Below are 72,089 nucleotides of genomic sequence, written 5' to 3' on the forward strand. Positions count from 1 at the left end.
AAAATGTTTAGTGAATTATGCCTCCGCTGCTATTCCTTGGCGAAACATTGAATTGATGGTGGAAATGTGTGATATCTGAGACATTTTTAGCCCTTAAACATTATGCAAACTGTTTTGCAATAAATCATTTTTGGTAAAAAACTGCGAAAAAAAGTTTGCAAGTGCATTTTGGAAAGTTTTATACGCCTCTTCTCCGGTCTAACTCTGGTCAAAATTGTCCTGACTGCTTTGGAACGAGGAATACATTTGAATATGTTGCTGCAAATTCTGTGTTTTGCAGAAAGATTCCTGATTCCAGAAACATCATTGCTGCCTAACGAAAAAGGCTTTCTTCTTAACTTTGCAATTTGAAACTTTGTGAAATTTTCCCCACAAAAATCTCATATTCATATTCTGTTATTCTGAACTATCCGCAGTAGCCATCTATCTGTTGTAGTTTTGTACTGTTAGGACGGAATCCCTTTTATTCGTACTCTGTGGTGTCCGTGATGGCCACAAATTCCCAAATGATAGTCACAAATTCTGTCCTTTAAAGAGCATAAGAGGAAGTTATTCCCCTTCCTGTTGCTCTGCCACAAAAGGACTGAGATGTGCATACTACACTCCTATGTCCTCATCTTTTTTTTCTTGGTTGACCTCTGAAATTTCTGAATGAATAGAGCTGTGAACTGGCTAAACGGTCTTCTGTCCAGCAGGAAGAACTTAATCTTCATACTCCCCCCCCCCCCCCCCCCCTTCACCCTCAAATTCTTTCGATAACCTGTTCCACCTCTGCACCAAACAAGAAATGACCATCGTACGGATCCCTGAACCTGTAAGCAGCACAGGTCATTGCACCTTTAACTGTTTTGCTCTAATGGACGTGACTGGGATCAGACAGTGAGAGTGTGAAACATTGAGTCAGGGGGTGACAACCATCTTGTGGTGATCAGAGCTTGATGGGGTTTTGGAGTGTGAGGGTGCTTGTAAATGTACTCTGCAAGTGCCTGACAGATCCTGGGAGTTAGAAGACTGGTGGAGTTGCTGGCCAGTAGAAAAGGACAGTGACCCACCTCAGTGAGCACTGCCCAGCCCAGAACAAAAGGATCAGGATTCGGACTGCCCATGAGGAAAACACCTAGAGTGCTCTCGGCCCAGAGAAAAGAAAGTGATTCCCTTGCACTGGAACAAAGATTATGTTTTCACATGAACTGTAAGAAGCACAGGCCTGCATCTAGTACTTTTTGAAACGAGCTCCAACTAAAGTGTTATTGTGCAAATACTCTGTCTGATCAACAGGGTATGTGAACTCTGTGACTGTAATATATAAAATTAGAGGTGCAGCGTTGGTAACTTTTAGTAGGATTGTAGGAATATTGTGTAGTTGTGGTGGCCCTGATCATTAGGGTCACATGAGTTTTGTAGCCCTCTGTGTATCCCTGTTCAAAGTTATAGAATTATAAAGTTTGTCATTCCTTACAGTTGTGTTGTCTAATTACTCCTGCATCCCACTCTGTGTTCCACCCACTATAACATTTTAACCCCAATTTATAGAACTGGGGGTGGGGGGCACCTCAGGGACAGGTTCTATAGTCTGAGGTAAAGTACACTAACAACTTGTTTTTGTTAAGTAAGAATCCACTACCCAGGATCTTAGCCACAGCGCTCTTCTACAGGTGACTGAAAAGATAGTGGAGGAAGTTAGGCTCTACCCAGATAGGATCTATCTAGTAATGCATCACAATGAAACTATATTGCCAGCTTGTGTTGGAAATATTCGTAAAAACTTCTGTCTTGAAATTCCTGACACTATTTCATCCATTTCTGCAAGCAAGGCTCCCATGACTCTAGACATACAAGCTTAGGACATTGCCAGTCTGCCCTTGATGTAAAAAAAAAAATGCCGCCTTTAAAGGAAATGGATGTTTTCTTTGTTAAACTGGCTATTGTAGGATCTATTTTTTGTAGTCTATCCCAGGGGTGCTTAACTCCAGTCCTCAAGACCCCCTGCCCCCACCCCCAAACAGGTCAGATTTTCAGGATATCCCTGCTTTAGGACAGGTGTCTCAATCAGTCCCTGCTTCAGCACAGGTTGAGCCACCTGTGCTGAAACTGGGATACCCTGAAAATCTGACCTGTTGTGGGGGGGCTTGAGGACTGGAGTTGAGCCCCCCATATCTATCCCACATATCTGACTCTTCTGCCTGAAAAGGGTATATTTCTTACAAATATTTAGACGCGAGATGCTTCTTGTCTGCCACTTGACCCTCTTTCACTATTATATTCCATACTGCTGCATACACCGGAAGATACCACCCTCCTATATTTGCACACCCGTGCACATTTAATCGCGTTTTCTCATTTGCTCCTTTTGGGGCCCCTGGGCAGGTTAATTTTCAGCTGCTACAGGGTTTCAGCAAGCCAAGCATCATTTATTTTTAGATTTTTCTGACAAAAGCTGATCACCTCTGCTATAACACATACTTAGTGTTGGATTAAGCCGCTTTAGGTTTCACGGATTTTTAAGGTGGATTAGACTCTTTATAACCCCTTCAGGATTGACAGTTGATGGAGTAGACTTTGCTACAAGAAACTAATATAAGGATACATCAGATCTGACACCCTTATGTGTTTTTTATTTAACATGATGATATGAAATTGGGTAGAGGCTAACGTCCTCCAACGCCTCTCAGCTATGTGCTGATTGGTTGGCGAATGACGTGCCCTTCACTTCCACTTGTTTTTTTAGATGTGCGAGATGGAGAAAGGCAGGGAAATCTCTTGAATGATGTACATTCTACTTATCGGCTTCCACTGGAAAACCAGAGACATTGGGGTGTGTTCAGATCCCCAAACGTGCCCCACGCCGTTGTCACACTGGTCCAACTACATACAAGAAAATCCCAAGTAATGACATGCAAATGAGCACAAGCTTCTAGCTTAATGCTTGCTAGCAAATGACAAGCTTCTAGCTTAATGCTTGCTAGCAAATGACAAGCTTCTAGCTTCACGCATTTTTGGATGCTCGTGTTATCCTACAGTTTTTGGCTGCTGCATTATACACAACAAATACATTTTGTATTAATGTTTTAATTGCCAATAGTGAAGTAACCATGTACTTCCAATGCTGGATTCTCTGAGGGACACGGCAAGACTGAGACACAGCATCTGTCCATTTTAATAAACAATGTCATCAACATGAAAAAACAACTTCGTACACTTTAATTTGTAACATACAAAAAGAATTATCTACAGTATGCACTAAACATTGTTTTGCTATCAGAAAATGATTCTTGGCGTGGTTTAAGAAGTCCCTTTTCACAGAAAACTACACTAAATAATATTTGAAAATCTGCTTTAACACTTGAGTACAACTAAAATAGCGATATGGAAACATTTATACATAAAATTGTGATATATAGACTCTGGCACCGCTATTCCTAAATATATCATGTCGTCCACCTCACACAGTAAGCGGAAAGCAAAGCAATGTTGAAATCCTCCATAGTCACCTAGTCCTGATAGAGCAAAACTGGATAGATGGGGGGCGAAATGTGAAACGGAAGTGACGTCACCTGATGGACGCCGCTCCGCTCACATGTCGCATGTCGCCGCCGCTCCTAATCGCCGCCGCACCCCCCCCCCCACACACACACCCCCACACACCCGGCTGCTGACATATGCGGCGCGCCGCCGCTCCTAACAGCCCAACTGTTCCACGACCGCTGCCATGCCGCGCATGCGCAGTTGTGATGGCGCTGCTGACGGACGCCACACATGCGCAGAAGCGGCTGGCAGCGGCGTCGTCCCACCCACACGCTCCTCACGCCCATTGGCAGCGGCGCCATTCAGCCTTCCACTGTCGCGGGCGTTCGCGGGCCCCTTGCGCCTGCAGGAAGCGGTGGCACACGGCGCAAACCTGGGCGCAACCTGCGCGGCACAGTGCCTCGGTCAATCATGCCCGGGCCGGGCGCATGTACCCCGTGGGAGGTGTGTGTGCGCAGATTGCGTGCGGGGTGTGTGTGTGTGTGTGTCTCTGTGCGCGCGCTCAGAATTTGCATAAGGGGGGGGGGAGAGAGGTGGTGCGCAACGTTACACCCCGCCCCTGGCTGCAGCTGGACACATACACACTGACTGACCCCCCCACACACTGACTGACCCACCCACACCCCCCCACACACTGACTGACCCACCCACACCCCCCCACACACTGACTGACCCACCCACACCCCCCCACACACTGACTGACCCACCCACACACCCCCACACACTGACTGACCCACCCACACCCCCCCACACACTGACCCACCCACACCCCCCCCCACACACTGACTGACCCACCCACACACTGACTGACCCACCCACACACTGACTGACCCCCCCACACACTGACTGACCCCCCCACACACTGACTGACCCCCCCCCCACACACTGACTGAGCCACCCACACCCCCCCGCAAACTGACTGACCCACCCACACACCCCCGCACACTGACTGACCCACCCACACCCCCCGCACACTGACTGACCCCCCCCCCGCACACTGACTGACCCACCCACACCCCCCGCACACTGACTGACCCACCCCCACCCCCCCGCACACTGACTGACCCACCCCCCCGCACACTGACTGACCCCCCCACACCCCCCCGCACACTGACTGACCCACCCCCACACACACTGACTGACCCACCCCCACACACACACTGACTGACCCACCCACACCCCCACGCACACTGACTGACCCACCCACACACCACCGCACACTGACTGACCCACCCCCACCCCCCCACACACTGACTGACCCACCCACACACCACCGCACACTGACTGACCCACCCACACCCCCCCACACACTGACCCACCCACACCCCCCCACACACTGACTGACCCACCCACACCCCCCCACACACTGACTGACCCACCCACACCCCCCCACACACTGACTGACCCACCCACACACCCCCACACACTGACTGACCCACCCACACCCCCCACACACTGACTGACCCACCCACACCCCCCCACTCTGACTGACCCACCCACACACTGACTGACCCACCCCCCCACACACTGACTGACCCACCCACACCCCCACACACTGACTGACCCCCCCACACACTGACTGACCCACCCACACCCCCCACACACTGACTGACCCACCCACACACTGACTGACCCACCCCCCCCCCCCCCCCACACACTGACTGTTTTGTTTTTTGTTAGGGTGTTGAAGCAGGGGGTTTCCGAAGCTGAACAGCGTTAATTGCAGCTCTGGGGTCCCCCTGCTTCCCGAGACACTTACCTACGTAGGGGGTGCCGTTAGCAGATCCGGCCGGGCTGTGTGGGGCTATCAAAATGGTGTCTTTAAAGTTCCCGCGTCACGCGGGCCTATAGGAAGCTGTGATGTCATCCCCTGCGGCTTCCTATTGGCCTCCGTGACCTGGAACTTTAAGCCTGTGGGGCTGCTCAGGAAGCAGGGGGGGGGGGGCCCTGAGCAGTTGCTTCTTTAATTATCACTTAACATTTTAACTACCACTTTTCCTCTCCACTTTGCCGCCCCCTGAGACACGCAGCCCTTGGGCAGCGCCTTACCTGCTTACCGCCTAGGGATGTGCCTGCTGAGAAGAATATGTGAAAAGGAGATAACGAGTAAAGATAATGTGACATTAAGAAGCCTGTGCTATTTCAAAGTATGGGCAAGAGATGCACGTAAAGCTGTATAGTAGGGACAGTCCCTCCCAGGACCAAATCTAGGTGATTTAACCCTAATAAAAAGAGCAGATGAATGGAAGTTATTTGTAACTACAGTATTAATGTTTCCATGGTCACCGAATGCCGTTTAGGGACTTTTCTACCTAATCTAATTTGTGAAAAAACTGATTCTTTTTCTTTTGCGGAAATAATTATTTTGCCATCAATAGTTAAACAGGAGCGTATAATGCAGGGTTCTCAACTCCAGCCCTCAAGGGCCACCAACAGGTCAGGTTTTCAGGATTTCCCTGCTTCAGCACAAGTGGCTCAGTCAAAGACTGAGCCACAGAAGCAGGGATATCCTGCTGAAGCAGGGATATCCTGAAAACCTGACCTGTCGGTGGCCCTTGAGGGCTGGAGTTGCCCACCCCTGGTATGATGTCTGATCTTAAGAACTGTAAGTTGAATTGCACCATGGAACCAGTGTAGAAACAACAAAGAAAACCATTGTAGGTACTAGTTGTGATCAAAACTAATTCTAGACACAAAGTACAGGGTAACAGGGCCCATCTGCTGGATCACTACACTTGTTTTATTTGAATTTTTTTCCTGGAACAGACTTTGGAATCAATTATAGACGCTATAATAATATGCCACCTTTTGGTAGAGCTTATCACCACAGTTTATGTTTAAGTGGAAAGTACATATGCTTTATATTAATATCTTGAGAAAATTGCCCACTTAATGGTTTGTCTCCTAAATCCAGAGGTCATTTCTGCGCTTTAGACTTGCACCAGTTAATGTTGATAAAATCATATTGAAGTACTTTTGGTGCTATGTGGAAGTCCCATTTTTTTATTGACTGTTTGCCTTTAGAAATTAATTTATACCACTACAATATGTTTATTTGTTTTTTTATTTATCTTGTCGTCGGACTGCAGAAGCAGCCTGATTACTTACAAAGACGTACACCACACACAAACAGAAGATAAACACCATTCTCCTGGACCCTGCTATCTTCTTTCTTCATCGGTTGCTCTTGCCTTTTATTTCTTTGGGTCATACTGAATAAGCCTCATGATGTCGTCATTCATCATAACACCTTGAATGAATTCTCCTTCAGCTATTTTATCTAAAGGGTAAAGAAAAGAATAGATATGAATAAGGCCTGTACTTGGTCTCACATTTACTTGTGCCTGTTTGGGACAGTGGGACATCTCTCTCAATAACGAATAATGTCATACTCAGCGAGAAAGTGACATACGTCTTCCTAAAGGCTCCAATAAATGAATAAACAGAAGAATTACTGTTCACTCTTTAAAGCGGAAATGCATTAGGCTTTTTTTTTTTTTTTTTACTTAATTTTTCCCCCATTTGTTTACATTGGATTGAAGCAGGGGGTCCCCCAGAGCTGAACCCCATGGTTTAATCTCCGGGAACCCCCTGCTTGCATAGTGGGGGCCGGTAGCCGCTACCGCTTGCATCCGGGTTCACATTATGGCCGCTTTTCAAAGCTCCCGCGTCCTACGGGCCAATAGGAAGCTGTGATGTCACCCGGTGCGGCTTCCTATAAGTACGCATGACGCGGAGCTTTAAAGTTACAGGAGATATCATACCGGCACCTCCTTCGGAGATACATATCTCTGGAAGCAGGGGGACCCCAGAGCTGAAATGAATGGGGTTCAGTTGCAGAGAGACCCATTGATTCAATCCTGTCCAAAAATAATAATAATAACATTAAAATAAAAGCAGGACTATCTCCTTTAAGACATCCATCCCCCAGAAACCTATATGATTTGAACGCATATATTGTTAGCATATTGTCCCTTGAGCATGTCCTGCTCTTTTATTTCTATGTCGAGGTGATATATAAATAATAAAATCTCTCAAACAGAAAATATATATGGTGGTAGGACGAAGACATTCTGTGACCTGTATAATAGGTATTGTAAAGTGTGGCTATGGGCGACACTTTCATTGAACTTCATAAACCAGGTGAAATTCACACAATAAAAAAGAAATTTGCGAAAATGGCAATGTTTTCTAAGCATTAAAAGTCAATGTGCCCGGTCACGTTGCCCGTATATTCTGCCATTTACTGCCATTTCCACAAAAATTCTGGTGCAATTGGTGGAATCTCACGGTAATCTAGTGAACATGTTTCACTTAAGTGTGTTTGGAGACTTCTTGTTTGCAGAACTTTGTGCACATTATTGGTGACTCACATTTGAAGACATTCGCACAGCTCTAGTTAAGTGTATAAGAAAGAATTCCGGTTCAAAAATACACACAAGAAATACTCGCTTTCTGTCAGCAGCTATGATACATTATATGATATGAAATGCCAATATCAGGTGTCAACACAACCTTACAAAGGATCATTACAGTATATTACCGTAGCTTATTCTCACTGTCCTCAAATTTAAAATCAAGCATCTTTTCTAGGTATAAAAACATATATTTAATGGCATGCAGTTAAATTAACTTTACATTGCATATGATAAACATTATTAGCGACTCAAAAGCATGAACAATGAATGATGCTTAGCTTTTTACATGTCCATTATATTGTAGCATATAAAAGGAACAATCTATAAGTACAATCCCGGGATGGGGGGGTGGGGGAGCTTATACATCAAGCTAATGGGTTAATGCATCAAATGTGCGTTAATGCCAATTACAGTAAATGGGGGTTAACACCTGTTCAGGTTCAGTAACCTTCAGGGAGCTTGATGAATCTGAAGGTTACTGCGATAATTCTAGTATTGCAAAGAATGAGGACTTAGAGCTAATGTCCCAGTAACAACATACATACTAGGTATGAAAAAGTAAAATGCTACTAAAATACCAATTGACTAGGTTATGCACTAATCATAAAACTGTAAAGTTTTGGTACCATTATCTTTCTTTTTGAAGTAGGCCCATAACTTGTCTGCTCTCTTCTGTGGGGAGTTTTCATCATCTGGCAGATTCTTCTGTTCTTCTGCAGGGATCATCTTGAATATCGCCTGTAACGAAGCCGGCAAAACACAGCTTAATTACTGTCGGTCGATACACTTTCAAACTTTTTTTTTTGTGTGTGTGTTAAATAATGATATGCACTACATATGGGATTTTCACTAATTAGATTACAATAGCAGAGAAATTCCATTGAAGGGGAACAGGATGTACAGTAGTGTACAGTGACAGTGAGATTTGCTAAACACATCTGACTTCAAAGCTTCTTATCTTTAGGAAGAAGATAACTCAAAAGCAGTCACTTATGCACCAGTGACCTAATGAATTGTTTCTGTACTGTATGTTCTGACTTTCTGCTCTTCTCTAAACTGGGATAATAACGAGTAATAGAGTTTGTCGCCTTGCTATTGGAGATTAGAATAGTTCATATAACTGTGGACGAGTGGTGAATAACAAAGTGTTTTTTTTTCTGAGATGTGTTATTTGGGGATTAGAAATGTGCAAAGACACATAGCAAAGATGTATTAGTCAGATTTGATGCTAAATGCACAATTTTCATCTTCTGTGTATCTGCATCAATGTCCATATTCTGCACAATGTGTGAACTTGTGATATAAAAACAATTAGCATGTAGGAAAGTGTAAAATTTGACAGAAACACAAGTAAAAAAATTAGCCAGTGCTTAAAAACAAACTTCCCTTTGCTTTTTATTTACGTTAGCATATCACTCCCAAAGTATTCCTGTATATTAGGGCTCTTCAACTTGCCAGATGTGGGCCAAATCCAGCCCTGAATGACCTTGGCGTCTCCTTGAACTGTCTGACAATGTCATTGCCGCTGCCAAGGCAAACACGTGCATTTTTTATCACTAAAACGTACTATAAAGCTACGGTGCTATCAATATATTTTGTATATATGTATACAATTAAGTTGCTGTACACTTCTGGACTTCCTACGTGTACATTTTGTAATTTAGCCCTTTGGAAAATGAACTGAAGACCACTGCTATACACCCACCATATCACCGATCATAAATTAAACATGGGCTTAAGGTAAATCTATGTGGCATTGGTACAATGTACAGTGTATAAAATACTCCCGGTGCTGCCTAATGCTAATCACGTATTCCCTGTATAACGAGAGGAATGGGATAGTATTTATACGTGTGTCGGCATTAAGAAGCTCACAGGAGGGGAGAAGCTCAAACCCATGGCTGCAACATCCTTTCTGCCTGTGCACTATATATATTATCATTATAGTTCCTATGTAAAGCGCCAACATATTCCGCAGCGCGGTACAATGTTACGCATATTACATAAACCGTTACATACAAATGAGGACGGGCATGCCGATTTTGTCATTTTCTATGTAAGTGCATGTGTTTGTTGTGTGTCTTATTATTACACTATTATCATTCACCTCTGGTGCGCTGTGTCTTCTCTGTCTCATTCTTGGAAGATTCCTTGGAATACGTAGTGGGTGAGCGGAGCACCCACTCGAGACACTAGCAGCAAGGAGGTGAACCTAATTGGAAACTATCTTTCTTAAATTACTAATTCAATACTGTGTGGAAAGTCAGCGTGAGGGGAATCTCTCTCTCTCTCTCTCTCTCTCTCTCTCTCTCTCTCTCTCTCTCTCTCTCTCTCTCTCTCTCTCTCCCTCCCTCTCTCTCTCCACACAGAGATGTGTGTGTGTGTGTATATATATATAATATTGCGGCTTAATGTCTTGATTGATGTAGAATGTTTAACCATGAAACCAATAGAAGAGTAACTTCTAAGGGTTGAGGAAGCTTGTGTGCGTGAGGAGGGGTGAGAGACAGAAAGCCCCACACCTGGAAGAAAACTAAAATAGTTTATAAGCTATAGAGAAGAAGAGGGGACCGATACGTTGTTTTTCTGTATTGGACGATAAATGTTACTTTTTGATACTTTGCCATGCAGTGCTGTCTGATTCATCGGATTCTGGTGGATTAGGCCTCGTTCAGGGTGCAGGCTTCGGAGGGAGGGCGTGCTGACGTGCGAGCTGCCATGGGACACAATGTATTCAAATTGAATACTGGTTGCCAGGGTAGCAGCTGCCCAGTCTCTGAAGTACGGAGTTGACGCTGGCTACAGTTTCAATAAACAAATAATTAGTTTTTTGAAGCTGCAGCAGCGTCACTGGGATCTCGGCAGCCAATGAAATCATTCTTGAGAATGATTTCAAGACTGCAACTTGGATCCCTAACCTCACGTCTGTAGCCCCGCCCCCTCAACTCCTGAAAAAGTCTGCTGGGAGGATGAACACACATCGCCCAGCAGACTGCCGCCCGCCCTCCCGAACGCCCGCCCTCCCTCCAACTCCTGCCTCTGGCACCCTGAACGAGGCCTTACTTATTCTATCTATATTTCTACGACGTGTGCACTAGCCAGTAAGTGGCTTTCTTTTTACACTGGAGTGCCTGCTTTTTTTCGTATCCATATATAACCCTGCCCGGCTTCTAGGGAGATTACATCGGTGTGAAATGTTTGGTTATTCAGCATACAGTAGGTTACATTGACTCAGGCTGTTGTATTCAGGCAGCTGGGAGATGAGGTAGCACGGGTGAAAATAATGGGTGCCAGGAACTTTTGTAGTACAACTCCAGTCTTTATTCATGTCCCCAGGCACAGGGACATATCACACACATACGACAACGTTGTACTATTTTCTTGTGGTTATTCATGAATACTGTGCCCACTCTTAACACTCAGAGGGAGGTGTATCTAGTTAGTTGCTTTACTGATAATGGACACAGCCCCCTTTGCCTTTCGGAGTAACTTCTGTTATATCCCATTTAAGCTGGGCTGTTACTGGGATCCTGGCCGGCCCTACGCCGGTGAATATTATACCTTTGTCCTGTCTGGGAACTGCTACTTCCATACAGACTGAACTGAATACTGGTATGGATCTGCCGGTAGTCGATCCGCCGACACCCAGCAACCCTCTGTCTGAGGCCCTCTGTGGGGTGCATGATCTGTTCTATTACTTTATGAATACAGCCTTAGCTACTCTCCCGAGGCTCCTCTCATCTTATCCTCCCAGAACCGGCTTCTCTAGAACCTTCCTCTTATCCTAAATACCCATTGTGATGGCAGGATCTCTTTGGCAAAACAGGGTGGGGCCCAGCATACACTAACGTGCTAGTAACCCCTTAGGAGGGAGGTTACACATATATATGTGTTATGTGCGGCCCTTGAGGTATAACATGTTGACTACCACTGATCTAAATTTATGCTCCCTAACTATTCAGAGACTTTTAGTCCATCTATCCATCTAATACGGTTGCCTGGTGTTCTGTATATATGGGATTGTCCCCCCCCCCCCCCCTTTTTTTTTTAGCTCCTTGTTCTGTTGCCATGGAAACTGATGTCGGGACACTGAAATGTCCCGTATTTCGTAGGATGAGGCAGATGGGGGCAGGCAGCAGCAGAAAACGGCGAGAGATGGATGAGGAGGAGGGCTGAGAGATGGATGAGGAGGAGGGCTGAGAGATGGATGAGGAGGAGGGCTGAGAGATGGATGAGGAGGGGGGCTGAGAGATGGATGAGGAGAGGGGCTGAGAGATGGATGAGGAGGGGGGCTGAGAGATGGATGAGGAGGAGGGCTGAGAGATGGATGAGGAGCAGGGCTGAGAGATGGATGAGGAGGAGGGCTGAGAGATGGATGGGGAAGAGGGCTGAGAGATGGATGAGGAGGGCTGAGAGATGGATGAGGAGGAGGGCTGAGAGATGGATGAGGAGGAGGGCTGAGAGATGGATGAGGAGGAGGGCTGAGAGATGGATGAGGAGGAGGGCTGAGAGATGGATGAGGAGGAGGGCTGAGAGATGGATGAGGAGGATGGCTGAGAGATGGATGAGGAGGAGGGCTGAGAGATGGATGAGGAGGAGGGCTGAGAGGTGGATGAGGAAGAGGGCTGAGAGGTGGATGAGGAAGAGGGCTGAGAGATGGATGAGGAGGAGGGCTGAGAGATGGATGAGGATGTGGGCTGAGAGATGCATGATGAGGAGGGCTGAGAGATGGATGAGGAGGAGGGCTGAGAGATGAGGAGGAGGGCTGAGAGATGAGGAGGAGGGCTGAGAGATGAGGAGGAGGGCTGAGGGATGAGGAGGAGGGCTGAGGGATGGATGAGGAGGGCGGCTGAGGTATGAGGAGGAGGGCTGAGAGATGGATGAGGAGCAGGGCTGAGAGATGGATGAGGATGTGGGCTGAGAGATGGATGAGGAGGAGGGCTGAGAGATGGATGAGGAGGAGGGCTGAGAGATGAGGAGGAGGGCTGAGAGATGAGCAGGAGGGCTAAGGGATGGATGAGGAGGAGGGCTGAGAGATGGATGAGGAGGAGGGCTGAGGTATGAGGAGGGCTGAGAGATGGATGAGGAGGAGGGCTGAGAGATGAATGAGGAGGAGGGCTGAGAGATGGATGAGGAGGAGGGCTGAGAGATGGATGAGGAAGAGGGCTGAGAGATGGATGAGGCGGGGGACTAAGAGATGGATGAGGAGGAGGGCTGAGAGATGGATGAGGAGGAGGGCTGAGAGATGGATGAGGAGGAGGGCTGAGAGATGGATGAGGGCTGAGAGATGGATGGGGAGGGGGGCTGAGGGATGGATGAGGAGGGGGGCTGAGAGATGGATGAGGAGGAGGGCTGAGAGATGGATGAGGGCTGAGAGATGGATGAGGAGGGGGGCTGAGGGATGGATGAGGAGGGGGGCTGAGGGATGGATGAGGAGGAGGGCTGAGAGATGGATGAGGAGCAGGGCTGAGAGATGGTTGAGGAGGAGGGCTGAGAGATGGTTGAGGAGGAGGGCTGAAGGTTGAGGAGGAGGGCTGAGAGATGGATGAGGAGGAGGGCTGAGAGATGGACGGAGGAGGGCTGAGAGATTTATGAGGAGGAGGGCTGAGAGATGGATGAGGAGGAGGGCTGAGAGATGGATGAGGAGGAGGGCTGAGAGATGGATGAGGGGGAGGGCTGAGAGATGGATGAGGAGGAGGGCTGAGGGTTGAGGAGGAGGGCTGAGAGATGGATGAGGAGGAGGGCTGAGAGATGGATGAGGAGGAGGGCTGAGAGATGGATGAGGAGCAGGGCTGAGAGATGGATGAGGAGGAGGGCTGAGAGATGGATGGGGAAGAGGGCTGAGAGATGGATGAGGAGGAGGGCTGAGAGATGGATGAGGAGGAGGGCTGAGAGATGGATGAGGAGGAGGGCTGAGAGATGGATGAGGAGGAGGGCTGAGAGATGGATGAGGAGGAGGGCTGAGAGGTGGATGAGGAAGAGGGCTGAGAGATGGATGAGGAGGAGGGCTGAGAGATGGATGAGGAGGAGGGCTGAGAGATGGATGAGGAGGAGGGCTGAGAGGTGGATGAGGAAGAGGGCTGAGAGATGGATGAGGAGGAGGGCTGAGAGATGGATGAGGATGTGGGCTGAGAGATGCATGATGAGGAGGGCTGAGAGATGGATGAGGAGGAGGGCTGAGAGATGAGGAGGAGGGCTGAGAGATGAGGAGGAGGGCTGAGGGATGGATGAGGAGGAGGACTGAGAGATGGATGAGGAGGGCGGCTGAGGTATGAGGAGGAGGGCTGAGAGATGGATGAGGAGCAGGGCTGAGAGATGGATGAGGATGTGGGCTGAGAGATGGATGAGGAGGAGGGCTGAGAGATGGATGAGGAGGAGGGCTGAGAGATGAGGAGGAGGGCTGAGAGATGAGCAGGAGGGCTAAGGGATGGATGAGGAGGAGGGCTGAGAGATGGATGAGGAGGAGGGCTGAGGTATGAGGAGGGCTGAGAGATGGATGAGGAGGAGGGCTGAGAGATGAATGAGGAGGAGGGCTGAGAGATGGATGAGGAGGAGGGCTGAGAGATGGATGAGGAAGAGGGCTGAGAGATGGATGAGGCGGAGGACTAAGAGATGGATGAGGAGGAGGGCTGAGAGATGGATGAGGAGGAGGGCTGAGAGATGGATGAGGAGGAGGGCTGAGAGATGGATGAGGGCTGAGAGATGGATGGGGAGGGGGGCTGAGGGATGGATGAGGAGGGGGGCTGAGAGATGGATGAGGAGGAGGGCTGAGAGATGGATGAGGGCTGAGAGATGGATGAGGAGGGGGGCTGAGGGATGGATGAGGAGGGGGGCTGAGGGATGATGAGGAGGAGGGCTGAGAGATGGATGAGGAGCAGGGCTGAGAGATGGATGAGGAGGAGGGCTGAAGGTTGAGGAGGAGGGCTGAGAGATGGATGAGGAGGAGGGCTGAGAGATGGACGGAGGAGGGCTGAGAGATTTATGAGGAGGAGGGCTGAGAGATGGATGAGGAGGAGGGCTGAGAGATGGATGAGGAGGAGGGCTGAGAGATGGATGAGGGGAGGGCTGAGAGATGGATGAGGAGGAGGGCTGAGGGTTGAGGAGGAGGGCTGAGAGATGGATGAGGAGGAGGGCTGAGAGATGGATGAGGAGGAGGGCTGGGAGATGGATGAGGATGTGGGCTGAGAGATGGATGAGGAGGAGGGCTGAGAGATGGATGAGGGGGAGGGCTGAGAGATGGATGAGGAGGAGGGCTGAGTGTTGAGGAGGAGGGCTGAGAGATGGATGAGGAGGAGGGCTGAGAGATGGATGAGGATGTGGGCTGAGAGATGGATGAGGAGGAGGGCTGAGAGATGGATGAGGATGTGGGCTGAGAGATGGATGAGGATGGGGGCCGAGAGATGGATGAGGTGGAGGGCTGAGAGATGGATGAGGAGGGCTGAGAGATGGACGGAGGAGGGCTGAGAGATGGATGGAGGAGGGCTGAGAGATGGATGAGGAGGGCTGAGAGATGGACGGAGGAGGGCTGAGAGATGGATGTAGGGGGGCTGAGAGATGGACGGAGGAGGGGGGCTGAGAGATGGACGGAGGAGGGCTGAGAGATGGATGGAGGGGGGCTGAGAGATTGTCGGAGGAGGGGGGCTGAGAGATGGATGAGTAAAGGGGCCAAGAGATGGAGGGTGTTTAGAAACGAAGGGGGGCTGAGAAATCGATAATGAGGGGGACTGAGAGATGTAGGCTGGAGGGGGCCTGAGGGATGGCGGAGGGGGGAATAAATGGATGATGGGGGGGATTATGTGGCCCTCTTCCTTATACTACGCCAACTACAGTAATGCAGGGGAGTAACGAAGCTCGCAAAAAGAGAGGTTGTTGTTAGTCAGAGTGGTGTCAAACGTGGCTCGGAGGCGAGCGAGCCATTAGCGCCGGGTCGAGAGCAATTTTGAAGGTCAGTCATACGGTGTCCCGAAAATATGTCCTGTATTATAAAAACTTATAGGTGGCAACCCTAACTGTTGATATATCTACAGTTACACACCAAGCAGCTCGGGACTTTAAAACGGGTAATTTCTTGGATTTACAGTACTGCAACTAAAGCCAAACAAAAATGAGCTAATGAATATGACAGCTAAAGACTAAAGTGGGGTTTTGAGTGAGTTAATGTTCTTTTAAATGAGTTTTTCTTGAGAACTGTAGAGTAAATGGGACTACTCCTCATCCAGTGGCCCCCGGGCTATAACTATGGCCCTGTCCTCATCCCATTGTCAGTAGAGATGTGCAAAACATTTGCCAATGGACACAAACCAGGTGAAAGTTGCACTTTTTCAGTTGTGAGTCTGAGTGTGCAAGCTATTCACAGAGAGAGAGAGAGAGAGAGAGAGATGGGTGAATCCTATTTAGTAGAGTACCCATTGACTCCTCTTCCAAACACATGGAGAGACATCTGTGAGCACACCAGAGATAACTGCAAAATAAGCTCATTTCAACTGCAAATATACTGTATTTCAATGATTCTCATTTGCATATTTCCCAGGTATCTGTGTTCACAAGTATCTCTCTGTCTCTCCAGCAAAAGCCCTATTTCAAAAAGTTTGGCCTTTAAATGTCTTGGCAAAACTGCAAATTATTGGTGCGATGGTTGCAAAAATTTAAATTCATGAGGTGTCGTGAAACTTTTCAGAAAGAAGCGAAATTGAGGGAATAAAAGGTTGCGACTGCATTTTGGATAATTTTGCACATCTCTTATTGTCAGTACTTTCTTCTGAAAGATCCAGAACTATCCGTTAAAAGGAATTATCTTTCAATCTGTTGTCAATACTAGGCAGTTAATATTATCATATATTACCATTAATAACGTCCAGGTCTTAATATTAAGTGTAGGAGTCACATGTGCAGAATTAGAAAATGATGAAGCCAACGCTTTGGGGTCACAGCCACATGATCAAAAATCAGGCACTTCACAGCTGCTAGCTTAATGACTTCTAAGGCCTCGCTCAGACAGGCTGCTACGGCAGCTTGCTAGCGTTCGCGCCCCTGCAACGCGCTCCTGCAGCACAGCGATCTGTGCTCAAACAGCAGGAGCCGGGGCGTGGCGGGGGCGTGTAACGAACACGTCACGGAACTGGTTCGCCTCTATTGGCTGAACCAGCTCGCTTAACGCGACTGTAGCCCCAATATACAATTTGGGTTGTGTCAGCAAAATGTTGCAGCGACAACGCTGCACTCTGCCGCCGGTGGAGTTTTCAGTTTGAAAAGTCCCACCACACAACCCGAATTTACGATTGACGTGCGCGCGCATGCCGCATCGCCTGCTGTCTGAGCTCAGCCTAACACTCAACACCCCTGTTTGGTTATGGAGATTGCACACTATCATCTATCTACTATACTCAATAGATCTGGTTGAGCACAGGGAAGGAAATTAGTCATGACATTGATAATTTAATAACAGAAAGGGGTGAATTTAGAGAGTCAGTGATATACTGACATACTGATATACTTGTATACGCATACATGCACCATTTTCTCAATCAATCTAGTCTGCTATGCCTCATCTAATCAGACATCCATTCTGCTCACTCCCAACAATGATCTCCATGCTGCTAAAGCCCAAGGTCATTTCTGTCTTCTAATATTGTTTTGTTACCTCTCCGCGGTTCTAATACTGTAGGATTAATGACCCTCTTCTCCTGCACAACGTGTACTCTCTTAGGATGCTTTGTCAAAGCTGTTTCATGGTTTCAGGGTCATTGTTATAATTATTCATTCAATTTATTTTTTTGCTAACAGCTGTTAGTCAGTGTATTTCAGGACTCTGTTTTGAGACCTTTACTTGCACTTCTGTTTGTGCTACTGGAGACATCATTTGGTTTCTATTCCAGGTCAACAATCTCACCTACAGAGTATTAAAAATGCTGCTGTTAGAATTATTTCAATTGTACCTGTATCTGTTGCTTCATTTTTGCTGGTTTTTCTTTAAATGAAACATATAAACTAAATGTAACAGAATAATAGAACTCGCTGGTTGATCCACTTGGGACCAATGACCAAAATAAAGTATTTCTGAGTGGGCCAAATGAACATATGCTGAAGGAACCCGTAACACATTTGCAATGCAAGCTACTGTACTTCAGCATTTAATGATTTGAGTGTCTCTCCACCTGGTTTTTCACAAGGACCCTATTTACACGATCTAATCAAACCCTCAAAGAAAATATCTAGTCAGTATATCCGTAGAAAAACCAAATCAAACTGTTTATAAAACTGACATTGAAATACCTATGTGGTTATATATTAACACTGTCTTGGTACAAACCTGGTGCAACTTGGGGCCAAAAATGTCACCAGATACTGGGCCACCAACAGAGGGGGAGAGATCCAGGATAAATGTCCCAGGCCCAGCAGCAGAGAGGGGCCTGGCTGGTTGATCCTTAAAGTGGCAACAAACTTAAAGTCACCCTGCTGGTCTCACCCCCACGTCCATCTGGCTTTTTGTTATAAGTTGGAATTGTGTTGACTTTGAGAATTTGTCTGGAAACAAATCGACTTATTAGGTGTAAGCCCTTGAATTAATGCTGGCGGTGGCCGCATAATCTTATTTTGGTGGGGGCTTGGGTGGTGGTGGTGGTGGGGGGGGGGGGATTGTTGTGCTCATCTTAGTGCCATGCACGTATGTGAGAGACAGCTTTGCGGCCTGTTTGTTGTTAATCCCTTTCACATACACGTCCATGTGAGCGAGGATGTACATGACAAATTGATGGCAGAGCAGTGGTATAATTTATTTAATTCTTTTTTTCAGAGCATTAGGGCTTTTGATTCTGCTGGTGGGACAAACTAAGCACTAACAGGCACTAAGCTAGTGTGAGTATTGTGAGAGGAGCACAAGTCAGCCCCCAAAAGACAGAATTTAGCGTTTACCAGGGGTGAAGTCACTGGTGGACCTGAAGTCACTGGTAGACCCCCTTGCAAGTAAAAAACTAAAATCTCTCCCCTGGGGCCCTACCTGTGAAGCGGGGCCATACGTGGCAGCGATGGAGGAAGTCCAGTCAGGCGACAATTGAGGAAGTTGGGCCCAACCTCTAGTGTGTCTAACTTCTGTGTTAGGACCAACTGGGTGTGTCACTGCAGGCTAAGGCCCCGCACCACAAATAGGGCACAGGGAGGTGGAGAGGTGGTGGCCTTCAGAAATACCAGAACTTTGTTGCGGCTGCACCCGGAACAGCCTGGGAGGATGGGCCCCTAAAGGTACTGGGAATTGGTGGAGCCAAACTGGATGCTGCACCTATGGTAGTACCACCACTGGTGCTTACTATACATACCACAGTTCCCTACTCCTCTCCTGTATTTCTTTCTCTTTTATTTTGCCCATGTTTGTATGAACATGGCTGCTCTTGTACAAGCACAAGAGTAAGGAAGCTCTGATGTCTCAGTTTGAGGATAGTGGCCATTCCTAAACCGGGAAGACAAAAGGAGCTTCCAGAGACTGATGCAGATAGTGATTTTGCCCTGGTAACAAGGAAACCAAGTACTCCTTCGGTGTAAGCCTTTACATTAATCCTGCTGGTGGAAGCATATTTGGGGTGTTGTGTGAGGATTTTTAGGGGTCTACATTTTCATCCCTGTGAGGAGGTGAGAGACAAAACTGGGCTGCTGGTTTGTTGTTAACCCCTCTGACACACGTTCACGTGAGCGAGCGTGTACGTGACAAAGCCACGATTGCTTAATAGCAGTTAACCGTTGATATTTATTTATGATTTAATCCTCCCAAATGTAAGGTTGGCACGCACCCAAATGTAGAGTTGGCGCGGTGTGATGTCGATTCATTCAGAAGCAGCTGTGCATGTTTGTAGGGGTTATTGTAAACAAAGCATTGTACAGCTTCCTCATGCAAATACTGTTAACTGTTTAGGGATATATGCCAAATATAAGTAATGATAACGGTGTATGTAACTTTTGTGGTGCAAAGACATTATTTTGCCATATTATATGGTCATTAGTACATAATCACATCACTATGGATAAAGCAATAAAGACACCTTTGACGCACTTGCTTTGCTAATCATATAAAGCAGTTCATTGCCAGAGGGGTTTGCAGTCCGTTACTGTGCAGTACATTATAGGCTTACCTAGCACATAAGGTACAGTACTAAACTATAATTGAAAGCTTTTCCGTCAGAACGCAAGCACATCCTAACTGTCCTTGACATTAACCCAAAACTGTGATACGGTCTCCATGGCATCAACATAACCAGTCACTGAAAATGCATGTTAGGTTTCAATACAATGTGATGCTCCTCATTTAATTCATTCACAGTACTTTCAAGGACACATTCTGCTGCTGCTGCTGCTGCTTTTGTATGGGTTGTGAAAGATAGTTGGTCTGGAGTGATGTAATCATACAGTTGTTCCCACTTATAACAATCCTGCTTAGAATTACATTAAAGAGATCATAAAAAGGCAGCCCAAGCTAATCGAAGCAACATGTTTCATAGGTTAAATGAAAAACATTAGGGACTTTCGGGACTTCATTTAAACTTACACATGTATGAATATTATTCCCCGCGGTAGAGGGATTCTTTGAAAGGTTTTTATGATATTTATCTCATTTGTTTTGTGATAAGACTGTTTGTTGATTCCCTTTGTTCATTGGCATAGTGTTGCCACTCTACACAGGGAGAGGTGAAAAGAATACTGTACATAAACAGGGTCATATTGAAAATATTCACTTTTGTTGAAAACCTCTGTAGGTTAACATAGATTAATATGCAGCTTATAGATTCTGGCCCCTATTTCATTGTGCCTAAATTGCAGTATACAGTATATGACCAATGATACATTTTGGGACATACGTATCAAGGCAAAAGGGGTGCAAATCTAGGGTAAAAATACAGCATATTGTATGTATGAGAGAAAAATATATCTCATTGAAGTTTGGAGCAGTGTTTCTTCGGCAGGGTGCCGGGTAACTCGGGTGTGTCGCGAACCTTTGCCAAGGGAGCCGCGGCCCCCGGAAAAAACTGTGCAGGCAGCTTAGTGGGCACGTCCCGTACTTTCTGGAAACGTACAGACTGCGATCCGCCTCTTGTCAACCCAGCACAGAGGAGAGAAGTCTGTCCATCTCCAGACAGCACAAGATGTTCCCGCTGAGAAGCTAACATGTTGGAGGTGTGTGGGAAGGTGGGGGAAAGAGAGAGAGAGTGATGGGTTTTTGTGTGGCGGGTGTGTAATAGCTTTGTGTGTGTGGCTGGTGTGTAATGGCTTTGTGTGTGGCGGGTGTGTGATGGGTTTGTGTGTGTGGCGGGTGTGTGATGGGTTTGTGTGTGTGGCGGGTGTGTGATGGCTTTTTCTTTGTGGCGGGTGTTTGATGTCATTGTGTGTGGCAGGTGTGTGATGGCTGTGTTTGTGTGGCGGGTGTGTGATGGCATTGTGTGTGTGGCAGGTGCGTAATAGCTTTGTGCATGTGATGGCTTTGTGTGTGTGGCGGGTGTGTGATGGCTTTGTGTGTGTCTCGGGTAAGTGATGGCTTTGTGTGTGTGGCGGGTGTGTGATGGCTTGTGTGTGTGATGGCTTTGTGTGTGTGGCGGGTGTGTGATAGCTTTGTGTGTGTGGCGGGTGTGTGGTGGCTGTGTGTGTGATGTCTGTGTGTGTGTGGTGGGTTTGTGTGTGTGTGTGGCGGGTGTGTGATGGCTTTGTGTGTGTGTGGTGGGTTTGTGCAGCGGGAGAAAGTAGGAGGTGTAAGTAAGAAAACGTAGGGGGTAAATGTGGTATTTATGATTACGAGAGTACTGTGTGAAAAGGGATTAATGTGGAGTGTGTGTTGAGTAAAAGGGTGAATATGTGTGAGGGTGAATGTGGAGCGTTTAAGTAAGGAGGGGATGAGTAAGGCCTGAAGAGAAGGGGCGCCTCAACATTTTTTAATTCTTCAGGGGTACCCCTGCTCAAAAAAGTTTAAGGCCTACTGATCTAGAGCAATGTTTGTGTCCCATATTTGCCCCAATGACATGTTGTGACAGTGTCCAAGACATGTATCAATCCTTTCATTGCCAGAGGGGCAAGCAACAGATGGATTTGTACTGTGTCGCTTTCCCACGGGCAGCCAGAAGGCTATTGAGAATTTCTTTCATTTCACGCATATTGTTAAATCCAAACGACAGTATTTTTTTATATAATTACTGCTTTTATCACGTTAATAAAGTAGCGCGTGGCATTTCTCTCGGCAACCCAGACATTGAAGTTAATATGCGCTGCCCTGTTTAGCTCCTCCTATTGACACTCCCATAACTGCTAGCTTATTCGAGCGCTCGCTTAATGGAAAGCACTTAACACATTGACGGTAATAGCTTATAGAGTCAATTTAACAACAGAGTGGCCCTTAACGCAGGTATTTATACATATAATTCGATTGTGTGCACTCCCTAACTCCTCCCCGTTTTCTTCTTTTTGAGATTTCCAGAATTACCAGCTAAATTGACACACAGTGCGTGACACGTTTCCATTCATTTAAAGCAGTAGTACCTGATCTTTATTTTATTGTAACATTAAATTGTGTAACAGCATTGGACCAGGGGCACCTCCAGAGCTGACACGCGGTATTTTCAGCTCCAGAGATCCCCTGGTTGCAGAAATATTACTGGTTGACCTGCCGATGTGTTCCTCCCATGTTGGTAGTTCAATATGTTCGCAAAATCTCATGGGTCCTGCTGGCCAATCGGAAGCTGTAAGGTCCTCTCTTGTGGCTTCCTATTGAATGGCAATTTAAATTCCCAGGGAGAACGCTTGCAACTACACTAGGGGGTTCCCAGAGCTGAAAACAATATGGTTTAGCTCGAGCGGTGCTCCTAATTCAAATAATGTTAAAAATATATATTAAATTTAGGTGGGATTGCAGCTTTAAGTGAAAACATGTTCAAACCCCTCTGTGTTTTGTGAGTATAAAATAATTGACCAGGAGTCTAAAATGTATTTCTAGGGTCCTTTCTGACTTTCTGCCTACAATCAGAAACCCATGCCAGTAAATGCATATGTCTAAGGAAATAGGCTACTGGATTTCAAAAGACTTCACATTTACAGGAAAAAGCCTACTCCCTATCTACAATTGCCTATTCACATTCACATACTTCCATGGAATTGCAGGGATTGAGGGTGACGCCTGAGGAAGGATTCAGGAAGGGTTCCAAAAGATTTGGAAACAGGTTTCAGATAATTAAATATATAAAATATTCAATAAGTTACAAAAGTACTTTACATATTTCTTTACTGCTGTGACAGACTATGTATTTTTTCAAACAGTGTCCTTTTGGTGCATTTAACTGTATAGTGAAAAGTGCTTTCAAACAATTGTAGCCCCCTTTCCCTATGACTAAGGGAACTATGCGTGCTGATATACCTGTTGGCGTATAGAAGGCCTAAACCTCCGCTTCTGGGGGCCTGGGGTGATCTCTCCCTCTCTGTTCGTTGCAGCGCCTCCACCTATGGGGGATCCCAGCAGCGTTGGATGACTCCACATAGGACTCAAACACTATACACTGGGTATAATATAACTTCTTTACTAACACTATTATAATCAACACACCAGCAATACAGTATCCCCACACACAGTGCCTAACACCCGGAGTGGTTCCCACACAAAGTACTAAGGGTGCTCTAGGCACCTGAACACCTGGAGTCCGCAGAACAATCCCACCCAAAGTGCGAGGTAGCACTACCCAAAAGTGTTATGAATCGTTGGTGCACTTAGGATACCTGCCTGGGCACTCCTGTACCCAGGTGTCACCGTCAGCTCAACAAGATCAGTCAGGTGCCACGACGTGGGGTCTGCAAAATTCCCTCTCGCCTCACAGGTGATGATCCGCCTTGTGGGGGAGCTCCAGCAGGAGTGTCTCCCGTAGTGTCTATATGGCCTAGTCCCTGGCCGCATGGCCGTCCCTTATTACAGCGGTAATAAGGGGGGTCATCCCTATCTGGCGCCTTCCCTACAATACTGAGATACTGTGACTCAGGGCCTAGCTGGGACCAATGGGGCAATACTGGCCTAGTCCAGGGAGGCACTGCTCCCTGGACACTACCTGCTCTGTTGTCTCCCTATGCAGCACTGGCGCGCGGTCTCCGTTCGCGCCAAAACTATATCATGCTTCCCTGCTCTGCCTCAGCCCTATTGTCTGGGCTGCCCCATGTGATCCCTTATCCTGGAGGACTCTGGGACATGTAGTCTCTTACAGAGTTGATAGAAAACTCAGGGAGCACAAGCCATCGGTAAGTACATGAAAAAGAAAACACAATATAGTGCAATCCTGTCCTGAATATAGAGATGTGGGTGCTCAAAAAGTGTCCGGGGTATATAAGTCCTTAAATATAGTACAGGCTCTGGAGTGATGCTCTATTGAGGAGTGGGTTTGAGGAATAGCAGGAATAACACACCAGTCAGTTGATAATAAAGTGTCTCCTGAAGTTAACCAACAAGTGAAAAATAAATCCACTTGTAGTTAACTCATTGGAGTCAAACTAAATTAAAACTGGGGTTGCACACATAATCCAAAGTAGAAAATAAAGTTGATTGCTTACCCACTCCTGAGCCTGCAAGAGTCCCTGAGGGCGACACTACCCCTGTGGGTGATGTTATTTTGATAAATAAATTAATTTTTTTAACCACCTGGCTCCCTGGCAGTGTGCTGCTGTTTCTCTCTTCTCTCTACATTCAATCCTGTCATGAACACAGGGATAGGGGGTTTGGAATACACTCTCCAAAAACACACTCACAAGTTAGCTAAAATATACAAGCCTTGAGACCCAGACTAGGGTATGGTGTCTTAGATGAAATTGATGTAGTGGACTCTTCTGGTAGCTTGCTAGTAGTGCTCCAGCAGTTTACACCCAGTCATGCAAACAGAGACAAGAACAGGATTCCTTCCTCTAGCTAAGTTGCCACATTCCTTTGCACCATAGCGCCAGGTGTTAATTTTTGCTTTACACTGTTTAGTCCCTTACGGAGCCTGTTTTTGAGATGGCCACCGCAACTAACAGGCTGGGGATGCGCCACGCGTTCTATTGCGCATGCGCGAACACGAAATGGCGGCCTCCAAACTACGGGTTGCCGCAGAACTCCAGTGGCTCCGACTAGCCCGAAGCTTCCCCGCACCAGAGGTAAGGGTGCTCGGCTACATCCTCCCCCTGGTGGAGAATCCAACGTCCCCGCTTGGGAACAACATATACATAGAATTTATATGAACATTTATTTAATGAAAAATGCATATCAACATACAGGCATACCCCGCATTAACGTACGCAATGGGACCGGAGCATGTATGTAAAGCGAAAAGGTACTTAAAGTGAAGCACTACCTTTTTCCCACTTGTTGATGTATGTACTTTACTGCAATCGTCATATAAGTGCATAACTGATGTAAATAACACATTTGTAACAGGCTCTATAGTCTCCCTGCTTGCACACAGCTAAGATACAGGCAGGGAGCCGGTATTTCTGTTCAGGACGTGCTGCCAGGCGCATGCGCGAGCTTCTGTTTGCCTATTGGGCGACATGTCCTTACTCGCAAGTGTACTTAAAGTGAGTGTCCTTAAAGCGGGGTATGCCTGTATACAACTTACTATGTACAATAGGCATCTAAACCATATTAAACACTTCAGTGAGCACGGTTATTATGGGGGCAAACTGGCTCCGAGACAGCTGCTGAGACTCATAGTGAGGTGCCCCTAACAAATCATATGCCACTCGATTTGGAGGGCTTCTCACTCTCTGACTCCTGTGAGTCTCTTCTCCAGCATCTTCGTTGGAGAGGCTACCATTGGCTTGAGACCCTGGCCCTCTCATAAGGTGTGAACCTGCGTGAACATTGTCTCTTTTGGGAATGAAGCTCGGACTTCTTGGATTGAGTGGACGGCTTGTTGAAGCCACTGGGGTGGGTACCTGGGGCATTGGTCCACTACCCGGTACTTCTTCGGGTGGTGCCCACCTGTCTCCAGTTGAATTGGATGGATGTTCCTTCCAAAGGATCTTGAGTACTTTCCGTTACTGTATCCGAAGTTTCACTGGACTCCTCTGGGTTACTTGTCGGTACTACTGGAGATGGTTCAGGTTCGTCTTCCCACACTTGCGGAATAGGTAACAGTTGATTTTGATGCCAGACCCTTACCCTTCCATCTGCATCTCGGATACGGTATACAGGGAGGCCCGGCATCTGCAACTCTACTTCGAAGGGGTCTTCTCGCCATTGATCCGCTAACTTATGTTTCCCGGGAATTCATAGATTTCGCAGGAGAACTGTGTCTCTGGGCCAAAGTTCACGATGGCGGACCTTATGGTCATACCTCCGCTTGTTATTTTTGTTCAGCCTGGCGGTGGCTTTCTCTGCCAGCTGATATGCTCTATGGAGGTTATCCTGGAGCTGTCTTGCATACTTGTAATGTGTCATGTTCGACACTCCGTCAGTGAATACTCAGAGACGAATGTCCACAGACAGTCATGCCTTTCTGACGAACATCACGAAATTTGGGGTGTATCCGGTTGATTCATGTCCAGTGCAATTGTAAGCATGCACCAGCGGTTCGACATGCTTGCTCCAGCTGGCTTTTTCAGAGCCCCTTTTAGAGTGCCTAGCATATCTAGTAGGGTTCGGTTGAACTTTTCCGGCAGGGCGTCTCCATCAGGGTGGTAGGGAGTTGTGTGAGACTTCTCAATATTGAGCAAGTTTAGAAGACATTTTTTCCTCTCTTCTTACCTCATCTTTGTCTCTGTTTTCTCCCCCTCTTTTCCCCCTTTCATTTGTTCTTTCCCCATCTATCATTGTACCCTGTTGTCTCTTATTGTGGTGGCTTGCACCATATCCCATTCCCCATTTTTCAATTTGTGCGTTTGATGTATTTATGTACTGTATCTTTACTGGCACTGTTATGTTTTTATTGTATTATTTAGTTACTATTTAAATGTTTTTAAGCTCTATAGATTTACAGCACTTACAAAAGTCAAATTGCAATCATTATTTGACCCTATTGATGATTGCCATCAATATCCCTTTTGCCCATGTTTTATTTCAGTATACACTGTTATGCAATCACCACAGGGTACTTGCGGCCCTTCCCTCTCTATTTTTATATATAACACATCATTAATTCAATTAGGTTAATTGATTTCTAATGCTTGAGAGGGTATATGAAGTCCGTTGTAAGTGCATCAAACCACCGCCTGACGAAGCACATGCGTGTGTTTGAATCGCATTGTGGTAGAGCTATTTACTGCATCAGTACCTGTGCCATTGTAAATTGCCCAGTGCAATGTAGCCCCCTTTCCCTATGACTAATGTAACTACGGGTGCTGATATACCTGTTGGCGTACAGAAGGCCTAAACCTCCGCTTCTGGGAGCCTGGGCGATCTCTCCCTCTCTCTGTTCGGTGCAGCGCCTCCACCTATGGCGGATCCCAGCAGCGTTGGATGACTCCACATAGGACTCAATAAACACTATACACTGGGTATAATATAACTTCTTTACTAACACTATTATAATCAGCACACCCACAATACAGTATCCCCACACACAATGCCTAACACCCGGAGTGGTTCCTACACAAAGTACTAAGGGTGCTTCTAGGCACCTGAACACCCGTAGTCCGCAGAACAATCCCACCCAAAGAGCGCTACTCCAAAGTGTTATGAATCGTTGGTGCACTTAGGATACCTGCCTGGGCACTCCTGTACCCAGGTGTCACCGTCGGCTCAACAAGGTCAGTTAGGTCCCACGACATGGGGTCTGCAAAATCCCCTCTCGCCTCACAGGTGGTGGTCAGCCTCGTGGGGGAGCTCCTGCAGGAGTGTCTCCCGTAAAGTCTATAGGGCCTGGACCTGGTCCCAGGCCACAGAGCACCGTGTGGCCGTCTGTCAACGGTGCAATACTAATACAGCAGTAATAAGGGCGAGCGTTCCTATCTGGGGCCTTCCCTACAATACTGAGATACTGTGACTCAGGGCCCAGCTGGGGCCTACGGGGCAATACGGGCCTAGTCCAGGGAGGCACTGCTCCCTGGCCACTACATGCTTCGTTGACTCCCTCTGCAGCACTGGCGCGCGGTCTCCGTTCCTGCTTCCCTGCTCTGCCTCAGCCCTATTGGCTGGGCTGCCCCATGTGATCCCTTCTCCTGGAGGACTCTGGGACATGCAGTCCCTTGCGGAGCCCGTTTTGAGACGCCGCCGCAACTAACAGACTGCGGATGCGCAGCGCGTTCTATTGCGCATGTGCAAGCACAAAATGGCGGCCCCCACACTACGGGTCCGCCGCTGAGCTCCAACTAGCCTGCAGCCTCCTTTCCCCGAACCAGAGGTAAGGGGCTCGGCTACACAATGAAAGACGTACTTAAACTAGTTCACTGTTCATAGTATGCATAGCTTCACAGAGAAACTAAATTAGACCCTCCCCTGCCTATTATTCCTACACTGTGTTATGAAAGACATGCTTTACTGGGTGTATTTATATGTAAATGACTGAGCTTTTACATTCTGAAGTTATGAGTATGACGAGTTCTCCAGAAAAAAATAATGCATGAGAACCAACAAATTCTAGTGCAACACCCCTTTGGGATTACTATTAATTTAAGGGGTTAGCTGTGTGGGCCCGCACAGAGATAAACACCCCTTTCCCGTCACATGGTGCTGGGTGACTAGGCAGAATCATAGCCCTGCCCTCTTCTGCCTAGTGAAAGTGATGTCTAATATAGAGGGCAGAAGTCAGGTCGCAGGAGGAGTTGAAGAGGAGGGACCCCACTGTGAATAGTATATATAAGTTATAATATAGACGAGTTTAGGATATAGGATAAGGAACCAATTTATTATTTTAAAGTTAGCGAGAGTGCCCTACATAGATAGTGTCCCCACACTACTCTCAACATTCACATAGAGGAAGCCTATGCCTCTGCAAGCCACAGCCTCAAGGCATAGCTGGATCAGTCCAACCATAGGGTCCATATCTGTCTCTCACCCAGAAGGCCATGAGATGGCATTCAGTACCCCAGATTGGGATACTGACAGCAGACGGACAGAGAGAGAGAGAGTAGTACAAGTCCCCGGCAGGGGCCCAACGGAGATAGAGCACCACTGATGCTACCAAACAGTTAACATCAGCAGTAAAGCTTCAGCACCTCCCTAACGGGCTGAGATTGGGGCAGCTAGGGAAGATGTTACAAACAATGGACACTAATGAGGCAATTCAAGAGGTAACGAATATGTTGTGATTGAGACTTTATCAACAGTGCTTAATAAAGCTGTTGTTTGTATGAACAAAGTTCGTGGTCTCCATCATTGCATTACCAACACCCAGCCTGCATGGAGCCAGCATCCTGACCAAGTAATCAACTCTGAGAAAGCCAATTAAAGAAACATTTGATGTAAATTCCCTAAGGGCCAGAGGGGGGGGGGCGACATAATTTGACGCCGCATTGCCATGGCGATACGTCTCTAGAAGCGGTCTGAGCCAAGGTAAGTGCAGTTTACAGAGGCCTTCACCGCTTTCCCGGCACTTAATTTAAGTGCCTTCTGGAAGCGCGCAGGGCCTCTGTAAACCCCGCGCCCCTGCAGACAATCGCCCCCCAGTTGAGCGCACCGCTGATTTAAACCACAAATTCACGAATGAACCTTTAGATTTACAAAAAATAAATAAATACTTTTTTTGAGCTGAATTCAATGTTTTGGTGTCATTATGGTGATAAGTGAGGGAGAATGAGTGGCTCAGTGAGTAAAGGCACTGACTGTGATTAACAACAACAGTGAGTTTGAATCAGGAGAACTTGGTTCAATTCCCGGTGTCAGCTTCTTGTGACCTTGTGACCTTGTGTCCCTTGGGCAAGTCACATTATCTCCCTGTGCCACAAGCACCAAAAACATAGATTGTAAAATCATCTGGGCAGGGACTGTGACTGTAACATTTGTATGTGCTGCATACTGCACATTATACTGTAATTGTGAAGGCTATGAACCCCATTGGGAGTAAAGCACTATATGAAATAAAGTTATTATTATGTGTAACAGTATGATCAGATAAAAGCTTTATTTCACCTTAATTTGTATTTATTTTTCCAAAGCCAAATGTCCATCCACAACACGAGACAGAATTCATCAGCGATTAAGCCTATGACCCCTACTCACAAAGCTGCACTAAGTGTAGCGCTCATGTTAACCCAGTGTAATGTATGCATCTCTACTGCTAATGCGGATTTAAGATTAAGTCCTTTAATGTATTTTAACAAAATTGAACAACTGGGATTAAACAATTAGGTCATTTTGGATTTTAGAATTAACTGGGTCCTAATTTTCAACCTCACTCGTGTTCTATTGTTTATTCATGTACTGTAATCTGACCTGATTGTCACCCTGCAATTGATTGGATTGCATAACATACACAAGCAAGTAGAATACAGCTCTGAAGTCTTTTCTGAGTTGTTACCTATGACTCAATAATACATTATGATTACAGTCTATCACAGGAGTGGGCAACTCCAGTCCTCAAGGGCCACTAAAAGGTCAGATTTTCAGGATATACCTGCTTCAACACAGGTGGCTCAATCAGTGGCTCAGTCGAAGACCGCTCCTTCTGTGCTGAAGCAGGGATATCCTGAAAACCTGACCTGTTGGTGGCCTGGCGTGGTCCACCCCTGGCCTATCATCTTTGCATTGTTTCACAATGCAGTGAGAAGCCCTTAAAATGTTGAAATATTTAATGCACCCTTTTGTCTTACAGTAAGTCTGAGCTCTTTGCTCTTCCACTTGCAGCCCTTGATCAGGGCCGTCTTAACAGCATTATAGGCCCCCGGGCAAAGAAGTGCCCTGGGCCCTGCAAAATTTCTCTCACGAATGCAGACATGCCAACTCTCCGCTACAAGTCGTAATTTTTCTCCTTCTTAGCGGGAGATTTGAATGTTGAGGCGGGTGATTGGAAAATTAGTCTTAAATTCTGGTCTGGACATAGATTAGCATGGGGCCCCTGTGCTCGTGGAGCTCCTGGGCAACTGCCCAGCGTGCCCATGTGTTAAAACGCCACTGCCCTTGATGTGGTCCTGGGACTCTCTGCTCCTGCTTATTTCATACTAGTTGCTTAAGCAGCTAAGAGGAGTTTTTCATACAAACTCACTTGTAAAATACGGTAATATAAAATATATATGGCACAGATGTTATAATTGCTGCAAAATGTTGAACTTTAATGTCTTTAAATGCATCAAAAATTAAATTGCAATAACCTTGTGGCCCTTCTACACCTAAATGTTTCCTGATCTGGCCCCTTTGGAGAACTGGTGAAAGAGCCATGTCAACATAATCAGTCTATTATAAGCATTCTAGCATTGTTCATTTACTAGGTGTGCTGGGCTGAAATACATCACATGGTATACACAGTAGATGCTATGGGAAAATAAAAAGATGGTTGTTACTTACAGTAATAATCTCAAGTACTTCGATCTTGCTGACTTCACCATTCCTGTCAACATCAAACAGGGAAAAGGCCCACTCTAATTTGAGGCTAGTTTTCCCAGAAGAGGTGAGATGAAGTGCAATGATGTACTCCCGGAAGTCCAATGTGCCATCTTCGTTGGTGTCAAAGCTACGGAAAACATGTCTGGCATAGGTCTTAGGGTCAGAGTTGGGGAAGAAATTGGCATAGATCTTCTCGAAGTCTGCGCGGGTAATCTTGCCATCGGGACATTGCTTCTTAAAACTCTCATACCACTTGAAGAGCTCTTCCTCTGAATACTTTGTGTTCATCTTCAGATCATCCAGGATCTCTTTGGACAGAGCTCCACTCTTACTGTTTCCCATGGTTGAGCTGCTCTTTTTCTCCTTTCTCTTACTGTATATCACTTCACTTATTGTAGGATACTCTATTTCCTACTTCTGTCTTCTTTCTTCTCGTAATAACCTTTTTTTCTTTACGGTACGTTGGTTTTCCACCTGTGTAACGTCCCCCTGATCCAAACTGGTGAAGATGGGAAGATTATATGTGTCTTCTTTTATAGACTCTCAGATTACTGAAGGCCAACCCCTTCTTATCTACCTCTCTAGTGTGTTTGAGAAAAGGGCTTAGTGATGCTTGTATCTTTATATTGAAGGAAGATTTCTATTCTGAGCTGATTTTAACTCAAGTCTTTCGTTTTAGCCGGATGTTCTGTTATTTCTCTGATATACACAAATTTTCTCTAATTACTTCCTTTCTCTATGTAAACTGTGATCGTATCAAATAATTTTGTTCACAAAATGGACAAGAAAAGTTTAATGAATGACCACTGTTAATTCCATCAACAAATCGTACAAATATCTCTATAGCATGGCTTTCTTATTATACATGTCATACTGGACAAGATAAATAATATGCATGTAATACATAAAAATCAGTAACATATCAGATTGCTATACATGCTGAATACTCTTCGTCCTACAGTTTTGTAAATGTATCACTCTAGCACCATAAACCATCAGAAAAGATAAACAAATAAAAGCATCTGCATGTTTTCCCCCCGTACCCCAAACTTGCTTAATTCACCCAATTATTACATGTCATGGGATAGTATGACTGCAGACACAGATTCTGGGTAATGACATGCAAATGGCACACATGCAATTTTCTAGTTCTCTATCAATTATACAAATTGATCCCTTAAAGCTATTACCAGATGTATTAAATACATTGTAAAGCAAAGCCTGGTGTAAAGAAGAATAGAATGATAAAACCCAGTCAGAGACAGCTAGTAGTGGTTGTAATCCCCATATAACAAGTATATGATAGCTAAATACAAGTAAGAAAATCCCTCTATTGTACAAAGTACAGCAACGACCAAGAAGCCATGAGAGTTTCTCCGTGTCTACCATAGGTCCTCCACCTCTGTCTCATTCACCCCTTTGTGATGTCATACACATGTGATTACACTACAGACAAGGACCCAGATCCACAAAAGGGAGCTAAGATTTAGCACACTTTTTCTCCTATTGATATGAATGGGAGCTAAGGCGGGCTAAAGCTTAGCACCCTTTTGTGGATCTGGGCCACGGGTGGGTAATGACATGCACATGTGCAGATTGAGCATGTCACTATTTAGCTTCCTATCCATTTTAAACATGGATTCCATAAAGAACACACACACAGTCCCTGCAAGCTCAAACCCCAGGGGTATACCTTGAAGTGGTTCCAGGTTTTTAAAGCTTTGGCCAAAGGATTAACTAATGACCGTTACTTATGAGAAGAATAACAGATAGTATTTCACTTAATAACCTGTCATATTGGATGTAGCATTGGGGCTTCTTGTCTTTTGTTTGGATTCCATAAAGCTTTTATCTGCAGTATTGCACATAGTAAAGAATCACTTAAACACAACTAGTTCACCCTTTGTATTCATGTCTTGTCTGGTTACTGATTCTACATTGTGAAGCTGGGAGTGGCTGAGCAGAGCAGACACAATACGGTCTAACCACTGTATATGACATGACAACTGGGTGAGTGAAGCAACCTTGAGGGAGGTTCTTTGTCTTTGATGTACTGTGTATGTTGGCGAACCTGTAACCTTATTGAGTCTGGTAGCAACCACTTCCAGCTTCACAATGCAATTGCACTGAGTGCTTAAGCCATTGTAGAATCCTGCACGTTTCTCTGTACTCTACTTTTGACTAGTTCTAATTAGAAAAGATTTTTGGAGGGTCTCTTAAAATGGCTATTTGTAGGGTTTTCCTTTTAAAAATTCAAAAATTGCCCAAGAATAATTTGTTTCTGAACACATTTGTTTAGTTGAATTGGACTAACATTTTTTTCCACTAACTGCTGTTAAAATACATTTATTTCCGCATGCTTATTTTTGTGTACCTCAAGTCACGCCGTTTTACCCCAGCACATTTCATATTTCATAAGAAAATAATATCATAGCAAATGACTGAGTATTAGTTATCATAGAGAGCATGCGTAGTACATTTAAATTAGAAAATGTCACGCAATAAAAGTAGCACACATCTGTTATCTGCCTTTCTAATGCACAATTAGTTCAATGAATTGTTACAATTGCTACAATTAGTTCAAATTATGCATGTCATATACTTGTCTTGGATAACCCTAACTATGTTGAATGATGGTACAGAACTGATGTCATAAGTCATTTAAATGGACTTTGTATGCTACTGATTGGCTGTTGAGACGCCAATATTCTCTTTCATAATTAACGTCCAATGAAACCTGCACTTGGAAACTCAATGCTGGTGGAAGAAATAACAACATTCATTTTGATAATGAAGGTAAAGTTGCTTTCTACACAAAGATCGGTGGTTTGTTCCTGGAAAATATATCTAGTACCCATGTATATGTGGTAAACATATTACTTGTAGACAATTGGCGTCATCACATCCTTCTAAATGCAATTAGAAAAGTACTGTTTATCTTTTATTTCTAGTGCCACATGCTTAATCTGCTTGTCCTTATTGATCTGTCACTAAAGAGGAATTAATGTCACTCCTTATCCATCGGTCAGACTAAGGTGAGGAGTTCACTCCCCCCTTCCTGCTGTTTTTATATTATGAGCTGCAACTAACCACATTCACTGCAAGGGGGCAAATATTACATTGCATCGGCCTCTGCTAGCAGAGAGGTTGAAACCATCTTACATTACAGTACCTTCCTGCTCCATAGGTAACAAACCTAAAGTCATAAAGTCCAAAAACAATATGGTCAATTTTTTACTTATGTAACAACTCCACCTTTAGGAGGAGTTAGGAAGGAGTTACATCACAAGCATTAAGTCCCAATAGAATGGGACTTAACCCAATTTGAACAATATCATTACAATATTGTATGCTTGATATGTAACTCCTCGTCACGTACGGCACACCAGTGAGCACATGACCTGCATACGGGACAAGGGTTAATACACAGCTCTCACTTTTCACCTTCCGGAAGGGTCCCTCAAATGAACAATATCTCCCCTCAATCCGTCCCCATATACCATCTGTCACGAACAGCACACAAGTGAGCACGTGACTTACAGTAGATATGCAACCAGGGTTAATACACACCGCAAGCCAACTCACCTTTCCCCGGCGCAAGGTACTTTCAATGAGTTTCTATTAACCCCTTACACAATTGGCAATCAGATCTATACACTGCCACCACCCAAGAATTATGCAAAAATATGTAATTAATATATCTGCCAGGCTCTTCAGTCCCTGTTTATAACAGAAAAAACTATGCACTTAACACACCCTAATCTGTTGTAGCAAAATGTGTCCAAAAATGTAAATACGCTCTCCAGAGCGTACAACAGTTCATTCAGAGCCCCAAAGCATCACTTATTAAATGTTTATATATATATATATATATATAAATACAGTGCTTAGATTACAGAAAAAGGATTACCAGAACATACAATTACAATAAATGCAGGACAGTTTCTTAAAATAACAGGATAAAACATAAAACAGAAATCTCTATACATTACATTTACACAGGTCAGGATTTTCTCCCAGAGAGGTCACTGGCGTAGTAAATATGAGAAATCACCTGTTTGGTCCAAAACACGCCTCTGTTGAAATCTGATTTTCATAATACCTTGCAAAGACTTATGTATTAGTTTTTTTCCCCATTGAAACAACATATGCCCACCCCTGTCGTAAATCAACTGCGAGATTGACGGTTTTATGACAGAGTAAAAATACGAAGTTTAAGTTTTGTCTCAATATATAAAGGCACTCATAACTGCCTTTCTCTAATACTTAGACACACGCAGAGTCATATCACTAGATTCAGGCGGTCATGATGGACGTAACGAGACTAATCACGACTGTCTTGCTCCTAAATTTGAGTGACAAATGGATATCTGTCCCATGCAGTGTGTGGTCTCATTACATGCCACTCTGTGCCACGATTACAGATATATAACTCTTAGTATTTACAGTAGATGATATCACATGATATTCTAATTTTTAATAAAGTCCTCCAATGAAGGCATAACCTGTGTGTCACCTCTTTCTGTAATGCACCCCGTAATCATTCACAAATGTTTAGTTTTATGTTTAGTTTTCTTTGAGGCTGACAGAATAGTCTCCGGTTATCGATTAGTACCTTCTAAACAACACATGTCACTTCTAGTGGACCATCCATGATAGGCCCCCCTCCCAATTAAGTCCTCTTTGAAGGCCAGCACAGACCCAGGAAAAGTCTTGACCTGTCATAAACCCAATATATCGTATTTTTAACCTTAAACTGTTGCTACATTAACCCCTGAAGCACCAGATTGATTAAAATATATAATATCTCATAATATTATCATGACACCACTTCCTAACTCCTTCTATAGGAACTCCTCAAATTGCAAGATGACACAGATTGGGCAAAACTGGAACAATGGGAGAATTCACTAAAGGTCGATAAATACAAAAATTAGCTTTATTGCATATGGCGAGCATTAAAAGTTTTTTTTTTTTTACCATGGTGCTAGGTCAGCATTATCTTTAGTGGCAGTATATGCAATGAGGAATTAACAGCTAATTACTGATTCACATGTTTCTCACCAACTACAACAACTGGTGATATTGGGCTCCCACTAAAAAATAACGTCATATTATATCAACTCCCCAGGCGGGCTTTAGGCCTATCTTGCCTTTGTATATAATAGCCACTAAAGACACAGACAAGATAAGACTAGCCAACCTAGAATAGGTGTTAAAAATACACAATATTAACCATGTAGAACTTAGGAACCCCTTAGAAGCCCAAGGGACATGTTAGTCATGGTTCACCTATGGCTAGTTTGCCACTTGTGCTACTAAAGGCTTAATATTTGCACATATGGCTGTTATGTTTTTTGTGTTTTATCTGTAGGGTGTTGTATCGGTGCACATGTCCACACTGCGTGCACATGCACATATGCTTTCCAAAGCTCTGCGCTTGGGGAGACAGGGAAAATTAATTTGTAAGCGCGCTGAAGGGTCATATGACCCTTCAACAATGAATCACACAGCACCACTCACCATATATACATATATATATACACACACATATACAGTCAGACAATAGGGCAAACATAGGCACCATGTCATGTGAGATACAAGGGGGAAAAAACATTTATGGGAACAGCGTGACTGCTACTATTATAAATAGACCTCTCCCGGTGCCAGCACTGACACGCCCTGATCCAGGCAATGACACGCCCCGTCCTTTATGTGGCACGCCCCTCTGCTTGCGCTCGCAAATTGCTGCAGGACAGGCAAGCGCTCATGCTCAGAGTTGGTGACGTCATGGCTCTCAAGCATGAGCGCGCGTCGCTGCGCCGTGGCCGCAGCCAAACTTTCTTGTTGGCTGCTCAGCCAGTTGCCTTGGCAACACCCTTTTTTCCAGTAAGATGGTCTGCCGTTCCTCCCCTTGCTAGTTGGCATAGTCCTAGCCTTATTTCCTGCTTGCCCAGGCTAGCATGCTTTCTTTTAGATCCAGCAGCCATCTTGGAGCAGTCACCTCTCCTACTCCACTGGTAAAGCCATTGTAATTTACCTATCCCTATATCTTGCATTATCCCACTGCCATCCTAGCTCCCTTTCCCCTCCATTGCTCCCATGCCCTCAGTACCTTTCCCCCCTTTTATTTTATGTTGTTGCCCAAAATAAACACCAGCAAATAAGAAGATTCCCTTGCTTGGTATATGGGGTTAAGTTAAGCTGCCTGCCTCTACTCACTTGCCACAGTGAGCTTGAGTCAGAACAGTTGCATATTATTTTGTGCAGATAGAGTCATTTAGCCGTGATATTTATGCACTACTTTTCTTGGTTCACATTAACTTACTGAGACTTCTGTGTTGAGCAGCACTGCCCTTTTGGTATAACATTTTGTTACTTTAATATTTATACTGGCAGTCCTCGTTTTACAACGCTTCGTTTTACAACGAATGGCTTATCCAACGCTCTGCAATGCATACCTATGTTCATTTTTACAATGCCAAAACGGCTTATCCAACGCTCTTACGATGCTTTGCAACGTTTTTATGTGTATGTGTGTATATATATATATACACACATACACATAAACAATGTTGCAAAGCGTCGTAAGAGCATATATATAATATTATATTACACTATATAATATTATATTATACTATTTAATATTATATATATATATATATATATATATATATATATATATATATATATATATATATAATACAGTATATACACTATATAATTTATGTGTGTGCTGCGTATCTTGTTGCCTGCGTAAAATATTTGGTGTATTTTAGTGTTAAAAAATACCTTCAGGAACGGAACCTTTCATTTAAACAGTGTTCCTATGGGAAAACGTGTTTCGCTTTACAACGTTTCGCTATCTAACGCCTATTTGAGTAACACATTGTGTCGAATAACCGAGGACTTCCTGTACACTGTTTATCACCTATTTTATATTTGAAGTCACTTGTGCTTGTTTTTTTACACTTGTTGGGGCCAGGATTCTGCCTAGTCACCTGGCACCACGTGATGGGGAAGGGGGGTTACTACTCTGTGTGGGCCCACATAGTTAACCCCTGAAGGTCATAGTAATCCCAAAGGGGAGTTACACATATATAGTGACATTTGCTACACTGCATTGCATATTATGTTAGAAGATTTTTCACACCACATCTTTCAACATAATACAAATGTTGCCTGTTCTGTTTATACAAACTGTATGGCGAAAATGCCAAAAATGTATGTTTAATAAGATTACACTGGCGACACACTTTATTCGAGCTCGGCTAGTCCCACGAATTCGGGTATACCCGGGTGTATTGAGGTTTGTGACTGTTTTCTGCCCGAGTGCATTGAGGTATTTTCCAGGCAGGGATTGAAGCATTTTATTCCCCCTGGCTGCAATACTGCACAGTATATATATATATATACTGCATTACAATTCATGAATTTATGCCATCTGGTAGACACGCGAAGCATTGCAGCCTATTAAATCCTAATCATTATCATTTAACAGATCAGCCGCCCATCAGCCAGGCATGAACCCAGGCTGGGAAGGCAAACACAACGGGGCTTGTCAGAGGTGAGGAGCGGCGCATTCCAGGTATCTGCCAGGTACATACTGGGTATTTGCTCGAATAAAGTGTGTCGGTGCAGTAAAGTAGTTGTACAATAAGGGTGGGCACCTGTTTTGGTTCTAAAAATCTTGTATGTTTTGGATGTGGTTTTTGCTCCAAATTTTTGGGGGGGTTTGGTTCTAGTTTTGCTAAAACTGGATTTATTTATTTTTACCAAATTCTGAAACTAAAAAAAATAGAGTCATGAAAATAACAAATAAAATACAAAAAAAAAACCTTTTTTTTTAAAAAAAAAGTACAAATTCATAAAAACAATTAGGAAACTAAAATATCATAATTAAAAAAACGAAAATAATTTAAAAAAAGCTATGGCGGGAAACACCTGGAGATGGGCGCTGATAGTGTTCTGGTTTTGGTAATAAATAATTCGGGGGTTTTGATTTAAAAAAAAAAAAAAATCTTAAGTGTTTTGATTTTGTATTTGTTTTTGGAATATACGGTTCTGATGGGTTCTGATTGTACACACCCAGTTTTGCCCATCTCTTCTAGTTGCAAACTCTGATATCCCCAAATATAATTTCCGCTCAGTGATACAAAATCACAACATGTTCTGTGCCATGGAGCAAAATAAATAAACAGGAAATCAAAACCAACGAATGTAAATAGACAATGGCTGGGAATAAAAAGAAGAAAGGGATGCCTTACAGCAGATAGGGTAAACATGTCAAAGCCTTTTCCTCTTCTTTAGTACATTGCTTTCTGTCATTATTGTGGCTGCTTCTTTGTCTTCTTTTCATGTTCTTGCCTAATGGATTTGACTTGTACATCCTTTGCATGGGACTGATCAATGTAGTGCTCTTTGCCGCCATGGGCTGAGATCTACAAAGAGGCTTTGGTGGGAATTATACTAGAGGTCAGTTTCATTAGTATATGCTGCATCTGGTCAACTAGCTTTCAAATGGCCAGAGAGGTGCTTAGCATCGGCTGACCTCACTCAGGCAGAGGTGTCTTCGAAGGCCTCTTAACTGTAAGGAATTAGGTCATGTTGCAGTGGCTGATGGGACAGTTTGAGATTCAGCATAGCCACCTGCACTTAAGTGAATGATACAGAGACCTGACATGTAACTGCTGGTCGCAGACGAACATCTTTATAAGGAATATTCGTATTAGATTTGTTGTGGTTGTATAAAAATGAAGTGACCAGCTAAAAGCTGTATCTTTGCAGAACAATTGGGTTCCATTGCATATTTCCACTGTTTGTTTATATCTATCTATCTATCTATCTATCTATCTATCTATATATATATACTATAAAAATACTAAGTGCGCAAATTAACACAATAAACAATAAAATATAGTAACAATTGCTGCCTAAGTGTTACACTATACACAGTAGCAATATATGGGGGGAAAAGGGGGAAACACAGGCACAAATTGTTAGCTAGACAGTTAAAATATGAGCATTTCTTAGACTGGGGCCAATAATGGAATCCTTGATTGAGTTCTCTGAAATAAAAAAATGGAAAGAGACAAGATATGGTGAAGTACGTTTTTGTATTCGTTACTGCGCAAAAATAGATCGCTACTTACAAAGTAGCAGATGTTTTAGGCATGTAGGATATAAAATCCTCTCCGTCCTGCTGCCTGGAGTGACGGTCTGCCTCCTCTCCACGTGGAGCACCGAGATTCTCCGTAGTGTGGTTCCTCCGTCTGCAGCTACCTTCCTGATCTCCCTGGTTCCTCCTCTGGTCCCGCGAGACAACAGTGGTGACGTCACTCGGTTGAAATTGCAACCGGAGCGCTGGGGAGTAATGTCCAATGAATGTGGATATTATCAGGAGGTGAATATTAAATTCTGGGGATAAGGAGAGCTATAGAAATAATCAAAAGCCTCCACCCTACACGTTTCGTCCTGGTGCTAGGACTTCATCTGGGGAACTATATATATATATATATATATATATATATATATATATATATATATATATAATACAGTGCATAAAGTATAAATCAACAGTGATCTTACACTGAAGTACAATGATGTGATAGTTACAACTACTGGGACTACTGTCAACTTTAGTTGCCATTTCCCTCTGTAAGCTAAACAGCAAAGAAAGATACACAATCCTTTTCTACCCATACAGGACACTACCGCTACAAACACTCCCATAAAGGTTCAAGCACAGTTAAAAATCATTGCCTATAGCACCTTAAGATACCCCTTGGGAAAGCAACATACAGGTCTGCACTTTGCAAGAGCCTCTGATTCCAGTTACCCAAAGTACTTGAAGAAACCATAGTCGGTATGTTAGACTTCCATGCATGAGTATTTCCAGAGGGTTATTCATGTAATGATGTCATTGCAATGTGCTTCAAGTCAAGGGAACACAAGCCTTATGGACAAGAGGCAGTTTGTCTGATGAAACGGGTAGGGCTAGATGTGCTGTGGATGTCCTAGGGTTGATCCGTGACTTGACCTATATTCTACACTGAGTGAGCGGCGAAATCAGCTGTTCTGCTGCATCCGCCTCCCCGGTTGAAACCAGGGACATCTGGTGGTGTGTTCCCGGGGGAAGAGTTTGTGCAGTGACTGACGTCGCGAGTTCCTGCTGGACGGAGGCTCACGAGGGTCAGGTCGGACCTTGCAGAGCAGTGGAGCGGAATCATGTCTATTATTCGGAGCATGAGTATTGATCTCATAACATGCTTTTATACTATCTTTGTTTGTGAGTTTAACTTATGAGTTTTTGTAATATTAAATTCATTTATTTACAGTAATGCACTAGGATTGGGCGCTTTTTTCTTTTTTTCTATACAGGTTTGAAAGGGGAGTTCGTTGTGCCCTATAAGAAGGCTGACTGGTTCCTGTATAGTGCATTTTTTCTGTATTGGACTGCTATTTCCATGGACTTATAAGGACACATTCATATTGCTTACAATTTTTACATTTTTTTAAATATATTTTTTGGAGTCACTTTATTCACTTTTTGATTTTTCCTTATAAATTCGGTTCATAATATTTACATTTTTATAGTTTTACTCCCATTCATTTGAAACATTTATGGAATATGGTATAGTGGCATCCACAGCACATTTCCCCCCCCTTTCCCACCTCCCCCCCCTCCCCCCCCTCCCACCCTCCCCCCCCTCCCCCCCTCCCCTTTCCCCCCTCCCCTTTCCCCCCTCCCCTTTCCCCCCCACCCTTTCCCCCCCCTCCCCTTTCCCCCCTCCCCTTTCCCCCCCCTCCCCTTTCCCCCCCTCCCCTTTTCCTCCCCTTCCCCCCCTCCCCTTCCCCCCCTCCCCTTCCCCCCCTCCCCTTCCCACCCCTCCCCTTCCCCCCCTCTCCTTTCCCCCCTCCCCTTTCCCCCCCCTTTCCCCCCCTCCCCCCCTCCCCCCCTCCCCTTTCCCCCCCCCTCCCCTCCACTCCACTCCCCTTCCCCCCCCCTCTCCCCCCTCCCCTTTCCCCCCCCTCCCCTCCACTCCACTCCCCTTCCCCCCCCACTCTCCCCCTCTCTGCTCCCCTTTCCCCCCCCTCATCGTATTACATTTTATTCCATCTTTCTTTTCAACATTATTATCCAACCTTTACAACAAATAGTCACCTATTGTTCCACCATTTATACATAATACTACCTATTACGCACTTACATCCCGGGCAACGCCGGGTCTCTCAGCTAGTTATATATATAATATAACATAATAAATAATATATTATATAGTATAATATAATATTATATAGTATAATATTATATATATATATACGCTCTTACGACGCTTTGCAACGTTGTTTATGTGAATGTGTATATATACACACATACACAACGTTGCAAAGCATCGTAAGAGCGTTGGATAAGCCATTTTGGCGTTGTAAAAATGAATATAGGTATGCATTGCATAGCGTTGGATAAGCCATTCGTTGTAAAGCGAAGCGTTGTAAAACGAGGACTGCCTGTATTATGGTATTTATTGATTGATTTATAGTCAGTAGAATTTATACTATTGTAACTATGCTGTAAAATGGATTAAAGTCATCTCTCCTGCTGACAGTAAGGCCTGGTAAGTTATGGGCATGCCAGCAGTAATTATGGAGGTTTGCCCTCACACCCTGGTGAGGTGCCCTATGTATGGATGGGAGTGGCCACATACTCTGAATCCATGATTAGTGATGTCAGAGTTGTGCCTGCCAACAGAGAATACATAAGGCACAACACTGCTCAAAAGTTAGATCATCAGTGGAGTTCAGTAGAGTTGGTAGTAGATGATGAAACAAGGAGCAAGTCTGAGTACAGACTTGGGAGGAGACAGCTCATAAGACTGTGACCAGGGACCTGGCACAGGGAATATCTCCCTAAGGGGAGATAGGGAATCCACCAATTTGGGAAAGGACACCTTTCAGAGGGAAGTGCGGTGAATATGAGCGGCTGAGTACAACCGCTGTGAGGGGCAGCTGGCCGACCGCCTTGCAATAAAGATGATCTTGTTCAATCATACCCTCGTGTGTAAGTGTGGAGTGATTACACAGAGGAGTGCACCACAGAGGAGTTCCTCACCAGGACCATCCACAAGCGGACGCTGGGATCCTGATGAGGTGGAGGCGCTGCACTGGATATAGGTAGGACTCAAGCACACTACCTCAGCTGCCTGTCTGGGTTGGCATTCCCCACACAACATCATGCGGGAGACTCAGGAGTCCTGTTGCCAACAGGTGCACCACCAGACACTACACTGTAATGGGGGCTGGTTAGACCACAGGGGCCAATGTGAGATTGGGTGGGTCAGGCCAGGCCAGAAAATCCGTTACACTATATACTGATATATATATTATATAAGTTTATTCATTTATTATTTTTTGTTTTATTTATTGTTATCACTCATCACTTAAGCGCAGTCCTTATTTGTGTGTGTGTGTGTATATGTGTATGTGTGTGTGTGTGTGTGTGTGTGTGTGTGTGTGTGTGTGTGTGTGTGTGTGTGTGTGTGTGTGTGTGTGTGTGTGTGTGTGTGTGTGTGTGTGTATATATGTATATGTATATATATATATGTATATGTATATATATATATATATATATATATGTATATATATATATGTATATGTGTATGTGTGTGTGTGTGTGTGTGTGTGTGTGTGTGTGTGTGTGTGTGTGTGTGTGTGTGTGTGTGTGTGTGTGTGTGTGTATCCCAAAAAAAAAACTAGGTGCGCAATCTATCACAATGAAACCAGAAAATGTACCATTGAAATGCTGCCATGGTGTATGAACTATACACAATAGTACTATATATGAAATAAAAAAGAGAAAAACACAGGCGCAAAATGATGGTATACAGCTAATAAATTGATTAGAGTAGGGACATTGTAGGTAACCATGAATTGGAGTCTAAAGTAGCAGATAAATCAGGCATGTAGGATACATATAATCCTCTCCCTCCAGCTGCTCGGCGGTCTGTCCTGGCTCCACGTGGGACGATGAGTCTCCGCGCGTTGGTACGGGTCTGTCCACAGCTGCCTGCAGGTTTCTCCCTGCTAGCCCTCAGTATCGCGAGATCGCAAGTATGACGTCACGTTGTAAAGGTCCGTCAGCGGCGACACAGGGAATATTGCCAACACAGAGTGTCCTTTGTGTATATAACGACTGGTGCTCCAGAGAGTAGGGAAAGCTATAGAAATATTCTTTAAGCCTCCACCCTACGCGTTTCGTCTTAATGAAAAGACTTTGTCTATATATTGGGACGACTGACAACTTTAGTTGCCATTTCCCTCGGTAAGCTAAACAGCAAAGAAATATACACAATTCTTTTCTACCCATACAGGACACTACCGCTACAAACACTCCCATAAATGTTCAGGCACAGTTAAAAACATTGCCTACAGCACCTTAAGATACCCCTTGGGAAAGCAACATACAGGTCTGCACTTGGCAAGAGTCTCGGATTCCAGTTACCCAACTTACATGAAGAAACCACAGTCAGTATGTCAGACTTCCATGCATGAGTATTCCCAGAGGGTTATTCATGTAATGATGTCATTGCAATGTGCTTCAAGTCAAGGGAACACAAGCCTTATGGACAAGAGGCACAGCTCTTTACACACTATTTTGAAATGTGGGATTGAAATTGTTTATAAGACACTGGTCAAAGTGGCTTCAAAAATGAAGTGGTGCAATGCCTGACATAAAAAGAAATCTAAACCTATGCAACCATAGGACAAAGCTCTTTGTGCTGTGTTTCATTTAATGTAGCCAACAAAAGGGGAAATGGGGTAATATGACCTTTTATTGAAGCGAGAAAAAGCATTTAAAAAGCACATATACCCTGAAAACATCCGGTTTAATAAAAGGCATCATACTACCATTTTTGATTTGCCTTTTCGTTACATAAAATCAATATGACTACAATTCGCAGCATAAAGGCGAGAGTCTCGTTTATATAGCCCAACGAAGTGTGCAAATACAAAAAAGTACCGGTGCTCCTGGTTTGTTAATGAAAATAAGTTGCGGTGCTCGGGCTGACCAATTACCATCACCCTTCAACCACTAATAACAGAATAGTGCTTCAGCGCAGTAGGGCAGGGGCGCTCAACTCCAGACCTCAAGATCCCCCAACCCGTCAGGATTTCAGGATATCCCTGCTTCAGCACAAGTGACTCAATCAGTCCCTGCTTCAGCATAGGTGGCTCAATCAGTCCCTGCTTCAGCACAGGTGGCTCAATCAGTGTCTCTATTCGACTGAGCTACCTGTGCTGAAGCTGGGATATCCTTAAAACCTGCCCTGCTGGGTGAGGTCTTGAGGACTGGACTGCAGTAGTGCACAATGCTTTTGAACAAGGGGCGAAACTCTTTAGACGCCATTTTTAAATGCTTTCTTTTACAATTAGAATACTATATTATGGTTATAATTAGTGGTGACACTAGTGACTGGTGTGCCCAAGTGCAGGTAACCAAAAAAAACCTACCCACTTCTTCCTCCTCCCCCCACGGGACCCTACCTGCAAGGTGGAGAGTGCCTTACCCGGCGGCGGCGGCGGCGGCGGGAGTACACCGATTGCGGACGTTGGGCCTAACGTCCGTGTTAGGACTGCCTGGGTGGGCACCCTTTGTCGCCGGGTAAGGCCCCTCACCACAGGTATGGACTAGTAGAAGGGGGGATGGGGACAGAGAGAGAGAGACCTGTAGAACTGCCGAAATCCTGTTCCGGCTGCTAATATAAGTGCTAGAACACTGTTCCGGCTGCTAATATAAGTGCTAGAACACTGTTCCGGCTGCTAATATAAGGGCTAGAACACTGTTCCGGCTGCTAATATAAGTGCTAGAACACTGTTCCGGCAGCTAATATAAGTGCTAGAACACTGTTCCGGCTGCTAATATAAGTGCTAGAACACTGTTCCGGCTGCTAATATAAGTGCTAGAACACTGTTCCGGCTGCTAATATAAGGGCTAGAACACTGTTCCGGCTGCTAATAGAAGGGCTAGAACACTGTTCCGGCTGCTAATATAAGGGCTAGAACACTGTTCCGGCTGCTGATATAAGGGCTAGAACACTGTTCCGGCTGCTGATATAAGGGCTAGAACACTGTTCCGGCTGCTAATATAAGGGCTAGAACACTGTTCCGGCTGCTGATATAAGGGCTAGAACACTGTTCCGGCTGCTGATATAAGGGCTAGAACACTGTTCCGGCTGCTAATATAAGGGCTAGAACACTGTTCCGGCTGCTAATATAAGTGCTAGAACACTGTTCCAGCAGCTAATATAAGTGCTAGAACACTGTTCCGGCTGCTAATATAAGTGCTAGAACACTGTTCCGGCTGCTAATATAAGTGCTAGAACACTGTTCCGGCAGCTAATATAAGTGCTAGAACACTGTTCTGGCTGCTAATATAAGTGCTAGAACACTGTTCCGGCTGCTAATATAAGTGCTAGAACACTGTTCCGGCTGCTAATATAAGTGCTAGAACACTGTTCCGGCTGCTAATATAAGGGCTAGAACACTGTTCCGGCTGCTAATATAAGGGCTAGAACACTGTTCCGGCTGCTAATAGAAGGGCTAGAACACTGTTCCGGCTGCTGATATAAGGGCTAGAACACTGTTCCGGCTGCTAATATAAGTGCTAGAACACTGTTCCGGCTGCTGATATAAGGGCTAGAACACTGTTCCGGCTGCTGATATAAGGGCTAGAACACTGTTCCGGCTGCTGATATAAGGGCTAGAACACTGTTCCGGCTGCTGATATAAGGGCTAGAACACTGTTCCGGCTGCTGATATAAGGGCTAGAACACTGTTCCGGCTGCTGATATAAGGGCTAGAACACTTTTCCGGCTGCTGATATAAGGGCTAGAACACTGTTCCGGCTGCTGATATAAGGGCTAGAACACTGTTCCGGCTGCTGATATAAGGGCTAGAACACTGTTCCGGCTGCTGATATAAGGGCTAGAACACTGTTCCGGCTGCTGATATAAGTGCTAGAACACTGTTCCGGCTGCTGATATAAGGGCTAGAACACTGTTCCGGCTGCTGATATAAGGGCTAGAACACTGTTCCGGCTGCTGATATAAGGGCTAGAACACTGTTCCGGCTGCTGATATAAGGGCTAGAACACTGTTCCGGCTGCTGATATAAGGGCTAGAACACTGTTCCGGCTGCTGATATAAGGGCTAGAACACTGTTCCGGCTGCTGATATAAGGGCTAGAACACTGTTCCGGCTGCTGATATAAGGGCTAGAACACTGTTCCGGCTGCTGATATAAGGGCTAGAACACTGTTCCGGCTGCTGATATAAGGGCTAGAACACTGTTCCGGCTGCTGATATAAGGGCTAGAACACTGTTCCGGCTGCTGATATAAGGGCTAGAACACTGTTCCGGCTGCTGATATAAGGGCTAGAACACTGTTCCGGCTGCTGATATAAGGGCTAGAACACTGTTCCGGTTGCTGATATAAGGGCTAGAACACTGTTCCGGCTGCTGATATAAGGGCTAGAACACTGTTCCGGCTGCTGATATAAGGGCTAGAACACTGTTCCGGCTGCTGATATAAGGGCTAGAACACTGTTCCGGCTGCTGATATAAGGGCTAGAACACTGTTCCGGCTGCTGATATAAGGGCTAGAACACTGTTCCGGTTGCTGATATAAGGGCTAGAACACTGTTCCGGCTGCTGATATAAGGGCTAGAACACTGTTCCGGCTGCTGATATAAGGGCTAGAACACTGTTCCGGCTGCTGATATAAGGGCTAGAACACTGTTCCGGCTGCTGATATAAGGGCTAGAACACTGTTCCGGCTGCTGATATAAGGGCTAGAACACTGTTCCGGTTGCTGATATAAGGGCTAGAACACTGTTCCGGCTGCTGATATAAGGGCTAGAACACTGTTCCGGCTGCTGATATAAGGGCTAGAACACTGTTCCGGCTGCTGATATAAGGGCTAGAACACTGTTCCGGCTGCTGATATAAGGGCTAGAACACTGTTCCGGCTGCTGATATAAGTGCTAGAACACTGTTCCGGCTGCTGATATAAGGGCTAGAACACTGTTCCGGCTGCTGATATAAGTGCTAGAACACTGTTCCGGCTGCTGATATAAGGGCTAGAACACTGTTCCGGCTGCTGATATAAGGGCTAGAACACTGTTCCGGCTGCTGATATAAGGGCTAGAACAGTGTTCCGGCTGCTAATATAAGTGCTAGAACACTGTTCCGGCTGCTGATATAAGGGCTAGAACACTGTTCCGGCTGCTGATATAAGGGCTAGAATACTGTTCCGGCTGCTAATATAAGTGCTAGAACACTGTTCCGGCTGCTGATATAAGTGCTAGAACACTATTCCGGCTGCTAATATAAGGGCTAGAACAGTGTTCCGGCTGCTGATATAAGTGCTAGAACACTGTTCCGGCTGCTAATATAAGGGCTAGAACACTGTTCCGGCTGCTGATATAAGGGCTAGAACACTGTTCCGGCTGCTAATATAAGTGCTAGAACACTGTTCCGGCTGCTGATATAAGGGCTAGAACACTGTTCCGGCTGCTAATATAAGGGCTAGAACACTGTTCCGGCTGCTGATATAAGGGCTAGAACAGTGTTCTGGCTGCTAATATAAGTGCTAGAACACTGTTCCGGCTGCTGATATAAGGGCTAGAACACTGTTCCGGCTGCTAATATAAGTGCTAGAACACTGTTCCGGCTGCTAATATAAGGGCTAGAACACTGTTCCGGCTGCTGATATAAGGGCTAGAACACTGTTCCGGTTGCTGATATAAGGGCTAGAACACTGTTCCGGCTGCTGATATAAGGGCTAGAACACTGTTCCGGCTGCTGATATAAGGGCTAGAACACTGTTCCGGCTGCTGATATAAGGGCTAGAACACTGTTCCGGCTGCTGATATAAGGGCTAGAACACTGTTCCGGCTGCTGATATAAGGGCTAGAACACTGTTCCGGTTGCTGATATAAGGGCTAGAACACTGTTCCGGCTGCTGATATAAGGGCTAGAACACTGTTCCGGCTGCTGATATAAGGGCTAGAACACTGTTCCGGCTGCTGATATAAGGGCTAGAACACTGTTCCGGCTGCTGATATAAGGGCTAGAACACTGTTCCGGCTGCTGATATAAGTGCTAGAACACTGTTCCGGCTGCTGATATAAGGGCTAGAACACTGTTCCGGCTGCTGATATAAGTGCTAGAACACTGTTCCGGCTGCTGATATAAGGGCTAGAACACTGTTCCGGCTGCTGATATAAGGGCTAGAACACTGTTCCGGCTGCTGATATAAGGGCTAGAACAGTGTTCCGGCTGCTAATATAAGTGCTAGAACACTGTTCCGGCTGCTGATATAAGGGCTAGAACACTGTTCCGGCTGCTGATATAAGGGCTAGAATACTGTTCCGGCTGCTAATATAAGTGCTAGAACACTGTTCCGGCTGCTGATATAAGTGCTAGAACACTATTCCGGCTGCTAATATAAGGGCTAGAACAGTGTTCCGGCTGCTGATATAAGTGCTAGAACACTGTTCCGGCTGCTAATATAAGGGCTAGAACACTGTTCCGGCTGCTGATATAAGGGCTAGAACACTGTTCCGGCTGCTAATATAAGTGCTAGAACACTGTTCCGGCTGCTGATATAAGGGCTAGAACACTGTTCCGGCTGCTAATATAAGGGCTAGAACACTGTTCCGGCTGCTGATATAAGGGCTAGAACAGTGTTCTGGCTGCTAATATAAGTGCTAGAACACTGTTCCGGCTGCTGATATAAGGGCTAGAACACTGTTCCGGCTGCTAATATAAGTGCTAGAACACTGTTCCGGCTGCTAATATAAGGGCTAGAACACTGTTCCGGCTGCTAATATAAGGGCTACAACACTGTTCCTGCTGCTAATATAAGGGCTAGAACACTGTTCCGGCTGCTAATATAAGGGCTACAACACTGTTCCTGCTGCTGATATAAGTGCTAGAACATTCTGCCACTGGTTATATTGGGAAAGGTTATAAAAGCCAAAGCTTAGACTTGTTCAATTATAGCAGTAATATTCCATGCCCCTTTGTATCATCCCATTTCCATAGCACTGGACACATTTGCAAAGAAGTACTGCTGAACCCAGCGGTACATTACTCAAATTGAAAAAAACGAAGCGTTTTGACGTTATTAAGCCTTATTCCTTATATGCCAAAATGAGCGTTTAAGCAGTGGGTTTGAAACGTTTTTGAGTGCTTTATTTGCCCATAAAAATAAATCTTTCGTTTGTTATGTTTCCGCTGTCCGGTTCATTCCTTTCCCACATCCATCTATTTATCTTTCTGCCATTCTTCCATGCTTTGTTCAGAGTTTTCTATTGCATTTTGTCTGCCTGACGATCTCTGTTTTTGTGCGCTCAGGCTGGTAAGGACAAGCTGTGAAAACTAGGAAGGCGAGGGGGCTGTAAGAGCCCTTACAGGGCAGGGAGAGGAACTGGCTAATTGGCTCCCTTATCATTTTCATCTCTATGTCTGGACTTTTCATTGAAATAGGAGGGAACTGGTAATGAGTGATATATATATTTAAAAAAAAAAAAACTTGGTGAAACTTTAAAAAGCAGAGAGAAAATACACAGAACTTTAAATATTGAGATTAGGCTTTGAGAGAAGAAGACAGCAACTGTACAATAATAAATCAGACAAAAGAGCAAAGTGGGAGTGAGGGGGAAAAAAAGGAAAAAGAAGCAAAAACAGAAGAGAAAGAAGAGAGCTATCGAAAAAAAACAGCAAAGGGAAAAATATATAGCAAATGACCTATTAAAACATATATGAATGGGAGACACAGTTAGAAACATAATTGAGATCATTGGAAAACAAACCGTAAGAAGACACCCAAGTGTAAAATTGAGGAAAGGATCATCATTGAAGCGGAAATTAAATCACAGGGGACTATGATGCTGTGAAATATCAAGGAAAGTCTGGACCACTTACTGAAACCAAACAAGCCATCACAGTTCTAAGAAACGAGGAGGTAAGAATACTAAACCTTGCACATAAGATTCAAGATGAAAAAGCCAAGAGAGACACTGCTCACCCTATTGAGACTGGAGCAATCTATAATGCTCTTAAGATGTCTCTGCTGGCAAAGGATTTTAATACTGTAAGGGTCATTTGCCTGTTAAACCCCTTCATATTTCTGATACTACATTGTATTTGTAGTGACACATTTATCCCAAATGAAAATAGCTAGGGGAATATATTATATAACAATCAATGTTTAATAATGATATATTAGATTAACAATTAGATTGTAAGCTCTTTGGGGTAGAGCCTCCTTTTCCTAAATGTTACTTTTATGTCTGAAGCACTTCTTCCCATTATGTGTTATTGGAATTGTTATTTATATGATTATGTACCATGTATTACTGCTGTGAAGCGCTATATATATTAATGGAGCAATATAAAAGATATGTATACATACATACATACATACATACATACACACATACACACATACACACATACACACACACACACACACACACACACACACACACACACACACACACACATACATACTCTACATATACACACACACATACATACATACATGTAAACAGAGTTGGGATATAAAAAAATAAATTAAAAAAAAGTGTGTATTTTATAAGCTGACTGCTCATATGCAATGAATACAACTGGATGTTACCCATTTCCCTTGGGGGCTTTAAAAAGATCATTATAGTGAGAAATTCCACATAATGACGGAGAGCAGGGACTGGCAGCCCGTTTTATTTACTGAACTTGCAAGAATAGCTGGATATTCTGTGTCTTTGCTTGATGTATGTATGTATGTATGTATGTATGTATGTATGTATGTATGTATGTATGTATGTATGTATGTATGTCTTTATTTATATAGCACCATTAATATATATAGCGCTTCACAGCAGTAATATACATGACAATCATATATATAACAAATAATAACACATAATGGGAAGAAGTGCTTTAGACATAAAAGTAACATTTAGTAAAAGGAGTCCCGCTCTGAAGAGCTTACAATCTAATTGTAAGGGATGCAGCAAAGAAAAAGGGTTGTGTGTGGGTTATAGGCATGACAGCTTGGTGTACTTCTCATATCGTGCAGTTAATCGTACAAAAAAAAGGACGACTGAAATAATTTATTAATGTTTTACTCAGATCGTATTTTATCATGTGACAAGTACTGATGCTAATGTGTGAACGACAGCAGAGCTGTGATATGTGATTACACTAAGAAAGGGGGATATTCACCAATGTCCTGAAACAGATTATCGTTCTGCGATCCCACGTTAACTGCCATTCAAATGAATAGAAGGTAACGGGGAATGGCGGTGAGAAAGCCTGTATCCGAGGTTAGTGAATCCAGGCAATAGAATCCTAAAGATTAAAATGCTAACAAAAGCATAGATGTTTTGTTAAAGGTTGTAGTACATGTAACTGAACTAGTTGGTGCCAATCTTTTTAATAACACTCAATTGTTCCATTGCTTTACTGGTAGCTTTACAATGGAGCTATAGGAAGTAAAGAGGCAAATTGATACCCAAACAAGTCATTTACTTGGGGGAAGCTACATTTGTTACTTTTCCCCCCACAAAATAATGGACTGAAGAATTACGTGTTAACTGAAGAATGAAATCTAAATGAAATAATAGAAACGCCATAAAATCATTTTCGGCTTCTTCTCTATGCAACAGTTTGTATGATGATTTTGAGAAACTAAACATATTGTACATGAGTGATAATGTTTTTGCCCCAACCACAAAAGATACCAATATGAAATAATTAGTCTTTGTCTAAATGTGTGATACACCTGAATAGACGCCACATGTTTCAGACTCCGGAGAATTGAAAGTTGACTATTCTTATCCACCAGAGTAAATATTATACCTGCAATTATGAAACCGTTTCCAAGTAACTAGTATATGAATTCTGAGAAGTTATATGACCTTTGATTTAATTGCTAATGCATAATATCATTTTTACAGCCTATTAAAAATTTAATAGTTGTGATTTTTCCCCCCTATGCAACTGATTACTGCAACGTTGGAATATCTTTCCTACATGATCCCCAATGAAAGCAGTATACACTAATGCATTTGTTGTGAAGCTCAAAGCTAGGCTTTAGGCAAAAATGTCATATACTAAATATATCTTGAATTCTGAAAAAAATATTACAATGGTAGCGGTATTACATTCTCTTTATCGGAACTAGTATGTAAAATTCTATTTGACTTATTCTATTTCTATTGTTTTTCTCACAATAAAAGGAAATTCTCATTGATGATAAAGAATGGCCTCTGCCCTTCCAACTCATGAGATATCGGAGGAACTGAGTGACAAAGATCCAGAGACCATGACTGCCGCCAATGAGCAAATGCCGAAAAGCACTGCAAACCCACATCTCGTAAGCACCACCACGGGGGGTGTGGAGAACTCCTGCCACAGTTGTTTGCTGGCCTTTGGAATGGTGACTTTTTTGATTGGCGTCTCAACTACATGCCTGGCCATTGCTACAGAGAAAACCTATTCAGTCCTCTCCATACTGGGGATTTCAATACTGGTCATGGGCATTGCATCAGTTACTTTCAGCTGTATTTGGAGAGTCTATAGGAGGAAAAGGAAGGAGAAGAGAAATGAAGACCGGGCTGCCTTGGTTTATGAGTACCAAGAGAAGAAGCTCACAATATAAATAATGAACCTCTTATAATGAATGTCCAATTCAGATCAGGCCATGTTTTTCCTTTGAATGTTCATGTTGACCAAGACATTGCTCTATTTCATTGTACTGGAGGTAATCAAAGTTAGCATATGTTTTTCTTCTCTCCAAGGGGTTCCAAATAAAGTACAATGCAGCACAGAACACAAGTTCCCATGTACATCACATTCCTGCTGAACAACATAATGCAGCCACATCTTTTTATTCCTCCCAATTGCTGCACATGCAATTATTTTGCAATATTTTACACTATGTAGACTATTTGTAATAGCTACAGCAAGCTGGACCGTTGTATATATTATTTTTACTTCTTACTGTTTCATAGGTTTGTACAGTCCAATCTTTTGTTTCTCTTTACACTATATGATAACGTTATCTAGCAGACATGGATTCTGCTTCGGTCAGTGCTTCAGTATCTCATTACAAAAGATGCATGGACATGCACAAGGAGAACCTGCTTGCGGATCGCCAGTATTTAACAGCTAAAGAGTCTGCTACTATTTACTATTTGTAGAAAAAAATGCTTAGCAACATCAGTTAACTGAGATTAACAATGCAATGTTCCAAGATCACCTGAAAAAAAGCAGCATCTTTAAGGGGTTACGCTATAAAGTGCATTAGTGCCGATGATGAAGAATTTCCAAGTGTTATTCTCTAATCAGGACAAGAGCTCTTTAGAGTATAACCCCCTTATAAAGAGGCTGGTGAATATACAGTATAGGGGATGGCTTGGAAGGGAAGTAAGAGTGGAGAGTGATCTCACAAGTATTGAAGTTTAACAAGGTTTAGGTATTTGGAAAGAAGTTCCCTTTTCCTTTAACACATACTTACAGTAGTATACTCAAGTGTTTGTAATGCAGTCTAAGTGTGCGCACAGATTAGTATAGAAACCACAGTGATTGTGAAGCAGTTTATTTTTCCTTCTGAAAGAGTATTATGTGCTACAGTATAAAGCATGAGTTAATTGACCTGGCTATATCGACTAGTATATAAGTATGTCGTCCCATAGTTTGTAGTATTTTATATAAAAAAAAAATTTTGTTTGGATAATCTTCCCTTTTATTATATTATGTTATTGCAACGACAGAACTTCTTTTTTTCCAATACGATTCCTGGTGGGAACAAGAAAATGATGGAGAGGAGTAGAAACGTATTAAATCTGGTACACAAATTCAGGCAGACAACAGAAGAATAAACAAAGGTCCCTGTGAAGGAGAATATAACGTTTCCTACTGCATATTGCATCAATTTAATTAAAGTATGTAGGATACTGCAGAAATACTACTGCATAGAATGTGTTTGCTGGCATAACATGAAATACATTGACACAAATCAATTTGGTTTGTATTCATTAAATTGTTTTTTTTTTGCAGTTTCTAAAAACGTCCTAATTGCCTCTGTTGTAATCTAGAGAATGTTTTATGTCAGCTCTACACAATGATAGCTACATTTAAGGGCTCTTTAAAATAAATCATACTTGCTTTTTATCTTCATGTGCTTAGCACTGCTCTTCCTCTGATACCAATATGATGTAGATGTCTTGGCATTGCTGCTGCTTTAATCTATCATTTTTATTTATTTTGGTAGTATGATTATATAATGTAGGCGTTTATTCCGTGGCTATAGCCACAAATATTTCTAAAATGCATAGTAAAATGCTGCAATATCTTGCTTAGCTATAAATGCAACTGTCATTCCAAATAAAAAAAAGTCACTATATATTAATTAATATGTGGGCTATTTAATTATGTTACTGCCCTGCGAGCACTGTACAATACGTAAAACAAACTAAAGTAAATCCGAAATGAGCCAGTTCAGAATACTTTAATATACAAATCAATATGGGCCTTCCTTTAGTTTCTAGCATTGGATATATAGGTGCAGACCTTCCAAAGAAAACATTTTTGACCCTTTTTGATAAGAACAACATTCTGATTCCAAGGCAGGAGTGCTTTATTAAAGTCAAACTTTACTTTGTCTCTCTTAAGTCTGCAGTGACTTTAATATGGGTTGCCCATCTGAGAGCATTGGGCTATTTCTAAAGTGGAAGAAACTGGAGCTTTTTTATTTGATAATGTATAGTGTGGGGAGGGATACAAAACTTAAAAAGGGGTGGAAGGGGGAGGGGGGACTTTAAGAAAAGTAGCAAGCATAGGTACTTATGAAATAACAATACAATAAACATTCATTTCTACAGATTCAGACATCTAGAGTTTGACATATATCAGATATAAATATACAACGGAGGTTGGTACACCAGTCACCCTGCAGTGGGACCAGTTATTAGTCATTAGCCCACTAAATGTTGTTCTGAGGGTTAGTTGTCAGGGAACGCTGTTATCCATGGTAGCCATATTTGTAAGAATGTGGGCATATAATTATGTTTAAGATGGCTGAATGTTTCTGCATCTCCAGTACAGGTCTCACCTTATCCATGTGAACCTGGAGTTTGGGTGAAGTGATCGGTTTCCAGTGTATTGCTATGGAGCAACGTGCTGCTGTCAGTAATTGATCAATTCGTTTATTTGTCTTACCGGGAATATCTTCAGGGCCGGCCAGGAAAATTGCGGGGTTCACTGGAGGGCCGTGGTGCGGGGCCTCTTGCCGTCTCCTGCGCGATCTCTTGCTGTCAGTGTCTCTCCTCGTGGCGCTGACGTGATGCGGCGTCCCATTGCCATGACAACAGGGCACTGCATGAAGTCGCGGTGCCATGAGGAGGGCTACTGACAGCAAGAGATCGCGCTGGAGAAGGTAAGAGAGTTAGAGAGGCCACACGCTGTCACCCGACAATCAGTTTAATTGTTGTGGGGAAGAGCGTGGGGCCTCAGTAACAACGGGGCTCGGTGCGGTGGCACCGACTGCTTCGCCATCACGTCGGCCCTGATCTGGGACTGGCTTGCTGAGTACTACTCTCAAAGAATCATTTGGTATATCAATCCCAATAACTTGTTTGACCTGTTCTGTAATTTTGGTCTAGAGAGGTACTATAAGTGGACATTTCCAAAGTACCGTATATGGAAAAGGGTGCCTCTATGGCCACACCCTCTCTAACAATATGGACTTGCTCCTTTATGGATATGTGCTAGTCTAACTGGGGTTAAGCACCATCTCATGAGAATGTTATACCTATTTTCCTTGACTGACGTGCAGATGGATGAACGGACGGCAGCCTCCCATATATCCGCCCAGTATTCATCAGCAGTTTATAACCCTCTGTAGAAATGATGGTTTAAATGGAAGAATGATCCATTCTCTAAAATAAGGTAACTTAAAAAGTAGTTCTCGATTTTGATCAAAGTGACCATCCCTAGACCCAGAATAGTATCTTAAACCCAATCTGGGGGGCGGGGGGAACAAGAATCCTGACGGGGTCACTCTCTTACAGACCAATCTCATCTACTCACCCACTTTTGGTAATTGTGTTCTGCAGCCATTATTATCCAGGGTCTGGGGGGCACTGAATCCGTGTTGATAATGGGAGTGAGACTGTTGCTGGTGGTGGGGTCACTGATATCGATAGTTGGCAGCCATTCCAGTGAGCGCCATTTTTACCTGAACCAAGTGGAAGAAATACCTCAGAGCAAATCTCTTGTAACATGGAACCCCTGGAGTCAGACACGCCCAAACTACACCTTCTCAGTCCTATGGGAGGTTAAAATGGACGCAGGCGATGTCATTGTTGGCGAGTTACTGTAGTCTGAGAGTGGAAAATCACTGTGACACATGGCATTCCCAGTACTGACTGCAGCAAATGATGTCCAGGACATCTCGAATATGTCATGAACTAGGGTGACCCTGGTAATAAAGTTATACACAAGTCTGTGTGAAGGAACAATTTTCTGGGTGGGGGAGATGTACATATGAAATCAGTAACACACAGTACATACATTTCTAAAATGTACAAACCCAGGAGGGTGGCAGCACCCCTCCCCCAGCCCCCGCACTCCTGCCCCCATGAATAGTCTGTCAGTTCCGTTCAAATTAAAAATGAATAGTTGAATTTTTACAATCGATAATGGCTGGAAAGCACAAGTAATTAGAGCCTCGGGTGTCAGAAGGTCACAAAGTTGGCATGTTCTGTTGCAAATCATTTCTTAATAGCTTTCAGGCACTAACATCATACTGGGTAAGGACAAACACTTGGCAAGTGTTCAGCATACGTATGTTTTGAATTCACAAAAGGAACATTGTACGCCTTTTTGTTATGCCAGCTTGCAGTGTGCTTATCTGTTTAGAATTGGTGGTGCCAGTAAGAGGTCAGAGTATTGTTATACTGTCGCTGTTACTGGTAAACAAATACATGTTTCAAAGTAATCAGAAGTACACACAGGATGCCTCTAATAACATCAAACCGTGTGATTAAGTCTACAGTGCCAACTGCACCATCTGAACCCAAAAAAACGCTCATCTTTTGTACTTTCAAACTAAAATTTAACTAGATTTCTACAATTATAAATTGAATGATTTAAATACATACACATATGTAATAATAATCAGTGTATTCGGATTATGTAAAGCATTTCAGGATAGTTATTTATGTTCTATATCTGAATATAAGCATGAATGCCAACTCTACACAGAACTAGCAAAGAGTTCAAATGAAGGGAAAGACTATACAACATTGGAATAAGAGCAACAGAACAATGTTCATAGCCCCAAAGTGCTTAGTTCCCATCCGCAGTAAGCAGTGATTGCAGTGTGTATAGTTTAAAGGCAAACTACACCCCCTTTTGAAAACTAGGCCTCATAATGCTACAATATGTGTACATAGTAGATGGGAGGAAGGAATAGCTTAGTGCAGTATTTTGCAACAGGGGTTCTTTGGGTTCCCTGAAATTTTAGAGTCATTTGAAAATTGTACCAAAAACAGAAGACTTTATAATGCATCTGATCTCAAACACGCAATTAGGCAGGATTTGGGTTCCTTACAATGCATCTGATCTCAGACGCGCTATTAGAGAGGGTTGGGGATCCTTACAATGCATCAGATCTCAGGCCCACTATTAGAGAGCGTTGGGGATCCTTACAATGCAACTGATCTCAGCAACTGATCTCAGCAACGCTCTATAAGAGAATGTTGGGGTTCCGCAAAACTTCACAATATAATTATAGGGTTCCTTAACCAAAACAAAGCTGAAAACCACCAGCTTAGTGGAAAGAGCACTGCCTTTGATGAACCTACTTTAAATCCCAGTATCAATTCTCCTTGTGACTTTGCACAAGTAACTTTTCCCTTAAGCACCAACATTTAATGTACACTGATGTATAAATTGTCAGCACAATATAGGAAGAAAAATACTATTATTTGTATAATTTTTTGGAAATTAATGAAACACTCCTTATTCTTTTACACAATCTTCTTCAATTTCTGATATAATTTGTGGCACAGGAAATGCCAGAAATATTGACGTGCCTTGCATCAGCGTGACGTGTCATGAATAACATTTTCAAAAGTAATACATTCTGAAATCCAGTCTGTACAGATTACATTTTTTTATTTTGATATTTTAATAAAGAATCCTTGTATTCTTCATCAAAACTCAAGTGTACTTTTTAAAATACTTGACAATAAAAAACCACCAGCTAATTTGGACTACTTTTGGCTTCAGCCGCACTGGCTATGAGCATTAATACCAGGAGTGGCCAACTCCAGTCCTCAAGGGCCACCAACCGGTAAGGTTTGAAGGGTCTCCCTGCTTCAGCACAGAAGCCACCAGTGCTGAAGCAGGGAGATCCTTCAAACCTTACCTGCAACTCCTGATTTATACATTCCAATCCCAGCTCCCAGAAGTAGCCGGCAGACATTTTTTCTATCCCATAGCAAGGTCCAGTTTGATAAAGAACACTGCTCGGGAAGGTCTCAAATCTAAACAAACAAAAAGAAAATGAGTAGAAACTTAATAGAACCTTTAAGAAACAGCTCGACTTATAAATAAACAGGGATTGTTTATAGTGAGTCTGGTTCTGCAAGAGGGTTAAGAAAAACCTCTCGAATTAACATCTAATTTCTGAAAGACGCTGTATCAAAAACCTTTAAAAAATACATAATTTTTGAATAAGGATATCGTTTTCTCTTAATTTTTTTTTAAAATCTCAATCAAGATCAATGTGCCTTAGTTACTACCAAAGTATATTTATAGTGTATTTGTGTAGTGCACATAACATATTTAATGTATTTTATATGCACAGCATATGTTTAATATACAAAATATTGTATAAAGATCTAAAGTGTATATTTCTTAAATGCAGAGCAACAGCTATCTGTCTGTCTTATAATTAAACCAAAGACTTACAATTGGTGGCATGTAAATGCTAAATTCTTTCAAAACTAAGGCTGTCTCACATTTTAATCTGGTCTGTAACTGTTACATACGCCTTTAATATATATTATCTCTAACTGTGCATGCAATGTCTTGTATATAATGTATATCCTGTAAACTTATGTAACTATGTATTGTAACCATGTATTATTTGTCATCTTAACTCTATGCCCAGAACCAGGGCCGCCAACAGGGGGGTCTGCCGGTGTTGGCGTCCCGAGCCCCGTGAGTCAGGGGGCCCGGCCGTCCGGTTTATTAAAAAAATTAAATATGGCGGCGACACCCTCCCCCGCATGCGCAGGGAAAGCAGGGTGTCCGGCCTGTGCCTGTGGGCCCCACGTGGGACGGAGGGGAAGCGCCATGGCGGGCCCGCGCACGCCAACCCAGCTTCCCCCACACTCACCAACTCAGCTTCCCCCACGCTCGCCAACCCAGCTTCCCCCACGCTCACCAACCCAGCTTCCCCCACGCTCGCCAACCCAGCTTCCCCCACGCTCGCCAACCCAGCTTCCCCCACGCTCGCCAACTCAGCTTCCCCCACGCACGCCAACCCAGCTTCCCCCACGCTCGCCAACCCAGCTTCCCCCACGCTCGCCAACCCAGCTTCCCCCACGCACGCCAACTCAGCTTCCCCCATGCTCGCCAACCCAGCTTACCCCACACTAACCAACCCAGCTTCCCCCACGCTCGCCAACCCAGCTTCCCCCACGCACGCCAACCCAGCTTCCCCCACGCACGCCAACCCAGCTTCCCCCACGCACGCCAACCCAGCTTCCCCCACGCTCACCAACCCAGCTTCCCCCACGCTCGCCAACCCAGCTTCCCCCACGCACGCCAACTCAGCTTCCCCCACGCACGCCAACCCAGCTTCCCCCACGCTCGCCAACCCAGCTTCCCCCACGCTCGCCAACCCAGCTTCCCCCACGCTCACCAACCCAGCTTCCCCCACGCTCGCCAACCCAGCTTCCCCCACGCACGCCAACTCAGCTTCCCCCACGCACGCCAACCCAGCTTCCCCCACGCTCACCAACCCAGCTTCCCCCACGCTCGCCAACCCAGCTTCCCCCACGCACGCCAACTCAGCTTCCCCCACGCTCGCCAACCCAGCTTCCCCCACGCACGCCAACTCAGCTTCCCCCACGCACGCCAACCCAGCTTCCCCCACGCTCGCCAACCCAGCTTCCCCCACACTCACCAACCCAGCATCCCCCAAGCTCGCCAACCCAGCTTACCCCACACTAACCAACCCAGCTTCCCCCACGCTCGCCAAACCAGCTTCCCCCACGCTCGCCAACCCAGCTTCCCCCACGCTCGCCAACCCAGCTTCCCCGACGCTCACCAACCCAGCTTCCCCCGCGCACGCCAACCCAGCTTCCCCCACGCACGCCAACCCAGCTTCCCCCACGCACGCCAACCCAGCGTCCCCCACGCTCGCCAACCCAGCTTCCCCCACACTCACCAACCCAGCATCCCCCAAGCTCGCCAACCCAGCTTACCCCACACTAACCAACCCAGCTTCCCCCACGCTCGCCAAACCAGCTTCCCCCACGCTCGCCAACCCAGCTTCCCCCACGCTCGCCAACCCAGCTTCCCCGACGCTCACCAACCCAGCTTCCCCCGCGCACGCCAACCCAGCTTCCCCCACGCACGCCAACCCAGCTTCCCCCACGCACGCCAACCCAGCTTCCCCCACGCTCACCAACCCAGCTTCCCCCACGCACGCCAACCCAGCTTCCCCCACGCTCGCCAACCCAGCTTCCCCCACGCTCGCCAACCCAGCTTCCCCCACACTCACCAACCCAGCTTCCTCCACACTCACCAACCCAGCTTCCCCCACGCTCGCCAACCCAGCTTCCCCCACGCTCGCCAACCCAGCTTCCCCCGCGCACGCCAACCCAGCTTCCCCCACGCTCACCAACCCAGCTTCCCCCGCGCACGCCAACCCAGCTTCCCCCACGCACGCCAACCCAGCTTCCCCCACGCACGCCAACCCAGCTTCCCCCACGCTCACCAACCCAGCTTCCCCCACGCACGCCAACCCAGCTTCCCCGACGCTCACCAACCCAGCTTCCCACGCGCACGCCAACCCAGCTTCCCCCACGCTCGCCAACCCAGCTTCCCCCACGCACGCCAACCCAGCTTCCCCCACGCTCACCAACCCAGCTTCCCCCACACTCACCAACCCAGCTTCCCCCACACTCACCAACCCAGCTTCCCCCACGCACGCCAACCCAGCTTCCCCCACACTCACCAACCCAGCTTCCCCCACGCTCGCCAACCCAGCTTCCCCCACACTCGCCAACCCAGCTTCCCCCACGCTCACCAACCCAGCTTCCCCCACACTCACCAACCCAGCTTCCCCCACGCTCACCAACCCAGCTTCCCCCACGCTCGCCAACCCAGCTTCCCCCACACTCACCAACCCAGCTTTCCCCACGCTCGCCAACCCAGCTTTCCCCATGCTCGCCAACCCAGCTTCCCCCACACTCGCCAACCCAGCTTCCCCCACGCTCGCCAACCAAGCTTCCCCCACACTCACCAACCCAGCTTCCCCCACGCTCACCAACCCAGCTTCCCCCGCGCCCGCCTCCAGCCACGGAATCCACCAGTCTCGGCCCCCCCCCATAAGCAATACAGACAGCAGAGAAATCAGGACACTAGGAACCATGCTGCCCTGACGGATCTCACAGAATGAAATATTCTCTAGCAAAGTGGGTTGTTATAGCAAACAGTCTAGCAAAGTCAAACCAGCTCTGGGAGCGGACAGAAATCATTCTGATCATGACAGCCTCTGAAGCTGCTGCAGTGCTTTGAACTGGCCCTGCCGTTTAGGCCACACCCCCCGCGCCTCTGATCGCTGCTTACAGACCTCAGATCACGTATTTCAGCTGTGCACGCACCGCCAGAACGCCGGGCGCGCGTGCAGCAGCCTCCAGTGGGACCTTAGGCTGCGGTCCCAGTGCGTTCTGTAGCACGCTCGCCCGGAGGGGGGGGCAGCGCGTGCACAGCGCTTCACTGCAGATCGCGGTCCTGTGAGAGAGGGAGAGTTTGCGACGAGAGGGGGCATGGCGGGGTTTTGCAAGGGCGTGGCCATGACCTCACGCGGCTGGTTCGCCCTCATTGGCTGAACCGCCGGCGGGGGCGTGACCATGCCTCCGTCGCAAGTTCCACATACAATTTTTTTGTATGTGTGAAAACTTGCAGTACAGCGTGGCTGCTAAATGCGCGCCGACGCTTGTACTTGACCCGGATAGATTGGGGGGCGGTGCTTGTGCGCACAGCGCATGCCATGGCGTGCGCTGCAAAACGCACTGGGACCGCAGCCTAAGCCAACAATGCTTCCACTGCAGCCAGGGATTCTGGGTAATGACATATACATGAGCACACAGTGTCAACTTTTGCTTCAAATCCATTTTGACATGGACCGCGATAACCTATATAGATTCTCCATGGTTCTCAAACCCCTATACATTTGTGTAAAGAGTCTGTTTATATACTGGTCAGTTTCTCGTTGTGATTTTTTTTTTTTAATCAAAAATACCTTGAGACATCTAATTTTCAAGTTTTTCTTAATCTTACCTGGAGGAAGATTTTTAGTTGAGGTCCCGGAGCAGGTGTCGTCCATTATCCAAAACAGAAAATGCTTCTAATTCCAACAGGACGTGCTGCTCCTGATTGTAAAACAATTCAAAAGCTTTGGTATGAACCTCTGTGAAAACAAACAGCATTTTCAACCATGCTTATATGGGACTACTGAGTGCCACACTAGGCATGATCACATCATGTAAATAGAGGTCTTTCATAGGAAAGGGGAACTCTCTCAACAACTCCATCCGTAACTTTTGTTAAGCGAGCACCACTATGGCTCCTAATGAAATCTCAGACATTGGTCTGTTTCCTGCACTAACAATCCTAAATCTGGTTTCCTCGTAGATTAGCACTTCCAATCCAAGTTCAGATTGTCTTTCTTTGTTTTCCTTCTCATAATGAACATGTTTACATTCTGCATCACGTAAGCTCCCCCCATCCCAAATACCTTTGTTTCCTGACCTCATCTTATTATGTTTGCATTTCAAAATGGAGAAAGCTGAAACGTGTGTAGAGACTTATTGGGTCTTTGTTTTAAGCAACGCAAATGACTTTTTTTTAAATACAAATTGGCTCTCAGACAATTGAATTGCAGTTGTGCTTGTGTGCACCTACTGTAGGTACTGAGCTGCAATGCCTCAAAAAGGGCCCAAAAATGTTTTCTTTTGGCACACAGAATTTGATCGCGCTTGGCGTTCAGAAGTAATTGCTACATACGTAAATATAATGTTTTTGTGCGCCCCCCAAAAAAGAGAAAGTGCATCAACATTGTCTGCCAACTTCAATTTGGTGTAAACCCTAAAAAGTACAGACTCATGTTGCTATGTATCAAGCCCAAAAAATATTTGGCACAGCACAGATGTTTCATTACACAGGTCACCAAAATGTATTATTTTCCCAGTATGGCTATTATAAATAATATTATATGAATAATTAATATTTACTAATGCTAGTTACTGTATAAAAAAAATATACACCTAATTATGTTTTAATTTAAATTGTATTCAGCATGACATGATGCTTAAAAATTATTTTCAGAAAACAAATTTTGCAGTGTATGTATGACATCTTTATACATATGAAACACATTTTATGAAGGTTTGTATTACTTTTTAGCACTGAAGTGGACACAGATTTTTTTATTTCATGTACACTGTACTACATTATTTATTGCTCATTGGATTACCTAATTAAAACCACACAGAAAACCTTGCAGTTTATCGTGTTACATTCATACTTTAATAACAAAGATGCCAGGTATTTTAACAGACCCAAGAGAAACTACGTTTTAATACTGGTGTTTTCAGTAAGATATTTGGTAACTACTGGTCATGAAATTCCAACAGATCAGATTCTAATGTTACCACTACACATTTAATTGTTATGCATATAATAATAATATGTTCTTGTATAGCGCTGCAAGTTTTACGTAGCCCTTTACAGAGACATTTTGCAGGCACAGGTCCCTGCCCCGTGGAGCTTACAATCTATGTTTTTGGTGCCTGAAGCACAGGACGATAAAGTGACTTTCCCAAGGTCACAAGGAGCTGACACAGGGAATTGAACCAGATTCCACTGCTTCAAACTCTTCAAACTCAGTGTCAGTCAGTGTCTTTACTCACTGAGCCACTCCTCCTTATGCAAGCAGTAAATCTTTTAAGGACATAAGGTAAGTAAGCTTATAAAAATACTTTACCTATTTGTTGTGTTTACAGTTTTAAACTTTCTCAATTGATATAAAAAGTCATCTAGGATCAAATCTACGTGGAGGAGGGGTTGGTTGAATTCAAATTAGAGCATAAACATGGTTTAGGATAGTGGTATCAGAGAACATACAATTTGAAGCAGCAGAGTTTGCTAACAAAGAAGTCTGTGTGTAGTGTTATTTCTATTACTAGGCCAGACACTCAAGGTTTTTCGTTCAACTACATACAGTATCTTTTTTCCAGATACTGCCTATTGCTGGTTCCAGAGGAACAAGAAATAAACAAATGTCTTTCCCAGTTCCCAAGGTCATTGCCCCCCCAGGAACTGTCTCTTCTAAAAGAGACAGTGCATGTTCTCAGATCTGTCCGCTCTCAATTATTTTCTGTGATGCCCACTTTAGCATTGGTAGTCTCATTGACTTCAAGCAGCAATACAACGTTCACATTTTTTTCCATTATTATTTCTATATGTACATTACTGCTACATTCTTACCTAAGGTGGCAATCGTTTGGTGCTCCTGTTATAAATCTGTCAAAATCATGATTGTGTGCCTAACATAATGGCTGCTTCAGTCATTGTAACTCAGCAGCTACATAGTATCCTTATATTACTACGGTAACATTATCTATTGTTACAGTTTATAGCTCAAACTGCTGGAGCATTTAAAACACATTATGCCAAACAGGAAAGTGTTGCAAAGATCTTGCACTGCTGGGAATGTGGGTTAAAACCTGCTATAGAAATCAAAGGATGGTTTAAAACGTATTAAAAACCACACAAAAAACAATCACTTATCTAATACTACAGAACTGATTTTAAAAAAAATAAAAAAAATAACAAGATTTCACATGTTGTGCCGCTTTCAACGGAGTCTCAATAAAAGAAAACAGAACTCGTGATTTGGGTTTTGGAAGTTTTGGTTATCTGTAATCGTCTCCTTTTTTTATTCTAATAGATGTATGTTTTCCTCCTTATTCATATTTTATTCTTCACCATATTAGTGCAGTAGATGTAGCTAACGCTGTTTTCGATACATTTGGAGACGTGTGAATCGACTTCAGCAGCTGCGCAGTAAATACTTATTTTCATAATGCTCAGCACAAGTAGGCAAGCAGGAAACTACTGGATTACTGTAACTCAGATGAAAGAGCAAAAAAAACATCCTTAACTTGAAGTTAGTAATTTAGTTCATGCACCGTCCATGTCTAGTACTTTTTAGTCATACTGCCCTAGATTTTATGCAATCATACTTCATTCTTGCTCACTTTACTAAAACTGCCCTTACAAAAAATATCCAACTATTTAAGAAACTCCTATAAAATATCCACACCCAACACAAAAAAAAAAAGGACAGGGAGGTGCAAGTGCCACAAAATGGCGCAACTCCCTGTAAACAAAGCTACAAGTTACTTGGTATCGTCCGGGATAGTGCCTGGGCCCTCAGACCACCAGGGAAAGGAAAAATACAAAAAACACAAAACTACACAGTACCAGATGTTTACCGGAAACCACACAAACTCTCAGAAGATCCCTAAAAAACACACAGGGCCAGATCCACAGAGCACTATTAACTCCGGGCTCATAACGTCTTGTCATCAAAATCAGTAACACACTTTAGGCTGAGTCCATGGTGACTTCAGCCGTGCGGAGGCGCGCTGAGGCTGAGGGAAAGCGGGTGCTTTCCCTGGCCTTAGTTCGCGTGCCGTCCGGGGGCTTGTCGGGGGCGGGCCAGTGACATCACGGAGCTGGTTCGCCCTCTTTGGGCGAACCGTTCACGTGACCGGCCCTGCGCTCCCGTGAGAGCTCAAACTAAAAAATTAATGTGAGGAATCATGCGCGAGCCCCTGCTAAAGCCGCTCTCATTGCAGCTGCAGGGGCTCACTGACAAGCGTCAGCACGCCTCAGCGCGGGTCAGCGGATAAGCGCTGACCATGGACTCAGCCTTATACTCCCTGAGATTATCGCAAAAACACATAGTTAATTATATGCAAAAACAATAGCCGTTAGTTATAAATACCCCCCCAAATACACCTTTAGACAATACGTGGGGAGACACCTGTGCACACAAAGGAACACACCTGAGATACCTGGGAGATATGCTAATTTAAATATACTTTGCATAGCCATATTAGCATATCTTCCAGGTGTCTTTACACATATTGTCTAAAGGTGCGTTTGGGGTGGTATATATAGCACCTGTGACTTTAACAAAGGAGAGTCTCTCGGGGTCTGGATGGGAGTAACTCCAAGGCCATGTTAAAATTCTGGAACAATGGGGAAAGAAAAAATATGAAATAAGGCATTAGAATTGTTATACTGAAATGGTAGTTTATATGCTAATATGACCCTGTAATCTTAAATATATTCGTATAACAAGAAAGTTAAAAACAAGAATACAGGCCACTGTTAATAGCATTATGCATAGCTCAGTAGGCATGGCCACTCACACCAGGATCTGATTGTTTGTGTATGGGAGTTTTCAAGCTAGAAACGACTCCTGGTGGCGAAGTACAGCACTGACGCTGCAGCATTTGAGGGAGACAACTCAAGTTGTAATTTCATGCTGCAGCAGCATCACGTGTATTTCGCCAGCCAAGGAAATTACACACACACTGTTTCTTTTTTTCATGAAGGAGGATATGGAAGTCCCGCCTCCAAGTTGCGTCATTCAGTCTGCTGGGGATGAGCACACATCGCCCAGCAGACGGAGGCGCGCAAATGCGGACATTCGCACGCCGCGTCGTGGGGTAGGCAGAGTGAGCTCGGCCTAACTTTTGGGTTAAGACTGCCAATGCGGCCCCCTTCCACCACCATGTAGGTCACTGACAAGCTCAGCGAGTCCGCTCCAACGTTCCCCAGGTAGGCAGAGTGGCTGCAGAATGGCGTTCTGGCTTCACTCTAGCCCTGGTGGTGAATTGATGTCGGACAAAGTGGACATCCCGACTAAAGTACACAGCACTAATGGCTGGTATGGCAGTATGTCTGTGCAAATGATGCCTTGTAACGGTCACTTCTCTGTTCTCTTGATGATATAAAAATGATACTGCCACTTGGTGATCAGTGTAGTAAATACCATTGTATCAGTGTACATGGAGCAGGGAACGGACATGATGAGCATATCACAGTGTATTTCAGCCACGTGGCTTGTTGCAGACAAATACACCTATACCATTATTTCTGCAGTGTTGATAGTGCCGGGAAGCCAACTGAGTGTGTGAAATCCGTCTATGTTTCCATTGATATATCCCTCGTATCAGATATTATTCAGATATCTTGCTGATATGAGAACAAGCTTCGTATAGAGCAAACCCCCACATGTAGTTCTGCTACAGAACTATAAATATAAGAACTTGGACTTTGTATTGGGACTATTTTTGTATTTTAAACGTGATAGCACCATTATGACCTAAAATATAAATAGTTAGTCCAAATTTAAAACGTATCACCTAATACTGAAACAAAAAGGGGGGGCGGTTTCAGCACTTAATAAGCAAGATATAGAAAAATGTCAAAAAAAACATAATTGAATCGGTGATTATTTACTGTGAATAAGGTAAATGGTATACTGCACAAAGCAAATACCCTTCACATAAAACAATACTGACAAAAGCAAGTAAGAAACAGTGAAAATACAGTATTTCAAAACATAATATACTTATCCTGCGTATGTATGGCCAATGTGAGATTGAAGCCGATTATGGCGGGCAAAAAAATTAGGGCGACAAAAAAACAGAAAAACAAGTGCAAAAAGGGGCAATAAAAATCTCAGTGGAATTACATAAGGGAGCCACATTTCTGGGGATGAACCCCGTCTTTCTTGCCCGTTCATTGCACTCATCTAATGCTACTTCCATTGTCTCTTGGGAAAAAGCTGCTGATGCAGTCAGAAATAGTCACGTAGTAGATCAAATCTATGCTTTTTCAAGAAGTCTCAGCTCAGATAATTCTCACAGAAAAATGGACGCCTGCTGTGAGAACCATCTGAGCTGAGAATTCTCGAAGACGCACAGAACATATAACTTAAATAATGTTAACTGCCGGCGTTAACCTTCACCGACTTTAGTGGATATGCGATGCTACGATAACTTCTCATTTGCATGTCATGATCACTAATGTCCTTTATAGTTAACTCAATGCTCTTTATGGGAGAAAACATGGCTTAATGTTATGTTACTGTCCTTTGGAGATACACCGTTAATCTTAATGTGATGTTAAATTAGGTTAAAGCCCCGTCAGGTGACTTAATGGAGCTTTGTGGATCTCAGCCTGAAATAGGGCTAATGGAGGTGAGGGAAAATACGCAGGGTAGTAACACTACATTATTTAAGTCATACCTAAAAAAACGGCGTTACTCCCAAAAAGTGCTATCGCCTATTGCTTTTGCCCTATATCTCTGTCTGGATGGGGATAACGCTAGGTATAGGTAGGACTTAATAACGGAAAATAATTTTTTGCCATTAACATGCCTTTTTGAGTAGGGTATTCTTATACAAGCTGCTCATTTGCATGTTATTTCCCCTAACGCGAGGCTGTTAATGTGACATTAACATAAGTTAATGTTGTGTTACTTTCTTTAGTGCGCACAGCTTTACCATTCACGTTGCACTGAGGCTAACATTACGTAGAATGGCCTAACATTTTCGTGAGTCTGGGCATTGATGGTTTCCTGGGTTAGGATTTGCTGACATCTAGTGGTACCCATCTTATAGCACATGCAGGCAGCTGTTTGACATTCAAATACAGAGAGCAACTACAGTGAAGGCATTCAAAACAATTCTTCAATTTATAAATAACCCCACAAAGGGTGGGGTCCCGTGACTGAATTCCAGTTGTTGATGTCAAGCTGAAAAGACCCCCATTGTGAAAGTAAATGCTCAGGGCTCTTTACATGTCCCACACGAGCACACGCATATGGCTTATTCACTTGTGTACCCTGATAATTACAAATATCTCACTGTGCCCCCACCTCTTCTCTTTCACTGTGCCCCCGCCTCTTCTCTTTCACTGTGCCCCCACCTCTTCTCTTTCACTGTGCCCCCGCCTCTTCTCTTTCACTATGCCCCCCCCCATCCTCCTCTCACTATGCCCCCGCTCTTCTCTCTCACTATGGCCCACCCTCCTCTCAGTGCCCCACCACACTCCTCTCACTGTGCCCCTCCATCCTCATCTCTCACTGTGCCCCACAATCCTCTCTCACTATGCGCCTCCCTCCTCTCCCACTGTGACCCCCACCCTCCTGTCCCACTGTGCCCCCACCCTCCTCTCACTGTGCCCCCCACCCTCCTCTCTCACTGTGCTCCACCCTTCTCTCTCACTATGGCCCCACCCTTCTCCTCTCTGTGCCCACACCCTTCTCTCCTCTCACTATGCCCCCACCCTCCTCTTCTCTCTCTCGGTGCCCCCACCCGCCTCTTCTCTTGCTATGCCACCACCCTCCTCTCCTCTGACTATGCCCCCATCCTCTTCTTTCACTGTGCACCCACCCTCCTCCTCTCTCACGGTGTCCCAACCCTCCTCTTCTCTCCGTGTGCACCCGCCATCCTCTTCTTTATTTGTATTTCTAGCCCTTTGTGCAGTGGCATAGCTAGACATGCGCGGGCCCCCGGGCAAAAAAAAAATCCAGGGCCCCATTTATATTAATAGACTGCAATTGTTTTTCTCCCTCCCCCAACCTCTCATCACCCCACATCATCTCTCCCAATCCTCCCATCTCCCCAACCATTATCATCACCTCCCCCACCATCATCATCATTACCTCATCTCCCCCACCATAATCATCATCATCTCAGCACACCCACAATCATCACCTCATCTCCCCCACTATCATCATCACCACCTCATCTCCCCCACCATCATCATCATATCATCTCCCCCGACATCATCATCACCTCATCTTCTAATGGGCCCCAACATCAGCACCTCATCTCCCCACTGGCCCTACCATCATTAGCACGTATCTCCCTCACCATCATCATCACCTCATCTCCCCATGGGCCCCACCATCATCAGCACCTATTTCCCTCACCATCATTAGCACCTCTCTCCCCCCTCCTCCCCCATGTCTACCTGTGGTTGGTCCAGCCTTAAACAGAGGATAAACCTCAGAGGAATCAGCAGCTATTAGACACCAGCAGAGCAGGAAAGCAGGGGAGGAGCACGATCTAGTTGTCTGACCCGAAAGTCTTTTTTATCCGGTGTCAGCTCTGTAACAGCTTCTTCTGCAGGCTTAATGCTGAGGCCCGCCGCCATGGAGTGGGAGGAAGAGAGCGGGTCCCCGGGCTTTAGCTACGCCCCTGACCTTGTGGCCCATAACCCTTTTCTT

At 44.7% G+C, this 72,089-nt stretch overlaps 1 protein-coding gene and 2 long non-coding RNA genes across 3 annotated transcripts in view; 1 reads left to right on the forward strand and 2 right to left on the reverse strand.

Moving 5' to 3' along the window:
• Positions 1-6,573: 6,573 nt before the first annotated feature.
• LOC142497466 (visinin-like) lies at positions 6,574-31,918 on the reverse strand. Its single transcript, XM_075605290.1, has 3 exons — positions 31,360-31,918; positions 8,570-8,681; positions 6,574-6,805 (listed from the first exon to the last, which is right to left on the reverse strand). Exons 1-3 carry the CDS (start codon positions 31,738-31,740, stop codon positions 6,720-6,722), a joined length of 579 nt encoding a protein of 192 aa, XP_075461405.1. The 5' UTR covers positions 31,741-31,918; the 3' UTR covers positions 6,574-6,719.
• An 18,754-nt stretch (positions 31,919-50,672) lies between these two features.
• Positions 50,673-55,877, forward strand: LOC142497467 (uncharacterized). The gene is made up of 2 exons (XR_012802262.1): positions 50,673-51,425; positions 53,704-55,877. It is a non-coding gene; the product is annotated as an uncharacterized LOC142497467 (long non-coding RNA).
• Positions 53,032-72,089, reverse strand: part of LOC142497468 (uncharacterized) — a 30,120-nt gene continuing 11,062 nt past the window's right edge. Inside the window, exons 2-4 of the long non-coding RNA XR_012802263.1 lie at positions 64,052-64,181; positions 57,557-57,704; positions 53,032-54,040 (exon numbers count right to left, since the gene is read on the reverse strand). This is a non-coding gene — a long non-coding RNA (uncharacterized LOC142497468). The remainder of the gene's footprint in view (positions 54,041-57,556; positions 57,705-64,051; positions 64,182-72,089) is intronic.

This window comes from Ascaphus truei, chromosome 6 (assembly GCF_040206685.1).
Source record: "Ascaphus truei isolate aAscTru1 chromosome 6, aAscTru1.hap1, whole genome shotgun sequence".
In the NCBI taxonomy this organism is placed as follows: Eukaryota; Metazoa; Chordata; class Amphibia; order Anura; family Ascaphidae; genus Ascaphus; species Ascaphus truei.

Bases quoted from the DNA above. Each gene is read 5' to 3' on its own strand.
- LOC142497466 (XM_075605290.1), bottom strand. From the start codon at position 31,740: ATGGGAAACAGTAAGAGTGGAGCTCTGTCCAAAGAGATCCTGGATGAT. The intron at 8,682-31,359 runs GTAAGTAACAAC...GCTTCGTTACAG, and splicing joins AAGTACTTGAGATTATTACT to GCGATATTCAAGATGATCCC. The intron at 6,806-8,569 runs GTACCAAAACTT...TTTACCCTTTAG, and splicing joins CTTCAAAAAGAAAGATAATG to ATAAAATAGCTGAAGGAGAA.